Here is a 72,089-nt window from a genome sequence, read left to right as displayed (position 1 = left end):
CTCCATTGCGGCATGCCAATTTGCATCCTTCGCCGCTTCTGCGTAGCTCTCCAGCTCACGCACTTCCGCTACACGCGTCATGTATGCATAGTGATGCGCCATGTACTCGTTGTCTCTGAACCGCACAACAGGGTTCTTCTGGCGGGTAGATCGGCGTAACTGCTCATTAGCTGACGTTGAGGCTTTCTTGGATGACGTGGACTTCGCTCTCGAAGGTCCGTCATTGCTCTTCTCGGAGTCGGATTCACGTCGATCCGACTCACCCTTAACCGTGCTATACTCCGGCATCTTCTTCTTCCCTTTTTCCTTGCACGTAAGCCGTCTCGTCGGCTTCCTACGCGGGGAATGCATGACCGAGTCTCCACTACTCCCCGGCTCTTCTTCGGACTGCTCTAGCCAACCCAGTCACTCGTTCCGTCCACTTAGCCGAAATGAAATCGGACTCTCATCGAGGGTCTTGATTTCGCGGTCATCAGGAGGCATTTCAGCCTCGCTGACCTCATTGTCAGAACTCGGCTCCGGAGATCTGGAGTTGGAGTTGGTGTTGTGGTCCAGAGTTGGATGCAAGTACCAGGACGCGGACTCGTCAAACACAACATCGCGGCTCACGCGAGCTTGTTTGGTTCTGGGGTTATAACACTTATAACCCTTCTGTTCGTCCCAATAGCCAACCAAGATACACTTCTCGGTTTTCGCATCCAACTTCCTCCGTTTCTCCTTCAGCACATGCACATACGCAATGCTACCGAAGACTCTCAAGTGTTGTAGATTCGGCTTTCTTCCGAAATACAGCTCATGCGCCGACACTTTGTCTCCGATCCGATTCTGGATGTAGACCGCGGTTCGTACCGCTTCGGCCCAATAGAACTTGGAAAAGCTCTTTCCTTCCAGCATTTCCCACGCCGCTTCCACAACCGACCGATTTTTCCTTTCGGCTACGCCATTTTGCTTCGGTGTATACCTACAACTGAATTCGCACCGAATTCCCATTTGTTGCAGATATCTGTTGAATTGGCCGGAAAAGTACTCTTTTCCTCCATCCGACTATAGGCACTTGATCTTTCTCCTTGTTTCCCTTTCTACAAAACTTTTGAGGTCCCGAAAACAGTCGAAAACTTCACTCTTCTTTTCAATGAGATAGATCCATGTGTGCCGCGTGTAGTCGTCGATGAAGGAGACAAAATATCAACTCCCGCCAAGACTAACGTTCTGTGCCGGCCCCCATACATCCGAATGTATCAAGTCGAGCTTGTTCTGGCTCCGGTTACGCTCGTTGGGGGAAGGAAGTCGGTGTTGCTTCCCTAGCTAGCAGGCTTCACAAATTTGGGCCTTCCGACCACTGAATTTGGGCAATCCGAACACAACTTGTTCGATTGCAAGTCCTGAAGCCTTTGATAGTTGATGTGGCCTATCCGCTTGTGCCATAGGTCGATATCCGACACGACTTTCTGTCCTTTTGCGAACTTTGCGGTGCCAACGTCATTGGTGTCGCGGATAAACATCCTCCCATCTCTGCGCCTTTACGCAATAACCTGGCCTTCCTCCTCGATGAAGTACCCGAGATGCGTGAACCGGACTTGCATCCCCTGGTGGACGATTTGCCCGATCGACACCAGATTCCTCGTGATTGTTGGGATGTGTAACACGTTCATGAGTTTCCCTTTTTGCCCAACATGGCTTAGGGGAACTTCTCCGACATTCTCGATCGGATGCGGAGTGTTGCCTCCTGTTGCGACTACTCCCTGTTGGATCCGTCAAAGTCAAGGGGGGGGCCCACTTGCTTCTATTGCAGCAAGCCGGGGAACTTCCATAAGAACTGTCGTCATTTCCGGAAAGACAAGGGAACCGACAGTACCGATTCGAAAAAGTCACCGGACCGAAACGATTCGGATCGGCGAGGACTAGACCGTGTCATGATAACACTCACATCATGCATCGAAAGGATCATGACACTCACATTATGACTCGAAAGGATTTGAACCCATGACCTTGTTGTACACATGTCAAATCCTTAACCATTGTATTAATATTCTTATATGTATAGTCTCTAGAATATGAAATCTAATATCATAGGAATATTCTATATTACTCTACATTCTAGAATGACCTAGAATATTCTAGAGTGTTCTATACCACTAGAACCTTCTAGAATACTCTACACTCTAGGATAACCTAGAATATTCTAGAGTGTTCTCTATTACTTATAAATAGGGATCTACCACCCATCCCAAACCTAAATTGGTTCAATGCCATTTTGTAGCCTACTCTTTGTAATCCATTTTACGCTTCAATTTAATAATTCTCTTTCAATTATCTCTCTATCTCTTTTTCTCTCTCTTTCTCTCTCTCAGTCTTGACAGACCGGAAGGGAATGACGGAAATCGCGACAAGTGAAGATGAGTTGATGCTTATCACTAAGGAGAGTGAGTTAAACCTTGCCATCAACGAGACAACGTGGGTTGTTGATTCCGGAGCGCCGTTCCACCTTACCCTGAATTGGAAATGCTTCTCATCCTACACAGCTGGTGAGCACGGTTGTGTCCCGATGGGGAATGAAGGGACATGCCAAATTATCGGCATAGGAGATGTGCTGTTGACGACATCAACCGGATGCAAGTTGCTGCTGAAGGATGTCCGACACGTTCTGGAGGTTCGACTGAACCTAATATCAGCCGGTAGGCTTGACAATGAAGGCTACATGGGTAGCATCTAGAATGGAGTCATGAAGTTCAGCAAAGGGACCCTAATAGTGGCTAGGGCCCGGAAAGTCAATACACTATACCTAATGAATGCCCGGTTATGCTGGGACGAAGTGAACGTAGCATCTGACACTACCGGTGAGGTGTGGCACAAAAGACTGTGTCACATGAGTGAGAAGGGGATGAGGAGGCTTGCCGAAGACAACCTCATTTCGGTGAAGGACGTGCATTTTGAGAGGTTCACCGACTGTTTGGCCAGTAAGCAAAACCGGACCTCTTTCTAATCAAGGCCACCGATGAGACGTAATGCACCACTGGAGCTGGTGCATACCGATGTGTGTCAAGTGGACACGAAGTCACATGCCGGATCGTAGTACTTCGTGACGTTCATAGACGACCACATTTGGAGGCTGTGGGCCACACCGTTGAAGACGAAGGATCAAGTGTTATCCGTCTTCAAGGAGATCCACCCAAGAGTGGAAAGAGAAACTGGCTAGAAGCTGAAGGTGGTTCGAGCAGATAATGGAGGCGAATACCGGGGGCAGTTTGAGGAGTACTGCCGCTCGAAGGACATCCGACTCGAATTTACCGTGCCAAAGATGCCAGAACTAAACGGGCTGGCCGAGAGGATGAACCAGACCATAATGGAGAGGGTCGGAGTATGCGGGCACATGCAAGATTACCCAAGACATTTTGGGCTGAGGTGTTGGCGACAACGACGTACGTGATAAACAAATCACCCTCAGCGCCCTTGGACGGAGACACGCCGTAGAGAGTGTGGACCGGTAAGGAAGTGTCTTATCGACATTTGAAGGTGTTCGGGTGTCTCATGTTGCAAAGGACCAGAGAGAAAAGTTGGATCCAAAGTCCCAACCTTGCATATTCCTCGGATACGACGATGATGAGTTCGGTTACCGAGTGTGGGATCTGGTCGACAAGAAGGTTTTCCGGAGTCGAGATATTATCTTCATGGAGGACAAGACCCTCTCCGACTGGGAGTCAGAGAAGAAGATAATGAACTCCGAGTCGACCGGTAAGGATCGGTTCATTGAGATTCAGACCTACTCGGCTAAGAGCCGGTTGACACTCGAAGAACCGGCCGGTTACGGTGAGGATACTAAACCGACAGAAGAAGAAGAACAGGAAGCTGGAACCGGAACCAGCCAAGACCCCGAATCGGATTCGGATGAAGAACAAACAGAGGAGCCGGTTGCCGAAAGCCAAAGACGGAGATATCCTCTCAGAGAGAGAAGGCCCCCCTGGAGATTTCCGGATGCAGAGTGTGTGTTCCTAACCGATGAGGGGGATCCGGAAAGCTTCGAAGAAGCAAAGGAGGACACCCACAGCCGCAAGTGGTTGAGTGCCATGCAGGACGAGATGGATTCCTTGCATGAGAACCACACGTATGAACTGGTGGAGTTGCCGAAAGGAAAGCTGGCACTCCAGAATAAGTGGGTGTATAAGTTGAAACTGGGAGATGCCGACAACCCCCTAAGATGCAAAGCTATGATCGTGGTGAAGGGGTTCGAGCAGAAGAAGGGCGTGGACTTCGACGAGATATTTGCCCCGGTAGTAAAGATCGTCTGGATGGTGCTGAGCATAGTGGCAAGCATGGACCTCGAGGTAGAGCAGTTAGATGTGAAGACGACATTCGTCCATGGCAACCTAGAAGAGGAGATCTACATGTAGCAACCAGAGGGATTTGTGAAGAAAGGGAAGGAGCACCTGGTTTGCCGGTTGAAGAAGAACCTCTACGGTTTGAAGCAGGCTCCCCGGAAATGGTATCGGAAGTTCGACTCCTTCATGACGGATCAAGGATACCACAAGATGCAGGCCGATCACTACATATTTGTGAAGAAGTTCAAAGGTGGAGACTTCCTGATACTCCTCTTGTACGTGGACAACATGCTGATCGTCGGACGAGACCAAGTCAAGATACGAATGCCGAAGAAGGCTCTGAACCGAACCTTCTCAATGAAAGACTTGGGTCCGGCAAGATAGATACTGGGGATGCACATCATCCGGGACCGGTCGAAGAAGCTATTGTGGCTGTCACAGGAGAAATACGTGACAAAGGTTCTTCAGCGGTTCAACATGTCAGACGCGAAACCGGTCGGATCGACACTTCTGGCAAATCGCAAGCTATCCAGTAAGCAAAGCCCGAAGATGAAGGCTGAGAAGGCGGATATGATGAAGATACCATATGCCTCTATCTTCGGGAGCTTAATGTATGCAATGGTGTGTATACGACTAGATATCGGATACGCAGTCGGAGTGGTGAGCCGGTTTATGAGCAATCCCGACAAGGAGCACTGGAATGCGGTAAAATGGATACTCCGATACTTGAGAGGTACCTAAAGTATGTGCCTCCGATTCAGCTCCGATAAACCCCAACTTGACGGTTTCACCGATTCGGATATGTCGGCTGATGCGGATACCAGCTGGTCAACATCGGGATATGTTATGACATATGCAGGGGGAGCTGTTTCGTGGTAGTCTAGGTTGCAGAAGACGGTTGCGTTGTCAACTACAGAGGCGGAGTACATGGCAGCCGTGGAAGCCGACAAGGAAATATTATGGATAAAGAACTTCATCGGAGAGCTATGGATCCGACAATAGGAATACCGGCTCTATACTTGCGAAGAACGCGGTGTGTCATTCCAAGACGAAGCACATCCAGCGGAGGTACCACTGGATTCGGGAGCGAGTGGAAGATCAAGAGTTCGTGGTGACGAAGATCGACATGGAGGAGAATGGGTCAGATATGCTGACCAAGGTGCTAACGCCCGACAAGCTGGACGCATGCTGGAAGCGAATTGGACTGACCTGACATCCCATGCCGGAGTGAAGGGGGAGTTTGTTAGGATTTCGGTCCCTCTGGATGGGAGGATGAAGGCTCGGTGAGAACCAGATGATGAGTACCCGGCAAGGAAGACCCGGTGAGAACCGGATGGTGCAGGCCCGGTGAGAACCTCTCACCGGATGAAGGGACATATATGTAAATATGTTCCAGAGAGCCCACTGGGGCTATATTTGTAAATAGCCCGAAAGTCATATTAGTATAAATATGACATAGGGCAAACTGTGAGTATCATCATTATTTTGGTGTCATGATTTTGTATAGAGTTATTGGTGTAACTACTGTATAGAGCGTAGGAGAGAGAGAGAGAGAGAGAGAGAGAGAGAGAGAGAGAGAGAGAGAGAGAGAGAGAGAGAGAGAGAGAGAGAGAGAGAGAGAGAGAGAGAGAGAGAGAGAGAGAGAGAGAGAGAGAGAGAGAGAGAGAGAGTCTCTGTTGTAACCGCCGCCAGGCGAAGATTAAGAGCAAGAGGTCGTTGCCTCCATGTTCCTCTATTGTATTCTCCTTACATAGTGATAGTTGGAGCTAGTGGGCTCCCGTGGTTTTTCCCGTTTAGGGTTTTCCACGTAAACATACTGTGTACTCTCTCTTGCTCTATTGTTTGTGTGTATACGTGCATTTCTCCCTATTCCCATTTTTTCTGTGGTTCATTCTAAGACTCGGTTGTGGCCGAGCAATATTCCGCATATACCTGTCACATCCTTCAGTATGCGCTTGAGCCATATGGCTTCGCATGCGGTGACTGCCGCGCCCCTGTATTCGGCTTCCGTGCTCGACGGTGCGACTATAGGCTGCTTCTTACTGCTCCAGGATATCACTCCACTGCCGAGGGAGAAGACGAATCTGGATGTGCATCGTCTATCCTCTTTGGAGCCTGCCCAGTCCGCGTCTGTGTATCCTTCGAGTCGAATGGTTGTATTTGACTTATGCATAATGCTGTAATCCGTCGTAGTGCTGACATACCAGAGTATCCTCTTAGTGCAATCGAGATGAAGATTTCACGGATTCTGCTTGAATTGGCTAAGTAAGCTGACCGAATAATTGAGGTCGGGTCTTGTAATGGTGAGATAGATTAAGCTACCGATTAGTTGACGATACTGAGTTGATTCGCACACGTTGTGCCGGAATCGACATCCATCTTGAGATTATGATTGAGAGGGGTGGACACAGGTTTGCATTCGGTCATTCTGAACTTGTAGAGCAAGTTGAGAGATCATTATTCCGACTGGTGTCCGAATTACTTCAATGCCTAGGAAGTAATGGAGCTCGTGCAGGTCTTTCATTTCGAATCTGCCAGGGAGAAGTGATTAGACTTTGTTAATCTCGGCGAGATCCTTTCCTCCGATGACCAAATCATCCACATAAAGGATGATGACAATCAGGTTATCCGACTCGTTTCGGATGTACAGGGAAGTATCCGATTTTGATGTTTGAAATCCGATCTGATGAAGATACTGTGTGATCTTGGAGTGCCACGCATCGGGTGCTTGTTTGAGGCTGTATAGTGGCTTCTTGAGGCGGCATACAATGTGCAAATGACTACGCAATTCAAATCCGGGTGGTTGAATCATATATACTTCCTCTTCTAATTCTCCTTAGAGGAAGGGGTTTTGTGGTGGAGAAAACCGGCCATAGGAGGAAACGGGGGGAAAGACGCAAGAACCGACCCTTACGCGTGGCCGCACTATTTATTAAGTTGTACATAACTAGGTCTGATTCAGCTCATGTAGATATACTAGGTAGTACACATTAATTGTCTAGGGAATCCAAGCGTATCTATTTTCGATGGGACAAAGGATAAATGTATGTAACCGAGGGTGTAACAGTCTTCCCCGACGGCCTATATAAGGGAGGGGAGAAGACTGATACAGGGATCGCGCATTTCTGAGAGGACAAAGTGCTGTCGGACTGGGAACCGAGCTCTCTCCTCCACTATCGTCGTTGCTTCTACAGGGATTTTGGGTTAGGTTGGTGCTGCTTGAAAGCCCGAGAGCTTCTGATAGAGGCTCCACTGCATATTTCAGTGCGTGTGTTTGTCTATGTTGAGTCTGTCACCGGCTGGCCGGTTGTAACATTGCAAGCTCTGTAATCTATACTGTTATTGGAATTGATTCTTTCGTTTCTGTCTCTTTGTGTTTCTGCGAATCTCGCTCTCTCTTCTCTCTCACGCTCCTCGGTTCAGGGCCCTTGCGGTCCCGCTTTATTTCATATGCGAGAGCATAACAACACAACATATTTGGTGAACCCGACGTGAAATAAGGCGGCAGAAGAGTTGAGGATGAGAGGATCGGAGCTCGCCGAAGCCATGGCAGCAGCAGTCGATCGGATAGTAAGTGCTCGCGAGGGTGTCGAATACGAGTGTATAATGGCCATATTCACATTGTCCCTTTGGACAGCCCAAGTTTGGGCCATTTCCGTAAATAGCATAAAGGGCAGTTGCCCTAGGATAGTCACTATATAAAGTGACTTTGTAACCTTTAGTGTGCGGTTGGTTGTTATTTTGTAACTGTTGATATTGAGAAATATAACATTTCTTTGTGCCTATCTTTCTCTCTCTCTATGTGTATCTTGTTTTCATTCACATACGTAGGTTCTTCACCATCACAAATGTTGTCTTTTCTTCCGCACTGATGACCTTGTTTGTTACCCGGCCGGCAGGAAGGCTTAAGGATGTCCAGACCAGAGTGTGAAAGGAATTGATTATTTAGGAATTTGTTGTAATTATTAGTCTTAATATATATATTAATATATGAGAAGATGTGGACGGACGGACCGGAATCGGTATGGCGATCCGGATCCGGACCGATTCCGAATAGGTGTCGGTTGGCACCATTTTGTACTTCGCATCGGAGACCTATATAAAGGCCCGGTTACAATGTAATTGACAGCGGATAATTAATAGAACTTATTGCCTTAACCTTTCAGTATTGATTACCGTTCTATACTCATTGTTATATCTTAAGCGTGTAATGACGTATTGCTAAGTAACCAATTAAGGTCTAATTAAGCGTTGTGTCGTAAGTCATCTTGCCGTAACACCCTTTGGTGAAGTGTCTTAAGTGGACACCCTATGTTAGGCTGTTGTCCGGCCCTAGGAAGTAACACAATTTTTGGCGACCACGATTCTTGCACAATCGCAGTGAACAATGGCGGGAATGGTTGACTAGGCCAATAGACGACCCGGTTAAGGAGAGAGCACGACGACTTGCTGAAAGGCGAAGGCGGCGAGAGGCTTTCCAACAAGTAGCGGAAGAAATCCGATCGGATCGATTGTTGGCCGGTCAGAAGAGCAAGGACAAGTGGGAAGGCGGAATCGGATCGGATAATAGGAAGTAAATAATAGCAGAATTATTATTCGGAGGGACGGATCCGGTACAGTTGTACCGATCCGGATCCGGACCGATTCGGATGTCGGTTGCCTAAGCGCACCGATTGTAACCTTGCCGGATGCCTATAAAAGGATCCGATGATTTGTAAAGGGTTTTGACGGAAGTAATACAATAGTAATTATTGCGTGTTTATCTGTATCTCGTATTGTTTACCGTCTGTGCTTAATTGTAATCATCTTACGCGTGTAACCTAGCATCCAATCCTTACCACCCCTTTGGAGAAGTGTCGGATAGACACCTGTGTTGAGGCTAGTCCGGCCAGACAGACAACACTATTTTGGCGACAACGATTCCTGCAAAGTGCAGAGGACAACCGGGGGATGGATGTCTAGACCAAACGACGACCACATCACTGAACGAGGGAGACGATACACCGAACGCGAGCAACGACGGGAAGCCCTGCAGCAAGCCGTCGACGAGATCCGGCGGGATCGGTCATTCTCCAAAACTCTTCGGAGAGTCGCAGAAGAAGCACTGCAGTTCCGGGTTCTGCAAATCCCCGACGAAGGCAGTAGCATAACAAGCCTGCAAGAGGCGGAAACGATACTGCAGACGCTCGCCGCGGGCGACGGGGACTCGGAAGCATTCGCAACACTTGAGGCGGAGTCGGAAAGCGACGGAAGCGTTGCGTCCCGGTATAAAAGCAGCCACGACACACCAAACGACCGGGAGGACGAGGGGTCGGAAGACTCCGTAACACCGGCGCCAGAGGAAGAAATAACCCTGGAATTCGGTGACCGGCAATCGCCGAGGAAGGCTGACCGGATACCGACAACAACCGCGAAGGAACCGAAGGAGCGGATACCGACAACACCCGCGGAGGAACCAATGGACCGGACACCGGCAACACCCGCGGACTGACGGAGCCCGAAGCCGAACGATCCAAATGCGCCGAATTCGGCATAACCTTAGAAGGACCGGCGGCCCAATGGCACGCAAAGCACTTACCGGGCAGCTTTGCCACATTCGATGCCTTGAAGGCCAGATTCCTCAAGCTTTTTCACAGACAATTTGAGCAAAGGGAATTGGTCGGGCAGTTCTACACCACCCGGCAGGAAGAGAACGAGACTGTGCCACAATTCATCATTCGGTTCCAGACCCTGCACAACCAACTGACAAGAGCACCACCCGAAGACGAAGCCAAAGCAGTCTTTCTGGCCGCACTGAAAGAGTCACTTCGAACAATGTGCGGAGTCCTTGATTTCCAAACCAGCACAATGGACCAAGTTATTGATCGGGTTTTAGAAATGGACAAGACTAGCCCCTTCTTGTCGATGGGGATGTTACACCGGGCACTCCCAAAGGAGGAAGACCTGAGGTTTCGACAGGCCTTACAATGTACAACATGCCTAAATTCGGGGCACTCAACAGTAGACTGCACCCTGCGGACACAATGTGTGATCTGCAACTCTCGAGCCCATACAACGGACCGATGCGAATATAACCTGTTAAATCGGCAGGCAGCACCGGTTCGAGACATAGAACCGCACAATCAGAACCCGGACGAGGATCGATTCCGGAGAGACGACCGCTACCAACGCGAACGTGGTAACAGATACGCTGATAGAAGACGCGACAACTATGACCGAGAGGAGAGACGCAGAGATAGCTACCCCCGGGACCGGTACGACAGAGACGAATCCCCGGAATACGACCGACGCAGAGAAGAGAGGCGACAAGGATACGCTGATAAAAGACGCGACAACTATGACCGAGAGGAGAGACGCAAAGATAGCTACCCCCGGGACCGGTACGACCGAGACGAATCCCCGGAATACGACCGACGCAGAGAAGAGAGGCGACAAGGGAACCGAAATTTCCGACGAAATCAGAAGCGTGGATTTTTCCGAAGAGAGGAACGTCGGGAGGCAGCAAGGAATGACAACCCGGTATCGGTACCGGATAACCGAAAAACCGAAGACGACCGCCGGAGCATACCCACCCTCCAAACCGGGGACAAAGGAGAAACGAGCAACAGTCACAAGGTGTATTGTTATTACTGCCGTAAGGAAGGCCACTATAGTAACCAATGCCCAAGCAAAAGCTATGACAAGCAGCCGAAAGTCAACATGGTTACAGCCGAAATAACAGAAGTACAGCAGGTCACAACCCGGTCAAAGGGAAAGACCGCCGAGTGGGAAGCCTAGGAGGCAATAAGAAAACAAGCGACACAATGGATCAAGGAGGCCAATGAACAGAATGCGGCAGAAGTAAGAGACCAAAATATGCCAAAAGACGAAGAAATCATACAGCCAGGAGAAAACCCGACGGGGCAAGCGCTATAGGACTGTCAAATCGTGCTGCCGTTAGCACGACTACTACAGTTAGTGCCACGATTTACGGCAGAACTACAGGCATCCGTCAGCAAACCGAAGCCGACGCCAGCACCGGCATTCTTCTCCAACCCGGAGGAAGGACCAGCGGTGGTCGATACAAGTAGCCCGACGATCACGGCAATCGTGAAAGGAAAGGAAATTGCTGGAACGATTATTGACGGAGGCTCCGGGGTAAATGTCATCAGCCAACAGACATGCAACGACCTGGGCATCCAGGAATGGGAACCATGCCCCTTCTGGTTACGCATGGCGGATACTAGCTCAGTCCGACCGACCGGGCTTATCCGGGATTTGGAAGTAACGATCGGAGGCCACGTATTCCGGATATCGGCCGTGGTGCTGCAGCTGAATGTACAAGGCGCGTACCCCCTACTGCTAGGACGACCATGGCTGCGAACGGCGCATATCAAGCAGAACTGGCAAAAGAACATGATCACATTCCGGCGAGGGAAAACAAAGGTACGAGTAACGACGCAACCACGGGTGATCACCAGTAAGGAAGCAACTCCATTGTATGCGGAAAGCATTAACATGTTGGAGGGATTACCAGACGAGGAAGTTGAGCGGTACCTCGAGGAACACCCACGAATCGTCCCACTATTTGAGGTGGATATCACGGTGGCAGTAGAATCGTACATTACGACGCCGGATGAACCGGACCAAGCGGCGATCCGGGAACTGCGACAAGCGCAGGAATCCCTAGAGAGGGAAATGACGATATCCCAGAGGGTAAAAGCATCCCAACTCGAGGAGGTGGACCTCGGCACATCAGACAAGCCCCGACCGGTAAATGTTGCAAAGGAATTGCCGAAGGAAGAAAAGAAGGCAATGGTAGCATTATTAACAGACTTCAAGGATGTGTTCGCGTGGTCGTACGAAGACATGCGAGGGCTGGACCCCTAGCTCTATCAGCACCAAATTCACCTAAGTACGGACGCGAAACCGATCGCTCAACGCAGGTACCGGATGAATCCGAATTATGCGGCTAAGGTGAAGGAGGAAATTGATAAGCTCCTCCGGGTCGGATTTATCCGACCGGTCAAGCAGGCAACCTGGCTGAGTCCGATAGTGGTGGTCCCGAAAAAGAACGGCAAAATCCGGGCATGCGTGGACTACTGAAAACTAAATGCCGCAACAGTGACCGATGCATTTCCACTACCATTTACGGACGGGGTGTTAGATGCGGTAGCCGGCCACGAAGTTTACAGCTTCCTGGATGGATTTAGCGGCTACAACCAAATACGAATGAACCCGGCCGACCAAGAGAAGACAGCGTTCGTGACGGAATGGGGAGTGTTCGTCGCGGTCGTGATGATGTTCGGACTAAAGACGGCTCCAGCGACCTTTCAAAGGATAATAATGGAAATTTTCGGGGAATATATCCTTGGTTTTATGCAGGTCTTCCTTGACGATTTCGCGGTCTACAGCCGGCACGGAGAGCATCTCGATCACCTCCGGCTGTGCTTGGAGAAGTGCCGCGAGTACCGATTGAGCCTGAACCCGGCCAAGTGCGTCTTTGGAGTGGCAAGCGGCAACTTGCTAGGGCACGTGGTGAGTAAGGAAGGAATCGCGGTAGATCCGGATAAAGTCAAGGCGATTCTCGAGGCACCCGCACCAAGTAATGCAAAGGCTTTAAGCCGGTTCCTGGGCCAAATAAGGTGGCATAGCCGGATGATACGGCACCTCGCAGACTTCGCTACACCGTTACATACCGCCGTACATAGGGTACCCTTCCTATGGGCGGAGACGGAGGAGGAATCCTACAAAGCGTTGAAGGTTATGCTGTCGCAAGCTCCGGTGGTGCAACCGCCGGATTGGAGTAAAAGCTTTCACGTCTTCGTCGACGCGTCGGACGTAGCAATCGGCAGCGGTCTGATGCAACTCACGGAGCCGAAATGGTACCGACCGGCGTACTACGCAAGCCGGAAACTCTCAAAAGCCGAACGGAATTACTCTACGACGGAACGCGAGGCATTGGGAATGGTGTATAGTGTCACAAAGTACAGGCACTATCTGCTCGGAAGGAAGTTTTCCTTCCATGTCGACCATTCGGCACTACTCTACCTGGTCTCGAAGGCATCCCTGACGGGAAAAATTGCACGGTGGACACTGCTGCTACAGGAATTTGAATTCGACATTTTCCACCGACCCGGGGCGCAGCATGCGGTAGCGGACTACCTAAGCAGACTCGAATCCGGAGAAGCAGGGGACGGCGTCCAGGATGAGTTTCCCGACGCCGAATTGTTCCGGATCACGACGAAACCGGCAACGGATACAACGGTAGCCGATGAAGACACATGGCTAACTGAGATGCATCAGTTCCTGAGCACCGGAGTTCCCCCGGAGAACATGGACCGCGATGAAAGGAAAAGGGTAGCAGTAAGAAGTAGACATTTCTGCTTGGTTGGAGACACCCTCTATCACAAGGGGGCAGATGGCATCTGGAGACGAGCAGTGCGGAGCGATGAGAAGGATCTAATCCTCAGGGAAGCCCACTGTGGAATTGCCGGCGGGCATTATGCGGACTGTGGTGGCCGACCACCCTAAAAGATGCCGTGAAGTATAGCAGAGAATGTGATTTGTGTCAACGACTGGGCCAACCCACAGAGCAGGCCCGGATGCCACACCACCCGGTCTTGCCCTTAGAACCATTTCAAAAGTGGGAGTTGGACTTTGTCGGTCCCTTCAAACCACCGGCAATGCGAACCGGAAATCGGTATGTCATAGTGGCGACCGACTATTGCACCAAATGGGTAGAAGCAAAGGCCTTACGGGACAACACGGTCGCGTCCACGGCAAAGTTTCTGTACGAGTGCATATGGTGCCGGTATGGATGCCCGATCGAGCTTATAAGTGACCAAGGAGGACATTTTCTCGGGCAGGTAGTAGAAAGCCTGACGTCATTTTACGCGGTGGTACATAAAAAGAGTACTCCCTACTACCCTCAAGCCAATGGACTAGCGGAATCAACGAACAAAACTTTGCAGAACATCCTACGAAAAATCGTCAACGAGAACCGGACCGACTGGGATACGAAATTGCAAAGCGCGCTATGGGCGTACCGAACAACGTACAAAACCAACATCCGGACAACCCCGTTCCAACTAGCATTCGGGTTAGAAGCGGTCATGCCGGTAGAGTTCTAGATCCCAAGCTTACGGATTCAGGTAAAGGAGCGCTTAAGTGAGAACGAGTCCGAACGAATCCGGCTGGTGACGTTGTTGGAATTAGAAGAAAACCGAATAGCCAGCTTACTACAACTCGAACTGGAGCAAAGGAGGAGAAAAGCTTTCGTGGACCGGCACCGGCATGGCAATGAAAAGGAGTTCGAAGTCGGGAAACCGGTGCTACTATTCCAGACACGGATGGGGAACATGCCGGGAAAGTTGCGGTTTCGATGGACCGGACCGTTCTGGATCACCAAGGAGTACAATGGGTCGTATCAGCTCGGCACGTTGTCTGGAGATGTCATCGGCAAGTGGGCAAATGGATTTCGGCTAAAGCCGTATAAGGGAAATATGCCAGCCAACCCGTTCAAGAAAAACCCGGAAATCCGGCAAGATGAGGAACCGACACCGACAGACGCTGCTGAAGATATTCGGACCGAGGAAGAACCGACACCGATACTGACAAAGACTATCCCGGAAAACCGACAGAAGGATCCGGTATCCACACGAACCGACCCGAACAAATCGGGGGGGACCAGCAAATGACGTGGTCCAAACAAAGAAAAGAGAAAAAAAGAAAAGAAAAAAAAGAAGACGTGGGCAAAATCGACGCGAATCATAGTAATGATGGGGAGATCACAAGAGGTGGGAGCGCCACCATGCAACGAAGAGGCGCCATGCATTAAAGAAGGACGTGCGCATACTTGCTATTTAAAGCATGGAACGTGGGCACTCACACGCGGCAAACAAGAAAGGACATACTAATTATGGCGGGAGAGGAACATGCGCTGGAAACGAAAAAGGGCGGCTCGAGGCACAACCCACTATATAAGACACAGGCCTGCGAAGGGCTCACTTTTTACGAATTTTCCTACATACAGGCGCAGAAGCACAGAAGAGCGACCCGACGCACAGAGCACACACAGCGCGATCCTGAACAACAGGCAGCAGAAGAAGAATTCGAAACAATGGTACTGTCGGAAGAGGCACGCCAATGGATGAGGGAGAACGGGTTAAAAGGATTGCTGCGGATCGCCGACGCTCCACCACACGCAGAACCAGAGCAGGCGGCAACATCGATCGATATATCAGAAGTCACGGAAGGAGCGGTGCAGGCGCTCACGGGGATAAAAGCAGGAGGACTTCAAACAATCGAAAACCCTTCAAGTGAAATCCTTTTCGAATATTTCGGGGAGTACTCTATCAGCAGCAAGGCGTATTGAACGCAGGGCGGAGAGAACCTGCTGTTCGGAGAAGTGGCCCGCGCCATGATGGAATACGGATTCGTGAATCCCCGTCCCCCGGCCATAGCCAAGTACCGGGCAACGTTCTTAATAGCAGCGTACGAAGGCTTACAAATAGACTGGCTCCATTTCATAACCGAAGGATTGAAGGAGGCCATCAAAAATCTTGTGGAAGGAAAAAAGCCATGGGCCGGGATAGCACAATGGCTAACGGTGTTAGTCCCACCGGTGCTCCCCATCACACAAAAGAAAAGAGGTCGGCAGGAGACGACGCCGAAAAAGGTCACAAAGCGCCGACAGATCTTGGAGAAACACACTCCCGGATGGACCCAGCAAGAAGCAGAACAGCAGGGGGAAGGACCATCCGGACAGCAACAGGAACCGACAACAAAGGCAAAACCGGCAGGTAAAGGCAAAGGGAAATCGGCCGAGGAGGAATCGGTAGCGCGCAAACCAATCCATATAACGCTGCGACGGCCGGAACCGGAACCAGAGGTCTTTATACAAAAGGTCCGTCTGGTAACCGCACCGGAGGAGGAAGCTGAAACAGAAGACTCATCCGAACCACTGGTAAGACTCCCAGCAAGACAAGGTCGGGAGAAACGGGCGAAAGGACCGGCTCCACCAGTGGACAGAACTCAGCAGAGGGCGCAAGGACCATCTCCAGTAGCCGAGGCGGAAACAACACCGGAACCCGTACCCAGGGAAGCAGCACCGACACCGGTTGGGCCGAACTTCAGAGAACCGGTCATCCCAGAGAAGAAGAAGGAACAAGCGCCGGAGCCGGAGCCAGAGAAGAGGCCGGAAAAACAGCCTGAGTTAAGTGAGCAAGGCCACCCCGACATAGGAAGAACAAAGCCACAATGGCTGCGATGGCTTTCGGAGCAGTTATCGGGAGTAGCGGACCAGTTAGAAAAAGAAGAAACGTGTAGGCAACAGCTGACGCATACAACAACTCAGGAGTTGGTCGCTCTCCGAACACAGATCGAGGAAATGCAAGGGGAGCTGTTGCAGGCAAGGGAAGGAATTCAACAAGCACAAGTTGTCACCGAGCCGGTCGGGACAACAAGGAAGCAACCAGAACCGGAACCGGAACCGGTAGCCTTGCAAACCGGCCCTGAGACCGAAAAAATAATAGAAACCTTACGAGAGGAGTTAAAAGCTCAAGAGGCATTAAGGGAAAGAGAAAGGGAGCAGCGGAAAGCGGTGGAGGACGACAGACGAAAAATGGAAGAAGGCCTCCGGAAAGGTCGAGCCGCTAATGACCGACTGCAAGAAGAAAAAGAGAAGCTGCAAAAGGAGAAGGACCGACTACGTCGACATGCCGAGCAAGAGATAGAACGACTGCAGGAAGAACTCCGACAATAGAAGGACCGGGACGATCGGTTAAGAGCTCAGGCAAACCGACGCCTGAAGCAGAAGACGGAGGACTTCGACCGTCTCTACCGAGATCACAAGCAGGCCGAGTCGGACAACAAAAAACGGGCAGCAGACTACGACCGGCAAATAGAGAAGCTGAAAGAACAGCTCAAAGAGACCCGATTAGACCTGGCTAAGGCGATGGATGAGGTCAGTGCCAACAAGGAAGCATTGTCGGCGGAAATAGCCCAAGCAACGGAGAGAAGGAAGGAATTAGAGGCGCTAAGGCGGGAAAAGCTGGACCTGACCAAGATCAGGAATGAAGAAAAGGAAAAATCGACCAACACGATCAGCAAACTGCAAAGTACCTATGAAAAGCAGAAAGCGGATTACGAGGCCCAGGCTCAGATAATGGCCGACATTATAAAACGGGCAAGGAAGGAAAAGCAGGAAGCTTATGCGCATGCTAAGGCAGGGGTTGACCGGATCAAGCTCATCATGTCAGGATGGAGTACCCGAGCTCAGGCAAGCATCAACGAAAGTACGGAAAAGCTATGGAAGGAGTGGTCACAACAGGCAGCCGAGCTGCAGACACTCCGAGCGGATGCCGAGAATCGGAGGAAGACCGGTGACAAGTTCTACAAGATGGATGAAGAAAGTATCGTCGCCATTCGGGAAGAATTGTCAGAGGATTTCTACACTTTAGCAGAAGAACACCTCAAAGAAATCCGAGGGTTGGTATAGAGGTTGGATGACGGGCAGCTCGCAACTCAGTTGGAGTTGGAGAGATACGAGCAGGACCGGTTACGACAGGAAGCTAAGGGAAGAACGACGCCAACCACTATTGGTGAGGGAACGCGACCGGCTGAAGATGAACCAACCAACACCGAACAACCCCGAGGAGGAATACCCGAAGACGAACTTGAAGAAGAGCAGGAGCAGACCGATGCCGGAGAAGAAGAAGAGCTGAGACCGGAAGACACCAGAGCAGAGGAAGGAGGCATATCGAGTCGACCAGTCGAGACCGGAGAAAGCGACACTGGTAACAGAACAGAGCCAGGAACGGAGGGAGAACAGGAAGAACCCGGACGAAGCGGTGAGGAAGCACCGGCACCACAGAATCAAGCAGAGCCGGAGCAGCAAATTTTTACGGAACAGCCCACCCAACCAGAGGTCGGAGACCAGGCAGGCAAGGAACAGGAACAGGAGGAAGAAGCACCACTTGACACCATCGAGCAGAGTGTGCTCGATATTTTGGAGGAAGACTGAGGCTGGGAGTGGATTCGAAGTGCAAGGCACTTTCCCACGGGCGTGCCATGTGTTGGCCGGTCATAAGAGCAAGGACAAGTGGGAAGGCGGAATCGGATCGGATAATAGGAAGTAAATAATAGCAGAATTATTATTCGGAGGGACGGATCCGGTACAGTTGTACCGATCCGGATCCGGACCGATTCGGATGTCGGTTGCCTAAGCGCACCGATTGTAACCTTGCCGGATGCCTATAAAAGGATCCGATGATTTGTAAAGGGTTTTGACGGAAGTAATACAATAGTAATTATTGCGTGTTTATCTGTATCTCGTATTGTTTACCGTCTGTGCTTAATTGTAATCATCTTACGCGTGTAACCTAGCATCCAATCCTTACCACCCCTTTGGAGAAGTGTCGGATAGACACCTGTGTTGAGGCTAGTCCAGCTAGACAGACAACATCGATCATTTTCCAAAATGATCCGGAAAGTGGCGAAGGAGTCGCTCCGTCTGCAACACAACGCCTACCCGGACGAAGGAAGCAGCTTAAGCAGTCTCCGGGAAGCGGAATCCCTTCTTTAGGCCTTGACCGGAAGAGACGGCGAATCCGAAGCATTTTCAGCGTTGGAATCGGATTCGGAAGGGGGTTACAGCGTGCACACGAACTATCGCAGCAGTAACGACACCCCAGGAGGACCGGAGGACGGGGAGTCGGATACATTACCGACACCGGAACCAGAGTTGTCAGACCGGGAACCTCCGGCACTAGACGTGGAGCAACCTCCGGAGACGGAAGAAGACAAAGAAAGACCTCCGACATCGGAAGTCGAGCCGGCAACACCAAAGGAAGACCGGCAAAGACCTCCGACGCCCACGGAACAGCAGGAAAGACCACCGACACCGACACCGCCAACCCGCATACCGACATTGGACGACGACATGCCGTTCCAGTACTCTAAGTATAGGGATGACCCGGACGCGGAGGCTCATGTTCACGCATTTCAACAAACATGGGAGGCGAACCATGTGTCACAACGGTTAACCGCGGCCGAAGAGGAACAATCTAAGATAGCCGAATTCGGCGTGACATTGGAAGGACCGGCCGCCAGATAGCACCAGACGCAGGACCCCATCACCATCACCACCTTTGCGGACCTGAAAGACAAATTCTTGCACTTCTTTCAGAAGGAGGTGGACCAGAGAGAAATGGTGGGCCTATTTTATACCATTCGGCAGGACCCTAGGGAGAGCATTCCGCAGTTTGTCATCCGGTTTCAACGGATGCACAGTCAGCTTACCCGAACACCTCCAGTCAGCTTATATTCTTAGCCGCGCTCTGGGAACCTCTACGAACGGTATGCACGGTCATCGACTTTTGCACAAGCACCGTCGATCAGGTCATCGACTGGGTTAGAGAAATGGAGAAAACGAGCTCTTGGCTAACAATGGGAGCCCTCCAACGAGCGTTACCAATTGATGAGGATCTCCGGTTTCGGCAAGCAATCCAATGCACGACCTGCTTGAATTCCGGACACTCAGCACTGGAGTGCACCATGCGGATGCACTGCTTACTCTGCCAATCTACGAGCCACACGATGGACCGGTGTGAATATAACTTATTGAATCAGCAAGCACCACCAATCCGGCAAATTGAGCCACGTAGCAGCCGAGATGAAGAAGATGAACGCTGGCAGCGAGAGGAGCGATATTGACTGGCACAAGATGTCTGGTATAGCGATCGGCGAGACAACTATGACCGGTACGAGAGATATGACAGGTACCGAGATTACAATGGACGGTACGAGCAACCGGGATCACTCCTCCGGGTATCACCAATGACGGGAAGATTACGGGAGATATGACGACCAACCCCCTCAAGGGTACCACAACAAAAAGAACTTTAATAAAAAACGGCATTTCAAAAAAGGGAGCCACCCACGTGAACCGGAAAAAGGCGCCTCAAGCAACCAACCAGACCAAAGCCCCGCGGTTACCATAGGTCCTCCATCGGGTACAGGAAACAATGCCAAATCCAGCAATACCCGGAAAGCATATTGCTATTATTGCCGGCAAGAAGGACATTATAGTAATCAATGTCTGGCAAAGAGCTATGACAAGCGACCGGCAGTAAACATGGTAGTCGCCGAAGTCGCAGACCTACAGCAGGTTACCACAAGGTCGAAGGGCAAGGCGATGGAATGGGAGACACAAGAGGCCATCCGGAAGCAAGCAACGGAATGGGTGAAAAAGGCAAATGAGCGAAACGTATCAGAACTTGCGCAGCAAAAGGAGAACACCGAAGAGCTCGCCGACAGCAATCAGACCGAAAATGCGACATGGCAGACATTGCAGGAGTGCCAAATCACGCTGCTATTAGGACGGCTCCTGCAACTAGTGCCCAGATTCATAGAAGGACTCAAGACAGGCATGACGGCAGGAGAAACACCACCGGTACCAACATTCTTCTCAAATCCAGAGTAGGGACCGACGGTGGTAGACACAAACAGTCCGGCGATCACAGCCATCGTGAAGGGAAAGGAGTTACCCGGAACAGTAATAGATGGAGGATCCGGCGTCAATGTGATTAGCCTCCGAACATGCACAACCTTGGGAATCCAAGAGTGGGAACCATGCTCGTTCTGGCTACAGATGGCAGATACAAGCTCAGTGCGACCGACCGGCTTGATACGAGATTTGGAAGTAACAATCGGCGGCCACACATTTCGCATCTTGGTAGTAGTGCTACAATTACAGGCACAAGGAGCTTACCTGCTATTGTTGGGGCGGCTGTGGCTAAAAACGGCGCACATTAAACAAAACTAGAGGAAGAATATAATCACCTTCCGGTGGGGAAAAACAAAAGTACGGGTACCGACACAACCACGGACGGGTACCGGGAAGGAATTAACACCCCTATATGACGAATGTGTCAATATGATGGACGGATTAGCAGACGAAGAGGTGGATCAATACCTGCAAGATAATCCGAAGATAGTACCCCTGTTCGAAATCGACGTAGCTGAAGCCGTATCACCATACATACTGCCACCGGACGGAGCGGACGAAGAACCAAATAAAGAAGTGATTCGGGAGCTACGGCAAGCACAAGAAGCGCTGGAAAGAGAAATGGCCGTATCACAACGGGTTAAAACATCCCAACTAGAGGAGGTAAATCTAGGAACTACAGAAGAGGCGAGACCGGTGCAAATAGCCAAGGAAATGACTACGGAGAACAGAACGGTGATGATTACACTTCTCAAAGAGTTTCAGGACGTGGTTGCTTGGTCCTATGAGGATATGAGAGGGCTCGATCCTCAGCTATATCAGCATCAGATACATTTGAGCAAAGACGCCAAACCGGTAGCACAACGACGGTACCGGATGAATCCAAACTATGCCGCCAAAGTCAAGGAGGAAATCGACAAGTTGCTGAGGGTTGGCTTTATCCGTCCCGTAAAGAAATCTACATGGCTGAACCCGATAGTAGTCGTACCAAAGAAAAACGGCAAAATTAGAGTATGTGTCGACTACCGGAAGCTTAATGCGGCGACGGTAACTGATGCATTTCCACTTCCATTTACGGATGGAGTTTTGGACGCAGTCGCCGGCCATGAGGTATATAGTTTTTTAGACGGATTCAGCAGATACAACCAGATCCGGATGCACCCCAATGACGATGAGAAAACGGCTTTCGTCACTGAATGGGGAGTGTTTGTGGCCGTAGTGATGATGTTCGGACTAAAAACGGCATCGGCAACGTTCCAGAGGATCATCATGGAAATATTCGGAGACTTCGCCGTTTACAGCCGGGAAGGAGACCACCTTCAGCACCTCCGACTGTGTCTAGAAAAGTGTAGGGCTTACCGGCTAAGCCTGAATCCGGCAAAGTGTGTATTCGGCGTGTCCAGCGGAATGCTACTGGGGCAAATTGTGAGCAAGGAGGGCATCGCCGTGGATCCAGACAAAGTAAAAGCAATCTTGGAGGCACCGGCACCAACAATGGCAAAGGCATTGAGCCGTTTCTTAGGCCAAATCCGTTGGCATAGCCGAATGCTCTAGTATTTGGCGGACCTAGCTACACCACTGCACGCTGCGGTACACCGAACACCATTCCAGTGGACCGACACCGAAGACAAGGCGTACCGGGCACTCAAAGTTCTACTATCGCAAGCGCCGATAGTGCAACCCCCGGATTGGGCGAAGGAATTTCATGTGTTTGTGGATGCGTTCGGCATTGCAATCGGGAGTGCGCTGATGCAACTTACGGAGCCAAGATGGTACCGGCCCGTATATTACGCAAGTCGGAAGTTATCCCAAGCCGAACGAAATTATTCCACCACGGAAAGGGAAGCTTTACGCATGATCTACAGCATAACAAAATTCAGGCATTATTTATTGGGAAGAAAGTTTTCCTTCCATGTAGATCATTCGACACTCCTCTACCTAGTGTCCAAAGCGTCACTTACCGGTAAGTTGGCCCGGTGGACTTTGCTATTACAGGAATTCGAATTCGAGATATTCCACTGACCCGGCATATAGCATGCGGTATAGCAGATTATTTAAGCCGGTTAGATTCCGGCGAAACCGGCGACGGAGTACCATACGAGTTTCCGGATGCTGAGCTATTTCGAGTCACCACGGAAATGGCAACAGATGAAACGGTGGCACCAGAAGATAAGTGGTAAGGGTCCGGTAGGACCAGAGGTGAAGTAACCTAATAATCAAAAAAAAAGAAAAAGAAAAAAAGAAGAAGAAAGAAATTGAAACACATCAAAGAAATCATGGAAAGGAGTGGTGGGAACGGCCATGCAAACGAGGAGTAAAGAGGCACTTCGAAAAGGTATGAGGAGGCTATGAATAGGACATTAAACCACCGCCACATGGCACGTAATCCTATTATAGTACACGACCTCCACATGAGTAGGCTCAAAAAAGGCGCCAAGATGCAGAGAGAAAACGCCCCCCGCATCGAGACCTTCGTCTTTCGCGAACCAAGGAGAATAGACGCAGACAGACGCGTGGAGATCAATCGAAGAGAGCTCGCGCACAGAGAACCCCCTCACTCAGAACTTTCTCTCTCACACTCTCTCCACCGTCAAACCTCGCCAACGCTCTCCGACCTCGACGCAGAGATGGATTGCCAAACATTATCTGAAGCCGCCAAGAAATGGCTACGGCAACACGGACTGGAGGGTTTCTTGACAATCATGGAGGCGGCGCCACACAAGGAGGCCGAAACGATTATCAAAGAAATCGACACAGAGGTGATCACAGAGGAGGCGATCTGTGCATTAACAAGCCTTCCGGAGGGGGGCATCTACACGATCGACAATCCTACCTCCGAGTAGCTCATCAAATATTTCGGTGAGTATTCTCTCGCCAACAAGGGCTACAAGACACAGGGCGGCGAAGATATGTTATTCCGCGAAATTGCCCGTGTACTCCATGAGTTCAGCCACATATACCCTCGACCCCCCATTATGCCTCAGAACCGAGCAGGCTTGATTATCGCAACGTACGAAGGGGTCAAGGTGGATTGGCCGGTGTTGATCGCCGACGGATTGTGCGCGGCTATTGATATCGTAAGAGGTAAGGAAGGCAAAGAAGGCCAGAAAATATGGCATGCGGTGATGTAATGGCTCACCCTATCGGCGCCACCTGTTGAGCCCGCCCAGACCAAGAAACGGGGAAGAGCAACAGACGGCACCCCAAAACCTGCTTCAAAACAACAACAGATGTTGGCCTCCAAGGCCACTAAGGGGAAGATGACCGACGCAGAGAAGGCGGCAAAGGAGCGCGCCTGCCGGAAGCGGTTGACGGACACGCACGAGGAGACACCGGCACAACCCCTGAAGAGCCCACTCCACCGACCAGTGTAGCAAGAAACGGACACCCTGGCGGCAAGAATGAATGCCGAGACTCAGGAGGAGGAAACAGAGGAAGAGCCTACGGAGCACCTCCAGCGGCGGCCGGTGAAGAGGACCGCAGAATCAGCCGGGAAGCATTCGCAACCCATAGAAGGATGGAACGCCTGCAACCCACATTGAGAATCCCATGCCAAGGGAGGCACCAGAACCGGTTCGGATGGAACCGGTCACAGAAGTCCCTGCACAACAGGCAGCACCGGCAAGACCCGTAACTCAAGAGCCGGTTATACAAATGCCAGCCTCCTCAGCCAGCCAAGAACAAGCAGAACAAGTGTGGCTAGCCGAAACACAACCGGAACCGGAACGACAAAGTGGTCAGCAGGTATAGCCGGAATTGTCGCTCGACGCAGTAAGGCGGAACCAGCTACCGGCAAGTGAACCCATCAGCCAACCCGCCGTGGAGACGCAACAACAGGGCACTGACAGCCAATGGCTCCGGTGGATAGGAGAACAAATTGCCGGAGTAGTCGAATACATAGAGGCGGAAGAAAGAGCGCAAACAGAACGGTTGCTCGTCACAACCGATGAACTAGAGACGGCCCGATCAAGGATCCGGTGCCTCGAACAAGGCAGAGGAAAACCTGCGTAAAGGACATCTAGCTTACGACCGGCTAAAGGAGGAAAAAGAGAAATTACTGCAGGAGAAAGACAAGCTGCGATGGATGGCGGAGACGGAAATCGAAAGGCTGAAGGAAGAACTCCGTCAACAGAAGGACCGGGAGGACCGCGCACGCCGGTAGATCAACCAGAGGCTGAAGCAGAAGACTGATGATTTTGATCATCTGCACCGGGACTACAAGCAGCTGGAGACGGAGTATAAGCAATAGCAGGAAAGGATGACCGAGCTCCGGCAGGAAGTTCATAGGGCCACAACGGCACTCACCGATGAACGAGCTGAGAATACAAAGCTATTGGAGGAAGCGGCGACGGACCGGATGGAGCTCCACAAGCAGAACCATGAAGAAAAGGAAAGGGCGACAATGGTGTTACAGAGGTTGCAAACAACCTATCAAAGTCAATTGTCGCATTATAGGGAGCAGGAGGCGGACACGGTCAGAATCATCAAGCAATTGAAAGAGGGGCGACAAGCCGCGGAGAACAAATCACAGATGGGAACCGAACGGATCCAGTGCATCCTCCGGGCATGGCTCACCAAGACCAAATGCTTGATTGACGAGAGCTCGGTACGATGGTGGACGAAATGGGTGCAAAATATGGCGGAACTCCAATTGCTCAGGGCAGACGTGGAAAACCGGCGGAAGGAAGGTGACGACTGTTATCCGCTGACATCGGAGGACTTCACCGCCATAAGGGAAGAGCTGGCCGAAGATTTCACAGCCCTGGCGGATGAACAATTGGTGTAGGTCCGACAGCTCATAGCTCAACTAGACGACGATCAGCTGGAGGCTCAAATCCATTTTGAGAGCTATGAGCGGTCCCGGCTTCAGGAAGAAAAAGCAAGGAAAGCAGCAATGGTCAACCTTAGTGATGAGGAACCGTCGCCGGTACAAGGACCAGAAGGGGACCAGGTCGGGGTCAGTTAGCCAGAGACAACTCCGATGGAGGAAACAAAGAAGGGAACACTGGTGCAAGAGCGACAAACGGAGAAGCAGCCCCAAACGGAGAAGGCACAAATGGAGCAGCCACTGCAGCAGCCACAAATGGAACATCAGCCACAATAGCAGCAACAGATTCTCGACGAGCCATTGGAAATTCTGGAGCAAAGCATTCTTGACATTTTGAATGAAGAGTAGTAGGGCCGGATAATGGGTTCAACGTACAGGGTACTGTCCCACGGGTGTGCCATGTGTTACCCGGCCGACAAGAAGGCTTAAGGATGTCCAGACGAGAGTGTGAAAGGAATCGATTATTTAGGAATCTGTTGTAATTATTAGTCTTAATATATGTATTAATATATGAGAAGATGTGGATGGATGGACCGGAATCGGTATGCCGATCCGGATTCAGACCGATTCTGAATAGGTGCCGGTTGGCACCGTTTTGTACTTCGCACCGGAGACCTATATAAAGGCCCGGTTACAATGTAATTGACAGCGGATAATTAATAGAACTTATTGCCTTAACCTTTCAGTATTGATTACCGTTCTTTACTCATTGTTATATCTTATGCGTGTAATGACGTATTGCTAAGTAACGAATTAAGGTCTAATTAAGCGTTGTGTCGTAAGTCATCTTGCCGTAACACCCTTTAGTGAAGTGTCTTAAGTGGACACCCTGTGTTAAGCTATTGTCCGGCCCTAGGAAGTAACATTGTTCCCAACATTTGGTATCAGAGCGTTGGAGGTTCTTCAACCCGCTGCCGGCCATCATCGTACACAACAACATTCTATTTTTTTTGTGTAACTTCTTGAAGAACAGAGAAGAGAGAAGACAAACAAGAAGTTTGCATCTCACTATGTTAAATCACTAATTGGAGTAAGCTAACCGGTTGTACTATGTTCCTGTGATTGTAACCACTTGAGGCGAGCTCCCTGTGCAACACCCGACCCAATCGTGCTTCATTCAGTTAAACGACATCCGAATATGTCACCGGACGCTATTCACCCGCTTGTTGTAACCACCCGCTGCAAATTGGTCTCCTGGCAACAACCAAATTCGTTTTTCATTCGGCTGATCGACATTCGGGAGGATCAGTTGGATCTGTCCCTCTCATCACTACAGTCATCCGAAGCAGAATCGACCCAAACAATCGGTTTCTTGTAATCGGTATTTGGCATACAATGAGAAGCTAACCAGGCTCCCTTCGACTCGGCAACATTCGGGAAGAGCAACCGGTTCTGTCCCTCAAGTTGCTGGAGTTACTCCAAGCCAGTTCAGCAACAAGTATCCGAAACCAAACCGACTAGAACGATATCAGGTGAGCCGACTGGCTGCACTCCACTAAGGTTCCTAGTAAACTCCGAACAGAGTCTTACCAACCGAAACCAAATCAGATGGCATCAACATTTGGCTCATCGGAGATGAGTCTAAGGAGGTTCGACGGTTCGAACTTCAACTTTTGGAAGGAACAAATGCAAGACTATCTCATAGTCAAGGGTCAGATAGACCTGATTGAGAATGAAAATCCTCCAGAAGCATACAAGGCAAACGAGTGGCAAAAGCTGGATAGAATCGTCCGCGCCATGATTCGGATGCACTTGTCAGAGTCAGTGTACTTCACAGTGCAATCATGCACGAAAACTTTTGAACTTTGGAAAACACTGTCGGAAACTTACGAAAAGAAGGTCGCCGCGATGAAGATGTATCTGATCCGGCGCTTCTACAATCTGCGGATGAAAGAATCCGATTCGGTTCAGGCACACCTCAACGAGTACGAAAGCCTAAGCTCCCAAATATCTTCTCAGGGGACGACAATAGAGGATGAACTCAGAGCAATGATACTCATGAGTAGTCTCCCCTCCTCTTGGGAAACTTTCGTCACAACCGTGTGCAATGCTTCAACAACTCCCATTAAGTACCCCAAAATCACGAGCGCAATCCTGACTGAAGCAGCTCGGAGAAAGTGTTTCGCCAAAGACTCGGCAGATGAAGCTTACGTAGTACAAGGTTCGACCGACCGATCGAACAACTGGGGAAGAAGTTCTTCCCGACCACCGAACAATCAGCGAAGCCGGAGCAAGTCCCGGGACAACCGAATATGCAACTACTACAAGAAACCGGGACACATCAAAGCCGACTACCGGGCACTCAAAGCAAAAACCGACAAAGCTCAAAGAGCGGATCAGAAGAGTAGCCGGAATGAGGAGGTCAACTACGTCGGCTCTTCAGCCGAAATTTTGACGATTGACCCGAACATACTGTCCATAGAGAACCCAATCGAATCAGAAGTTTTGCTTACGACTGAGGAATCGAGCACATGGCTCCTGGACTCGGGCGCATCTTATCATGTGACAGCTCACCGATCTCAGTTTCGGCTATACTCGGACCGGCACTCCGACTCAGTTCGAGTCGGGAACTCGCAACACTGTGTCATAATCAGAATCGACACCGTAGAGCTCAACCTTCCGGGTGGCTCTACACTCGTACTACACAACGTCTGACACGTCCCTGAGCTTTCAAGACCCTTGATCTCAGTCGGACAACTTGACGAAGCCGGCATCCGTGCCGGGTTCTCATCAGGAGGGTGGACACTCCACAAAGGGAACCTCCTGCTTGCTCGAGGACCAAAGGTAAACTCTTTGTAGCCTTTATATGTCACACTCAAAGAGGGTGACTTATTTTTGGTTGATATCCCCGTGTTATTGTTATGGCACGGACGATTTGGACACCTCAGCAAGGCCGGCATAACGCACCTATCCAGAGCCGGTTACATCCCAAGCTCTCCTTCTCGGATCACCAATTCTGCGAGCATTGCTAGTACAACAAACAGGTAGCCGCATCACACCCGACATCAACACCAAGAGAATCGAGTCCCCTCGATTTGGTCCACTCGGACATCTGTGGCCCGATGCCACATCAGTCTCTCGGCGGTGCTTCGTACTTCGTCAATTTTATTGATGACTCGACTCGGAAGGTGTGGGCTTACCCCATTAGAACCAAAGATCGGGTGTTCTCGATCTTCTCCGAATGGCTTGCAATGGTCAAAAACCAGACCGGTAGGAAACTAAAATGTCTCCGAACCGATAATGGAGGAGAATTCAAGTCTGACGAATTCGTCAAATTTTGTCGGGAACGCGGCATTTGACGTGAATATACGGCACCCTATCGTCCGGAGCAGAATGGAATTGTTGAACGCATGAATCAGACGATTCAAGAACGCATAATATCTATGCTCCAACACTCCGGACCGTCGGATGGCTTGTGGGCGAAGGCTCTACTTACGGCAATACACATAATAAATATGTCGCCAAGTAGACCTCTAGGACTTAAAATACCTTAGGAAACATGGACCGGCGGCAGTAAGCCGAATTATGACAAGCTGAGGATCTTTGGTTGCGAGGCGTATGCCCTCATACCGAAAGACGACTGCCGGAAACTCGAACCACGATCGAGGAAATGCGTTTTCCTTGGATATGGACCCGACGGTGAGATCAGATACCAACTCTAGGACCCTGAGCATAGACAAATCGTCTGAAGTTCGGTTGTCGTGTTCAACGAGTCGGCTATGCATAAAATGGCTGAAAGGCGTATTGAAGTCCGAAGGGTAATATTTTCCGAAGTGCCAACCCTTCATGAAGGGCCAACCCAGAACACGAGATCGGTTTCACGGGTAACCGACATCTCCCTCACTAAATCCACCGATTCAGCACAGCCGAGTGGCTCGGCTTCCGACCATCCGACACCTACACCCGGTGCGACTAGTCTAGTCATACCTCTCAGATCCGAGAGACTGTCACAACCTCCGGAGAGGTACTCTCCGGGAATCTTCTTTACCGACGCCGGCGAACCGACGTCTTACGAAGAAGCATCCACATCTGCTGACTCATCCACCTGGCATCTGGCGATGGAGTCGGAAATGCACTCCATTCGCGCAAACAAGACTCGAGACTTGGTCGAACTACCGAAGAATCGATGTGCTCTTCCGTGTAAATGGGTCTATCGACTAAAAGAGACGTCTGACTCGACCACCCCAAAGTACAAGGCCAAATTAGTTGCGAAGGGATTTCGACAAGAATATGGCATCGACTTCGACGAAATCTTTTCACCAGTGGTGAAAATGACAACCCTTTGTTGCATGCTCGGCGTCGTCGCCGCCGACAACTTGGAGCTGATTCAGCTAGATGTTAAAATGGCATTCCTCCACGGTGACCTAGAGGAGGAAATCTATATGGAGCAGCCGAAAGGCTTTATGGCATCCGGTCAAGAACATCTAGTTTGCTGACTCAGGAAGAGTCTATACGGCCTGAAATAGGCACCCCGATAGTGGTACAAGAAGTTCGACGACTTCATCTAGTCGGTCGGCTTCTCCAAGAGTGATGAGGACCATTGTCTCTTCACCAAAACAACTCAAGACGGGTCTCCTGTCTTCCTCATCATTTACGTGGATGACATGCTACTCTCCGGCCAACATGCCGGAGAGCTCACCAAACTCGTTCGGAAACTACGGTTGAAGTTTTCCATGAAGGACCTCGGTCCGGCAAGACACATACTTGGTATGAAGATTAGTCGGCATCGCGATAAACGACAACTTTTCTTGTCTCAAACCGACTACATCGGACGTGTCTTGGAACGCTTTAACATGCACTCGACCAAGTCTGCTTCGACCCCACTCCCCATTAACCTTCGGCTGTCTCAACGAGACTGTCCGACATTCAGTCTGGAGGGGGAAGATATGAAGTCGGTACCTTATGCACCGGCAGTCGGCTCCCTTATGTACGCGATGGTCATGACACAGCCTGATATTTCTCACGTCGTAGAAGTCGTCAGCAGATTCATGCACAACCCAGGCCGATTGCACTGGAACATAGTCAAGCATGTGTTCCGATATCTAGCTGGCACAAAAGACCACGACATTCTTTTTGGCTTGAACTCAACCTCCGGTGTAGTCGGTTACACCGACTCGGACTTCACCGGCTGCGTGGACAGTCGGAAATCAACAACCAGATATTGTTTCAAATTCGGCAATGGAGAAATCTCGTGGAAGGTGAAACTTCAAGAGTGCACAACCACCTCAATGACCGAAGTGGAATATGTAGCTGCGTCCGACGCGACAAAAGAAGCTTTATGGCTCGGTCGGTTGGTGCACACGTTTCGACAAGTCGAACTTGACTCGGCTCCAGTTGCCTACAACGACAATCAGGGTGTTGTTGCTTTGTCAATAAATCCAGTTCAACACAATGCCTCCAAGCATATCGATGTTCGATATCACTTTGTTCGGGACTGCGTCAGAAAATCGGTCTCTAGAAGATATCCACAACCGATAATGTCGCAGATGGAATGATCAAGTGTCTAAGAGCGGACCGCTTCCGGTCCCTTCGGCACCAGATGGGCGTAACGAAAAATCGGTCCGGTTAAAGTCGGACACACAACATAGGATGGTTTCTGACAACCGACATCGGTTCTTTGAGGATTGACTTTAGCTCTTCCGACCTGACCGATTTGGTCTTCTGTCTTCAGATCTTGCCGACTCGAACAAAACCGATATGTCCGATAAACCTTGTTTATACTTGTAATCTCAGCTAACCCATGTATACGCCCATTACGGGGGAGTGTCGAATACGAGCGTATAATGGCCGTATTCACATTGTCCCTTTGGACAACCCAAGTTTGGGCCATATCTGTAAATAGCATAAAGAGCAGTTGCCCTAGGATAGTCACTATATAAAGTGACTTTGTAACCTTTAGTGTGTGGTTGGTTGTTATTTTGTAACCGTTGATATTGAGAAATATAACGTTTCTTTGTGCCTATCTTTCTCTCTCTCTCTCTCTCTCTCTCTCTATGTGTATCTTTTTTTCCTTCGCATACGCAGGTTCTTCACCATCACAGATGTTGTCTGTTCTTCCGCACTGATGACCTTGTTCCCAACAGAGGGCATATGCGCCCACGATAGGGCCATCGAAGCGATTGTCAGCATGATAGGCGGGTTCAATGGAAAGAATGCCACGAGTTATTTGGAGGCCTATTGGGCCGAAATGGTGATGAGGGACATTCCGAAAGATAGGCGGTTGGCCGGTTTCCCTCGGGTGGCGACCGTAGGCATTCACGTAGAGGTGCTCGAGGTACAAGCTGGATGTCGGACCTGGGGAGAGTTTGAAGGTCGGATCCTCGAGAAATACGGGCTCGATGACTCGCTTCGGCTATCAAAGCGGGATTTCATGGAGTGGGTGGAGACTCCTGGAAAGGGGAGGAACGCATCCACGCTCCTCCGGGAGTTTGAAGAACGCTTCGCACGGCTCTCGGCACTAGATAGGACCGTGCTAGACACGAGCCATGTCTGGTTGTTTGTCAAAATGGTGGACATGCGGGATCGGGATCAAGTGGGTCTTCTATTGGAGACGGACGAAGGGCTCACGACAGATTGGGCCGTGGTAAAACAAGTCTATAGTCATTTTGATAAACGATGCGAATGGAGCGGCGAGGGATCGCCAAGAATAGGGCCGGTCCTGGCAAGGAAGTTCGAGGAGCTGTGTCGGTAAGGAAAGATGAGACTCGAACTTGGCTGGAGTCGAGTGCGGGCCCATCCGACGCGGCAAAGGGACTCTCTAGGGGATTAGCTCTAGAGGAGCTGACACAAATGGTGTGGGATCTCCAGGTCGCGCAGACCCGGAGAGACAACGGCGAACAACCTCGAGACTGAAGGCTGCCGATAGGGCAACGGTGCATGTGATGTGACGCGGTCGGTCACAACCGGAAGGAGTGCGTGGATTTCATAGAAGTGCTCAGGACTAACATGGTGAACCTCTGGAATGGGTGGGTACACGCGAGTGAGACTCAGAAAGCCCTGGAGTTGAATACTAGGCACGCAGGAATGAAAAGGTTGATGGAGGAAGCCGCGGCGCGACATGCAGAGGCCATCCACTACTCGGCGTTGGTGGGGATCCGGGTCGGGGCTGACGAGGATCAGAAGGTGAAAGACTTCGGATTTTGGCTGCTGGTGCTAAAGGGCCTCTCCGGGGTCCGGTTAAAGGAGGAAGAGGCGGATCACGCAGAGCAGCGGATCCGGGAGGTCGCCGGATGGGACGATCCGGTCGAGGAAAAGACTGGCTTAGTGGAAGCCGCGTGCAAGAACTATGAGGTTCTGGTGGGAGATGAACGCGCGGGTAAGGATGGAAGGGCCGGTCCCTCGCAGTGGTAGGAGACCCGGTTTGGGCAGAAGCAAAACGATGCCGATAACCCCGATGCACCGAACAAAGCGAAGCAGGACAATTACCGATTGAGCATGGAGATTAAGAGGTCAACGTACCTGCGGAAGGTCCTCGAAGAGCGTATCCTGGACAACAAGGTGGAGCTGTCACTGAGGGAGGTGCTCGGAATCGCCATGAAGGAGTTCCATGATTCCATCATGGACTTGGTGAAGCGTAAACGGCTCTCGACGGAGCCGGAACTGGAGAAGCCGGTGGAGGTGCAAACGACGCGCCTGGAAGACGTGGCCCTAGAAGACAAGTTGGCAGAAAGCCACTATTTGAGCTCACATTGGGCCAGAGTCACTACGGAGACCCCTGTTCAGATCAGGGACGTCCAGGAGCCAATGGTGGCATTGATAGACCACATCTCAGAAATCAACTTGATGTCCATGGAATTTTACAAGAAGGGGAAGTCGCGGATCAACACCAAGCACGACTGGAAAATACGCGCGGTGACACACACTATGGAGGAGCTGCACGGGGCCTGCCCAAATGTGCGCGTCAAGATCGGCGATGTCGAGATTGATCAACACTTTTTCGTGAAGGAGACATCCTCGCACCCGATGATACTCGGCGCCCCGTACATTATGGTGGCAGGCATGCAAACAAAGGTGCTTGACAATGGTTCGGCGTACGCGCACGTCAAAAGCCAAGACGGATGGCACTTCGTCCAATTCCTGACCATACGACCGAACCATGAGCATAACCGCGAGACCCTTGGTGGCGACAACCGAGGGGATTTTTAGAGAGGGATATCAAGGCGTGGTTCCGCGATAGTCCGGACACCCCGGAGAAACCCCACATGTGTACAATAGGTAGGAGGTTTTGGTTCTCCGAAAGCGGAGGTTGTATCGTAACCGGCATCAACGGCCAGGAAAGGAAGTGGGCGGAGGAAAGAATCAGGGCATCCGGAGTCCTCACCCCCGATGAGGAAATTAGCGGCGCTGTGGAGGCGGTCTCTTTCAACGACACCTCAGGGGAATTATTGAAGGTATCCGAAGAAGGCCTCAATTAAGACCGGATGGTTTCGGCTAGCTCGGTAAAAATGTACGAAGTCATTGCCAACATCGAGGAAAGGGTCGGGTCGGATCGGAAGGCCCGAGTGGATACGAGGTACAAGATTGTGGACCGGAAGGTGAGGCCAGTCGCGACTCCCTTGCCGGAGGGCAGCAGGGAGTGGATGAAGGGGGTCGCGTCCGACCCAAGTTTGTGGAATCCAGCCAGTATAGGACACCGGTTCACCGACATAACATTGCGGGAGCTCAAGGTTGGTGGTGGCGGGTTTCTACTGCCGGCGGAGGAGGAACAGTTTCGGAGGATGCTTGGAAGGCATGGGAAAGCCTTCGCATTCTCGCCGGAGGAGATATGGTGCGTAGACCCGAGGATCATAGAACCGATGGTGATATTCACGGTGCCGCATGTGCCGTGGAATCTCAAACCAATTCCGGTACCCAGAGCTCACATCCCGAAGTTGATGGAGTTGCTAAAGCAGAAAGTGGAGATAGGCATCCTTGAACCATCGAGTGCCCCGTATTCGAATCGGTGGTTTACTGTGCCGAAGAAGAATGGCACGCTGCGCTTCATTCAGGACCTGCAACCGGTCTATAAAGTGACCATTCAAAATGCAGGTATCGGGCCGACCATTGACGAGTTTGCGGAGGCCTTTGCCGGAAGGTCGATCTATTCGGTTGGGGATATATACTTGGGGTACGACCAAATCCAACTAACCATGGAGAGCAGGGATATTACGATGATGCGGACTCCTCTCGGCCTAGTGCAGATGTGTACCTTGCGGCAGGGAGGGACCAACTCGGTGACGCACATGGTGAATGCTATGATTAAAGTGCTGAGAGACTGCATCCCGAACATCACCATGCCGATTTTGGACAACATACTGATAAAAGGGTGTCCGTGGAGGATAAGGACGAGTCGGTTGCACGAGACGGTTGCCGGAGGTTTGTTGCGAACCACATCAAAGACTGCGAAAGGGTGCTACAAAGGCTAGAGAGCGCACAACTCACCTTCTCTGGAGAGAAGTCGGCTTTCGGGCAGTCGGAGATCCTTGTGGTCGGTCACCTGTGCGGGCCTTACGGCCGGAAACCGTCTCCAGCAAAGGTAGAGGCCATCTCCACGATGAAGGAAGAATGCAAGTCGGTTACGGAGGTGCGAAGGTTCCTAGGGGCATGCACGTTCTATCACATTTGGATCCCGCACTGCGTACACGTCGCGGAACCGCTTTACGGGTTGCTAAAGAAAGGGCGGAAATATGAATGTAGTAACGAACATATGGAATCGGTCCAGGGATTAAAAGAGGCGCTTACCGCGGCACTGCCTCTCTGAAAAACGGTTTATGGCAAGGAGGTCCCCATCTATGTAACCATAGACACAAGCCCGACCGGGATTGGATGGGTGATCAATCAAGAGGACGAGAGCGGTGTGCGATTCCCGATCCGGTTCGGGGTGAAGGTATTGAGCGAGCGGCAACGAGGGTACACCCAAGTCAAGCGTGAGCTATGGGGTATCGTTTCGGCAATTAAGGCCGACAAGGACTATCTAATCGGGATGGAAGTAATAATCGAGACGGACTGCCTACCAATTCTCGGTATGGTTTCCGGATGCGCGACTTGGACCTGGCAATGCTCAGGTGGATCGCGTACATCAAGTCCCTCAATCTGGAGATACGACACATCTCCGAAAAGGACAATGCCATGGCCGACATGCTTTCCAGAGCGCGGTTCAACAACGAGGACGACATGGTTTCGGAGGGCGAAGAAGTTGGCGAGGACTTCTTCGAGTCGGCTTACTTGGCAAGGGTAGGTAGCTCCCGAATGCTTAATGAGTTTCACGAAGGGAAATATGAGGGGGAGTGGCTCAGGATCGGTAGATTCCTGAAGACAATGACGCCGGACACTACGTGGACGAAAGACGAAGCTAACCGGGTCTAGAAGAAAGCGTACCAGTTCTTCCTGCGGGACGGGAACCTATGGATGCCTCCGAAGAAGAGAGGCGGCGTCCCACTACGAATAGTGGCAGGAAAGGAGGAGCGGGAGGTGTTGCTTGTGGCATACCACGAGAGTCTTTGGGCCACATTCGAGAAGCTAAAGGAGAAGTATTGGTGGGGGGGGCTATACCGGGACGTGCACCGGTTTGTGACGACGCGCAAGAGTTGCCAGATGCACTCCACGATCCGGCAACGAGACGAGCTGCACCCGATCTACCCCCTGACCATCCATTTCAAGTGGATGGTAGATTTGGTGACGATGCTGATGGGGGTAGGACAGATGCGGTACCTGATGCGGTACCAAGTGGAGGGCCGCACACTACAAAATAAGACAACTGCGGCGGTGTGCCAATTCCTGATTGAGGACGTGGTGTGTTGGTACGGGTGCGTAGGGAAGATCGTGGCAGATCGGGGGGAGCTGAACGCACAGGAAGCCGAAGAGTTGTTCCACCGGCTAGGGGTCAAGCTCTTCCTCACCGCGGGGTAAAACTCAGAGGCGAACAGGAAGATAGAACGAGGGCACAACCCAATCGTGAAGGCGTTGGTGCCAGCGTGTGAAGGACAGGTCGGGAATTGGCCGCGGCTCCTACCTTACGCATTCTGGGCGGACCGGACTACGCACAGTTCAGTGACTGGGTTTATGCTGGCCGAGCTGATGTACGGGAAAAAACCGATTATGCCGGTGGAGTGGGCAATCACTTCGTGAGCCGCGGTGGGCTGGAGGAACGAAATGAGCCAGGAAGAGTTGTTGGCGGCCCGGATTCGACAGCTTGAACGGAGACCGGAGGACGTAGAGCAAGCAAGGGAGAAGCTGCGCGTGGCGCGTCTCCGACTGAAGAAGATTGAAGAAGGCGATTGGGTGTTGGTATACGACAACAACCTCGACAACCAGCACAAGGCGACGCGCAAATTTGCGAGGAGGTGGTTCGGGCCGTACGCCGTAACGAGCGCGAACAACAATGGCACCTACCATCTTGCGGAGCTCGACGGGACGCGGTTAATAGTACCGGTAGTCAGGAAGCGGATCAAGGCGTTCAAGAAGCGGCACAAGGACGAGCCGGACCCTGGGAGCGAGGATGACGATGATGATCGGTACGGAGCGGACGAAGGATTGGGGAGTGACGTGTAGAGGTGAGCCGGTTTCTCCAGTAATTGTTCCTCTCCGGTGCATACCGGTGGATGCGCGGTTTGGTGGGGGTGGATGTCGTGGAGAAAACTGGCCATAGGAGGAAATGGGGGGAAAGACGCAGGAACCGACCCTTATGCGTGGCCGCACTATTTATTAAGTTGTACATAACTAGGTCTGATTTAGGTGATGTAGATATACTAGATAGTATGCATTAATTGTCTAGGGAATCCAAGCGTATCTCTGTCCGACGGGACAAAGGATAAATGTATGTAACCGAGGGTGTAACGGTCTTCCCCGACGACCTATATAAGGGAGGCGAGAAGACAGACACAGGGATCACGCATATCTGACAGGACGAAGTGTTGTCGGACTGGGAACCGAGCTCTCTCCTCCACTATCGTCGTTGCTTCTGTAGGGATTTTGTGTTAGGTTGGTTGCCTCTGCTGCGTGAAAGCCTGATCTGCTTCCGGTAGAGGCTCCATTGTGTATTTCAGTTCGTGTGTTCGTCTGTGTTGAGTTTGTCACCGGCTGGCCGGTTGTAACATTGCAAGCTCTGTAATCTATACTGTTATTGGAATTGATTCTTTCGTTTTTATCTCTCTCTCTCCTCTCTCACGCTCCTCGGTTTAGGGTCCCCGCGGTCCCGCCTTATTTCGTACGCGAGAGCATAACAACACGATAACGTCCATCTGGTGGAGGTGCCACCCTTTTGCTACTGCAAGAGCAATTACAGTCCGCACTGCACGGTGGTCGTCTTTGCCACTGGGGCAAAGGTCTATTTATAGTCTACGCCGTGCATTTGCGCGTATCCTTTTGCAACAAGCCATCCTTTGAAGTGATTTACAGAGCCGTCAGCATTGTATTTCACTTTGTAAATCCATCGACAACCAATCGCTTTCTTGCGCTCATGTGAGGGACGAGATCCCATGTCTCATTTTTGCATAACGCTTCCATTTCATCATGCATCGCATCGACCCATCGTGGATCCGTTACGGCTTCGGAAAGCATCTCCAACTCTCGTATTGATGCTACCTTTATCATGAAGGCATAATGGTACGCCATATAATCGTTGTAGCCGAAGCGCCTTAAGGGGTTCTTTTCACGGGTGGGTCGAAGGAGCTTCTCGTTTGCGGATGCTAAGGCTTTCTTCGCTCCATCTATCCGGATGATTGGGATGTCTAGGCCTTCCAACTCACTGTCAAGGGAGTGAGTTGACGCATTGTCGATTTGATCTTCGTATTCAGACATCTTGGGCTTCCCTTTGTCGAGTTTCGGACTCAGTTGAAATGTGCTTGGGTCACTCGAGGGCTTCCGTGGTCCACTAAGCCGTGTCGTAATCGGGCTTTCTTCGTACATGCACGTCAGCCGATCTTCATCTTCTATCTCCATTTCGGCGGATTCCGGGTCGAGTGGAGTCAGAGTCTAAGTTGTTTTTGGTGCGTACCAGGATGCAGACTCTTCGAAAACGACATCTCGATTTACGCAAGCTTTTCGGCTAGATGGGTTGTAGCATTTGTACCCCTTCTGTTCGAGTGAGTATCCTACAAGGATACATTTCTCCGACTTCGGGTCGAGCTTTTGTCGCGTATCGTCGGGAATATGTACGTAAGAGATTATGCTGAAAATGCGGACATGTGATAAGTCCGGCTTCTTTCCAAAGAACTTCTCATGAGGATTTATGTCATGTACTTCCGAGGTTGGGCACCTATTCATGAGGTATACAACCGTGTTCACCGCTTCTTCCCAGTACGATTTCGGTAGGTTCTTCCTATTCATCATAGCCTGTGCCAGTTCTACTATGTGCCGGGTTTTATGCTCAGCTACGCTGTTTTGGTGAGGTGTGTGACGGCATGAGAATTCTCGTCGGATTCCTTCCTTTTAGAGATATGCCGTAAACTCATCCGAAAAGTATTCTTTGCCTCCATCCAATCGAAGGCAACGTATGTGCCGACCCGTAGTTTTTTCGACTTCGGCCTTGAACCTCTGGAAATGTCCGAACACTTCACTCTTTTGTCTCATTGGGTAGATCCAGGTGTGCCTGGAGAAGTCGTCGATGAATGTGACATAATATCGGCATCCGCCAAGTGTGTTTGTCTGGGCCGGTCCCCATACATCTGAATGTATGACATCCAGGATCCCTTTGCTCACATTCCGCTCTTTCGGGAATGGATGTCGGTGTTGCTTTTCGAACTGGCATGCTTCGCATACGCCTGTAATCTCCTTGGCGGTAAAATTCGGGAGTCTGATTACAACTCCTTTCAATTGCATGTTCTGGAGTTTTTGGAGATTGATGTAGCTGATTCTCTTGTGCCACAGGTTTATGTCGGTTTCGACTTTAAGGCCCTTTGCGAACATGGCTGACTTTACCTCGTTCGATTCGAGGATAAACATACGGCCTTCTCGTCGACCGTGGGTGATGACTTGTCCACCCCTTTCGATGAAGCACCCACCATCGTTGAATCATACCTGCATTCCTTGTTCGACAATCTGGCCGACCGTGACCAAGTTTTTCGTGATGGTAGGGACATGCAGTTCGTTCTGGAGATAGGTTTGTTTGCCATTGTTTCCAAATGGGACGTTCCAAATATGTTGTATTGGATGAGTCGTGTCATCGTCTGTATCGACATATCCGGGTTGTTCGGGTTTTCGCAATTCCCGAAACCAATCTTCATGAGACGTCATGTGGTTAGATGCTCCCGAGTCCACAAACCATTCGTTATTTGAGGCGGAGGCACTAGTTGAGGCCTGTGCTGACATCGAGTGTGCTTCGTCCCTCATTACGAACATTCCGCCACTGTCGCCGTAGTCGGAATTTGTGGCGTAATTTGTAAAAATTCCGCTACGATTGTCGTAGTCGGAGTTTGTACCTTTTTTCGGCACTCCTCTTCATAGTGGCCGTGTTTTCCACAATACCCGCATTCAATTGGGTTGTTACGATTGCTTGGTCCGGCGTGATGACTCCCCCTTCTACCGAACTATCTGGGACTGTTCCTGTACGCTTGCCATTGGTGGAAGTTACGCTTTTGAGTCTGCCAACCATTACGGCTTTGTTCGAATCGACCTCTATTTCCACGGCCGAAATTTCTTCTATAATCCGATTGGGAGTAGAGCACTTGACCCTATGGTGTGTTGCTCCTTTGTCGGGCGTGATTTTCCTCAACCAACAATATTGATTGGAGATCGAAAAATGAAGGAGGGTTCTCCCTTGCAAGGATGGCCGATCTAATCAAGCCAAATGAGGGTGCTAAGCCGCCGACTCATATTTGCACCATCTCATCATCGTCGATTACAACATTAATCGAATCGAGGGGATCACACAACTCCTTGATCTTTAAGGTATAGCTGGTGATCAACATGTCCCTCTGTTGCATGTTGTTTAGCTCCTGTCGAAGTTGGAGCTTTCGTGCAGCCGTGTGTTGGGATTACGGTCCCTCCGGATGGGATGGTCAGATGTCCGGGAATCGGGATGAAGACCCGGTTTCGGATCCGGATGATGAAGACCCCGGCTACGGAGCCGGATGACGAATGTACCCGGAGAGAGATCCGGATGCGGGGACATATTTGTGAATATGTTTGCCAAGGGCCCTCGAGGCTATATTTGTAAATAGCCCGAAAGTCATATGTGTATAAATATGACTTAGGGCAAACAGTTTTGTAGTTGTTGCTCATTTTTCTGTTTTCCATTTAGAGGGAGCGAAGTGAGAGCAGCCGAGAGAGAGAGTGAGAGAGAGAGAAAGGAAGAGGTCGACGCCTCTGTGTAATACCGCCACCTGTGGCGAGGACAGCGAGCTCAAGGTCGTCGCTTTGCAGCTCACCATTGTACATTCCCTGCGTATAGTGATAGTAGGAGTCTTGCACTCCCGTGGTTTTTCCCGTCTAGGGTTTTCCACGCTAAACCCTGTGCATTCGAGTCTCTCTCTGTGTTTTCGATTTACTGCTGCATTGATTCGTGTTTCCTCGGTTGTGGCCGAGAGGTGAAGGTTTTTTGAAAGCGTCAATTTCCAACAATCTGGTATCAGAGCAAGGTTAGTGCAGAAAATGGAAGGCGGCAGCAGCGGGCAGCCGGGGATGATGGTGCTGAATGCGCAGAACTACGCCGACTGGAAGATAAAGATGGAGGATCTGCTCATTGTTCGGGACCTGTATGAACCGATCGATAGGTCGGAAATACCCAAGGGGGTACTTGAGACGGAATGGAGGCTTCTGAACCAGAAAGCTGTTGCAACCATTCGGCAATACGTCGACGTGAGCGTTCTACAACATGTGGCGAACGACACCAACGCATATGAGATGTGGCAGAAGCTGTCAGGCCTCTACGAGAGGAAGAATGCATTGAACCGGACCTCCCTGATGAGGAAGATAGTGAACCTCAAGTACCGGGACGGCGAGAGTATGGTGGAACACGTAAGCACGTTCATGGGATTCGTGAACCAGCTTGCGGCGATCAAGTTCCCGTTGGAGGATGCAATGCAAGCCATCATGCTGATGTGTACATTGCCGGAAAGCTGGGAGAACTCGGTGGTGACTCTCAGCACCTCCTGCACGGAGGATAACTTGTCCCTACAAACGGTAAAGACAAGCATTTTCAACGAAGAAGCGCGTCGGAGAGATAAAGAACCGGCCTCCGATCCGAAGATGCTGCTTACCGAATCGGATCGGGGAAGACAACGGAACCAGAGTCCGCAAAGACGGGAGAAGTCGGGGACCCGGTCGCAGTCAAGAGGAAGGCCCACATGCTTCCACTGTGGGAAGCCGGGGCACTTCCGAAAGAATTGTCGGCATTACCGAAAAGACAACGGAGCCGACGACACCGATTTGAAGAAGTCTTCGGAACGGAACGGTGCTTACCGGGGAGCCACGGACCGGAATGGTTCGGATCGGCGAGGGCAGGACCGGAAAGGAATGACGGCACTCGCGGCAAGTGAAGAGGAGATCATGCTCATCACCGAAGAAGGTGAACTAAACATTGCCGGCGATGAGACTACCTGGGTGGTCGATTCCGGAGCGTCGTTCCACCTGACCCCGGAAAAAAGATACTTCTCATCCTACACAGCCGGTGAGCATGGCTGTGTTCGGATGGGAAATGAAGGTACGTGCCGGATTGCCGGCATAGGAGACGTGTGGTTGACAACCTCGACCGGATGCAAAATGTTGCTGAAGGATGTCCGACACGTTCCGGAGGTTCGATTGAACCTGATTTCGGCCGGGAGGCTAGACGATGAAGGCTACACAGGTAGCATCCGGAACTACGTAATGAAGTTCAGCAAGGGGAGCCTGATAGTGGCTCGGGCCTGGAAAGTCAACACACTGTACCTTATGAATGCCTGGTTGTGTCCGGAGGAGTTGAACGTGGCGGCCGACACTGCCGGTGAGCTGTGGCACAAGAGATTGTGCCACATGAGTGAGAAGGGGATGAAGAGGCTTGCAGAAGACAACCTTATTCCAGTGAAGCATGTGCACCTGGAGAAGTGCACCGATTGCCTGACCGGTAAGCAGAACCGAACCTCCTTCCACTCAAGGCCACCGACGAGACATAGCGCACCATTGGAGTTGGTGCACACTGACGTGTGTCAAGTAGAAACGAAGTCACATGGCGGAGCCCAGTACTTCGTGACATTCATTGATGACCACAGCCGGAAGCTGTGGACGGCACCGTTGAAGACAAAGGACCAAGTGTTGTGCGTCTTCAAAGAACTCCACGCGAGAGTGGAAAGGGAATCCGGCAAGAAGCTGAAAGCGATACGAGCGGATAACGGAGGGGAATACCGGGGGCAGTTCGAGGAGTACTGTCGCTCGAAGGGAATCCGGCTCGAGTTTACTGTGCCGAAGACGCCGAAATTGAACGGGCTGGCCGAGAGGATGAACCGGACCATAGTGGAGAGGGTCCGGAGTATGCTGGCGCATGCGAAATTACCCAAGGGGTTTTGGGCTGAGGCAATGTCGACGGCGACATACGTGATAAACAGATCACCCTCAGTACCTTTGGACGGAGACACGCCGCAGAGAGTGTGGACCGGTAGGGAAGTATCCTACCGGCATCTGAAGGTGTTCGGGTGTCTCGCATATGTGCATGTGGCAAAGGACCGGAGAGGAAAGCTAGATCCAAAGACCCGGCCATGCATATTCCTCGGTTACGGCGATGACGAGTTCGGCTACCGAGTATGGGACCCGGTCGACAAAAAGATATCCCGGAGTCGTGATATCATCTTCATGGAGGACAAGACACTCGCCGACTGGGAGTCGGAGAAGAAGATGAAGAGCTCCAAGTCGACCGGTGAGGATCAACTCTACGAGGAGCAGTCCCGGCCGGCAAGGGACCGGTTAGCACTCGAGGATCCGGCCGAAGACGGTGAAGAAACAGAACCGGCCGAGGAAGATGAAACTGATACCGGAACCGGCCCCGATCCCGAAATGGATTCGGATGAAGAGGAAACGGAGGAGCCGGTTACCGAAGCTCCGGAACGGAGATATCCTCTAAGAGAGAGAAGGCCCCCCCGGAGATTTCCGGAACCAGAGCACGTGCTGCTAACTGACGAGGGGGAGCCGGAGAGTTTTGAAGAAGCAAAGCTTGACACCCATAGCCGCAGGTGGTTAAGTGCCATGCAGGAGGAGATGGATTCCCTGCATGAGAACCACACATATGAACTTGTGGAGTTGCCGAAAGGAAAGCGGGCACTTCGAAACAAGTGGGTGTTCAAGCTGAAACCGGGAGATGCCGGAAACCCCCCGAGATACAAAGCCAGGATCGTGGTGAAGGGGTTCCAGCAGAAGAAGGGCATCGACTTCGACGAGATATTTGCCCCGGTAGTGAAGATGACCTCCATCCGGACGGTGCTGAGCATAGCGGCAAGCATGGACCTCGAGGTAGAACAGATGGACGTGAAGACGGCATTCCTTCACGGTGGCCTCGAAGAAGAGATCTACATGCAGCAACCGGAAGGATTCGAGAAGAAAGGGAAGGAGCACCTGGTATGCCGGTTGAAGAAGAGCCTTTACGGACTGAAGCAGGCTCCCCGGCAATGGTACCGGAAGTTCGACTCTTTCATGACCGACGAAGGGTACCACAAAACGCAGTCCGATCACTGCGTGTTTGTGAAGAAGTTCGAAGGAGGAGACTTTCTAATACTCCTCCTGTACGTGGACGACATGTTGATCGTCGGACGGGACCAGGTCAAGATACGGATGCTGAAGAAAGCGCTTCACCGAACCTTCTCAATGAAGGACCTGGGTCCGGCGAGGCAAATACTAGGGATGCACATCATCCGGGACCGGAAGAAGAAGCAGTTGTGGCTGTCACAGGAGAAGTACGTGACAGAGGTGCTTCACCGGTTCAACATGTCGGAAGCAAGACCGGTCGGGTCAACCCTCCCGGCAAACTGCAAGTTGTCCAACAAGCAAAGCCCCAAGACAAAGGCTGAGAAGGAGGACATGATGAAAGTACCATATGCCTCTGCCGTCGGAAGCTTGATGTACGCAATGGTGTGTACAAGACCGGACATAGGATATGCAGTCGGAGTGGTGAGCCGTTACATGAGCAATCCCGGCAAAGAGCACTGGAACGCGGCCAAGTGGATACTCCGATACCTGAAGGGCACGGCAAACGTGTGCCTCCGATTCGGCTCCGGTAAGCCCGAACTCGACGGCTTTACCGATTCGGATATGTCGGCTGATGCAGATACCAGCCGGTCCACATCAGGGTATGTGATGACGTATGCAGGGGGAGCTGTTTCGTGGCAGTCGAGGCTGCAGAAGACGGTTGCATTGTCAACCACGGAGGCGGAGTACATGGCGGCTGTTGAAGCCGGCAAGGAAATAATATGGATGAAGGACTTCATTAGAGAGCTCGGTATCCGGCAGGAGGAGTACCGACTCTACTGCGACAGTCACAGTGCCATCCACCTTGCGAAGAACGCGGCCTATCACTCCCGGACGAAGCAAATCCAGCGAAGATATCACTGGATCCGGGAAAGGATAGAAGACCAGGAGTTCGTGCTGACGAAGATCCACACAGACGAGAACGGATCAGATATGCTGACCAAAGTGCTCACACCCGACAAGCTGGAAGCGTGCCGGAAGAGGGTCGGACTGGAAAGACATCCCATGCCGAAGTGAAGGGGGAGTTTGTTGGGATTACGGTCCCTCCGGATGGGATGGTCAGATGTCCGGGAATCGGGATGAAGACCCGGTTTCGGATCCGGATGATGAAGACCCCGGCTACGGAGCCGGATGACGAATGTACCCGGAGAGAGATCCGGATGCGGGGACATATTTGTGAATATGTTTGCCAAGGGCCCTCGAGGCTATATTTGTAAATAGCCCGAAAGTCATATGTGTATAAATATGACTTAGGGCAAACAGTTTTGTAGTTGTTGCTCATTTTTCTGTTTTCCATTTAGAGGGAGCGAAGTGAGAGCAGCCGAGAGAGAGAGAGTGAGAGAGAGAAAGGAAGAGATCGACGCCTCTGTGTAATACCGCCACCTGTGGCGAGGACAGCGAGCTCAAGGTCGTCGCTTTGCAGCTCACCATTGTACATTCCCTGCGTATAGTGATAGTAGGAGTCTTGCACTCCCGTGGTTTTTCCTGTCTAGGGTTTTCCACGCTAAACCCTATGCATTCGAGTCTCTCTCTGTGTTTTCGATTTACTGCTGCATTGATTCGTGTTTCCTCGGTTGTGGCCGAGAGGTGAAGGTTTTTTGAAAGCGTCAATTTCCAACACCGTGTTGGCCACAAAAATCTTCTTGAGATTTCCCCAAGCTTCTTTCTGTGTTTTCGAATCACGAATATAGCCAACCATATGATCATGGACGCATGATGCAAGGCAATACAACACACGACTTGCGGCCTGCTCCCAAGCGGGATAGTCGGCATGTATTGGGTTGGGTTGAGTTTCGTGAGCTCCTTCAATGTAGCTCTAGTAACCTTGTTCGATAAGGTATTGATGCATCTTGTACTCCCAAGATGCGAAGTTCATTCTGTCAAGCTTCTCGGTAGGAAGAGTGCTTCCCATATGAGTGTTCACTATGTTGATTTCTTCTCGGTTGATGAGCCGGTTCTGTTGATCGTCGGCGTGTACCACAACATAGTTGATTAGATACGATTAAGCAACCACACGCTCTGATACCATGTAAAGAAATGAGGAGCACAAGTGGCGGAGAAGCAGCGGAAGGACTGTGTGTGTGTGTGTATGTAAGGAAAAACAGAGAGAGAGAGAGCATAAGACAGAGATAAAAGATTGTATATTACATTAACCAAAATACTTCCAACAGTAACTAAGTTACAAGGGGTTGGTTTAAATACCAACTAAACTTGGGCAGGTGCCCTTTCTACTATTTACAAAACTAGTCTGGTATAACCATGATCTAGTGTGAAACCTATTACTATGGGAAGTTGAGTTTGACTCTCAACACATAGACAGAGTTGTCACGCAACATTTGCAAAACAAATCGAACATGTTGAATGTGATCTTGCAAGGTGCAGGTATATATGAGAACATCATCCAAGAAGACGACAACAAAATCACCGAGTTGATCTCGGAAAAAGTCATTCATTGCTTGTTGGAATGTGGTTGGAGCATTAGTCAACCGAAAGGCATGAGTAAAAACTCATAATAGCCATAGCGTGTACGAAAAGCAGTTTTAGGAATATCATATTCGGCAATGTGAATTTGATGATAATCTGTTCGTAAGTCAATTTTCATAAAATATTGGGCCCCATGCAAACGTTCAATCAAAGCATCAGCACGAGGTAACCTACATGCATTTTTTATTGTCATTTTATTCAAACAACGATAATTGATACACATTCGCCATGAACATTCTTCTTAACTATACCTAATGTGGCCCATACTCAAGTATTCCTTAAGTTGTTTACTAATCTCAAATGTTTGGAACATTGAATAAAATGTTTACAATTATTAAGTTCAAATGTGATTGAGTGATTAACCCAATCAATGGACAAAGAAGGGTTTTTATTAAAAAACCAAGGGTATCTAAAATGACATCTCCGGATTGTAGTTTTATAACATGTTCAAAGTAAAGCTTCTCCAGATAGGTACTATTTGAATTGGAAGCTAACGAATAATACCACTAATGTATTGAACACCTCCATTTGCCATGTGAACTTGATAGATATGATCACTTGCGTTTATGTGGATTTGCATTTGTTGCACCAAGTGATCATTAAGAAAATTGTGAGAACCACCGGAATCAAACAAGAAATGTGCTTGTGTTCCATTGATATACCCCACTCCTCGGTGTAAATCATTAGGTCCAAGTAAATGTGAAGGAAAAGTGCATTCACATGAATTTAAGTGGTTGGTATGAACTTCAATAACATCAAAAGACTCGTAGATTTGTCTTGAGGAGGGATGTTCATTGACTTCCTCTCAACATGACAAAATGTATCCTTTGTGTGGCCCCGCTTCTTGCAATATGCATAGAAGAGGTTCAGTTTCTTTGAGTCGTGGTCAAGAGTGGCACTGGATTGCTTATGTTTCCCAATGATCTTGACATTCGGAGTTTTGGCGAACTTAGGTTTATTGTGGTCTTTCTTGGAATTCCTATGGCACCGAGGTACAATGTTGATGGCTTCCTCGAAAGTTGTGGGGTCCTTGTCATGGACAATCCAATGGTAATCCCCATTGGGAATACCATTCAAAAAACAAGCAACAAACCATTTCTCACCCTTAAGTCCCGATTTTTGGATCTAGGTCCCAACATGATGCACATAATCCTCGAGAGAGGTAAATGGCTTGCTCGACAATGTGAGAAAGTTTTGTGCTTGCTCGGTTTGAGAAGGTGGCTGCAAGAACCATTTCTTGAAAACATCGACGAAACCAAGCAACAGCTCCCAAGTGGTGGGTAAGTTCTTTGCAGTCTTTAGGTTGCACCATGTTGAGAATCAAGCTCAACTTGGTCTAGTGTGTGAACTCACCTTGAGAGTGAAGAGACACCTCAACGGTCAAGAGTCACCATTATGTCACCACTTTGTATTCTAGCATTTAGTATGAGTCATAGAATCATATTCTATGACACATAAATTATGAGCTTTCACATTCCCCATGCTCCATGAGCCTTGTAGTTAATGAAGAGAGAGGGTGACTACATAAAGCACCCTCCTCCCATCTTGTATAATGTTAAGTCTTTCTCCTTTGTCAATATATTTTTACCTTGCGTATTTCTTGTCTCTCTCTCTCTTACACACACACATAACTCACATCTCTTCCGCTTCACAATAATCCATATCCGATTCTTTACATGGTATTAGAGCGATTTGGTAGCTCGATCTAGCCCATTCGCCTCATCGTGATTGTGTGTTGTGCTCCACGCCGACGGCCAAGAACCGGCTCATCGCTATTGTAGCTTCGCTACATAGCTCGCATTCGAAGAGAGAAGAAGAAGAAGAAGAATCGATATAATGAATACTCAAATGGGGAGCGCTCTCCCTAATGAGAAGTTGGATCGAAACAACTTCGCATCTTGGGAGTACAAGATGCACGAATACCTTGTCGGACAAGGCTATTGGAGCTACATCAAAGGAGTGCATGAAGACCGACCCGCCGAAGCAGCTCCTGGATACGCGACATGGGAGCAAGCCGCAAGCCACGTGATGTATTGTTTGGCGACATGTGTTCATGACCATATGCTCGGTTACATTCGAGAAGCCAAGACGCCGAAGGAAGCGTGGGAAAATCTACGAAAGATTTTCGCCGCCAACACGACCGCGAGGAAGCTTCAACTCCGCCAAGAGTTGAACAACATTCAACAAAGGGACATGTCCATCATGACATACACCTTGAAGATCAAGGAGCTTTGCGACTCGCTCGGCTCAATAAGCGTAAGTATAGATGATGATGAGATGGTGCAAATATGCCTCGGCGGCCTCGCACCACGGTTCGGCGCGATGCGAACCGCCGTTCTAGCATGGGAGAAATCTCCCTCCTTCTTCGAGCTCCAATCAATGCTATTGGTCGAAGAAAACCACGTGCGTACAAGGAGCAATGAGTCGGAAGGCCACATGCTCTACACGCACTCTAATGGAGGAAGAGAATGCGGACGAGCGAGAGGCCGATTCGGCCAAGGACAAGGCGGACGAGGTCCGACCTACAACAACAACTCCCAATTTCGGCCGCAAAACGGAGGCCAATGAGGAACCTTCGCAAGAAGGGGGAGCTTCCAATCCGGCCCGAGCCGTCAAAACGCAACCGAATGCGGATATTGTGGAAAGCTCGGCCACCACGAAGAAGAGTGCCGAAAGAAGATGCGTGAATCGGCTTCCACAAGCCGACAATTCACGAATTACGCACACAATTCCGACTACGAAGAGTATAGCGGAATATACGGGAACAACTCCGACTACGAAGATCGTGGAGGAATGTATGCATGGAACTCCGACCGTGGCGGAATGTTCATGATGAAACATAGAGCAAACTCTATGTCGGCCTCTACCTCAACTAGTGCCCTCAATCCGGAGGACGTATGGTTTGTAGACTCCGGAGCCTCAAACCATATGACATCCCATAAAGAATGGTTTCTTGAACTTCGAGAGCCGGAGCGACCCGGTTATGTCGAAATCGGAGATGACACTATGCACCCGATTCGGCACATCGGCAATGTTCCGTTCGGCGAAAGAGGTAAGCAAACATACATTAAAAATGTCTTGCATGTTCCCACCATCACAAAGAATTTGGTCTCGGTCGGCCAAATGGTTGAGCAAGGGATGCAAGTACGATTCAACCAAGAAGGGTGCTTCATCGAAAAAGAAGGCCGAATCATCGCACGCGGAAGAAGAGAGGGCCGGATGTTCATTCTCGATTCGCACGAGATGAAATCCGCCATGTTCGCAAAAAGCACGAAAGCCGACTCCGACATAGAGCTATGGCATAAGTGAATCGGCCACATCAATCTCAACAAACTCAAAGCAATGAAGTCGTAAGGAGTCGTCATTGAACTCCCGACATTCAAAGAGAAGGTGATTGAAGGTGTATGTGAAGCGTGCCAATTCGGCAAGCAACACTGACACCCATTCTCGAAGGAGCGGAATGTGAGCAAAGGTGTACTCGACGTAATTCATTCCGATGTATGGGGTCCAGCCCAAACGACGACATTCGGCGGATGCCGGTATTACGTGCTCTTCATTGAAGACTTTTCTAGGCACACTTGGATCTACAAGATGCAGCAAAAGAGCGAAGTGTTCGGACACTTCCAAAATTTCAAGAATGAAGTCGAGAAAGCCACGGGTCGACATGTACGATGCCTTCGATCGGATGGCGGCAAGGAGTACTTCTCGGACGATTTCACGGCGTATCTCCGAAAGGAAGGAATTCGGCGAGAATTTCCTTCGGCGAGAATTCACTTACCGACACACTCCGCAACAAAACGGAGTAGCCGAGCGCAAAAATCGGCACATCCTCGAAGTAGCACGGGCCATGATGAACGAGAAGCATATGCCCAAGTCATATTGGGCCGAAGCGGCAAATACGGCCGTCTACCTAATGAACCGGTGCACAACATCCAACGTGCACGAGGTCACTCCGCACGAAAGATTCTTCGGAAGGAAGCCGAACCTATCACATGTTCGGATATTCGGCTCCATTGCGTACGTGCACATCCCCGATGAGAAGCATCAAAAGCTCGACCCGAAGTCGGAGAAATGTATCCTCGTAGGATACTCATTGGAGCAAAAGGGGTACAAGTGCTACAACCCCTCAACTCGAAAATCTCGGGTAAGTCGAGACGTCGTCTTTGACGAGTCCGCATCCTGGTACGCACCAGAGACAACTTCGCCTCCGACTCTGCTCGACCCGGAATCCACCGAACAAGAGATAGAGGATGAAGATCATCTTATGTGCATGTTCGAAGAAAGTCCGATCACGACCCGACTAAGCGGACCACAAGAGCCTTTGAGCGATCAAAGCACATCACGGCCTAGCCCGAAGATGGACAAAGGCAAGGCGAAAATGGCGGAATATGAAGACGATCGCTTCGACAACGATGAATCGACTCACTCACTCGACAGTGAGTTCGGCGGTTTCGAGGTACCAATCGGAGCCAAGAAAGCCCTCATCTTTGCAAATGAAAAGCTCCGCCGATCCACTCATGAAAAGAAACCCATAAGCCGATTCGGCTACAACGATTACATGGCGTACCATTATGCCTTTATGATGAAGGTAGTGACAGTACGGGAGCCGGAAACCTTTTCGGAAGCCGCGAAGGACCCGCGATGGATCGAAGCAATGAACGAGGAGATGCAGGCACTACGGAAGAACGAGACGTGGATCTCGTTCCCACCTCACCACACAAAAAGGCGATCGGATGCAGATGGATCTACAAGGTGAAGTATAACGCCGATGGCTCCATAAACCGCTACAAAGCTCGACTCGTAGCGAAAGGATACGCTCAGACGCATGGCGTCGACTACGAAGAGCCCTTTGTCCCGGTGGCAAAGATGATGACGGTACGGACTATAATTGCGATTGCCGCGGCGAAAGGGTGGCACCTCCATCAAATGGACGTCAAGAACGACTTTCTACAAGGCGAATTAGAAGAGGAGGTGTACATGATCCAACCACCCGGCTTTAACTCGAGCACTCATCCAAAAGCCGTATGCCGATTCAAGAAGCCACTCTACGGCCTCAAGCAAGCACCGTGTGCTTGACATTCGAAGATAACGCAATATCTTAATCAAATTGGCTTCCGTATGTCAAAATCGGACAACTCCCTCTACATTCGAAGCGATTCCGCAAGTCCGATCGTCATCATCTTATATGTGGATGACCTAGTCATTGGAGGTGAGCATCTCATCGAAATCACTAAGGTCAGATCCCTCCTTTCCGACAAGTTCGAGATGACGGACATGAAGGAGCTCCACTACTTCCTCGGCATCGAGGTAATTCGGACTCCGGCCGGAATCATGATCTCTCAACAACACTACATCCTCAACTTGTTATACAAGTTCGGGATGGCTAAGTGCAAATTCGTGGCAACCCCGCTCGATTGTAATCTCAAACTAAATGCGAACTCCGCCACCAAAGCGTGTGAGCCGACTCAGTATCGGCAACTCATCGGGAGTCTCATCTACCTCACGATCACACGACCTGATCTCAGTTATCCAGTCGGTCTCCTTAGCCAATTCATGCAAACACCGCGTGATACTCACTTGGATTGCGCTAAGCGAGTTCTACGGTACGTGAGCGGCACAATGGATTGCAGCATCCTCTACAAGACCGAAATGCCAATACGACTCGAGGGGTACACAGACGCCGATTGGGCTGGCTACAAAGCTAATAGAAGATCAACCTCCGGATTTGTTTTCTCCCTCGGCAGTGGAGCAATATCCTGGAGTAGCAAGAAGCAGCCTACCGTCGCTCTTTCGAGTACGGAGGCGGAATACAGGGGCGCAGCCGTAGCTACGTGTGAAGCCGTATGGCTCAAGAGGATTTTGAAGGATCTGGGCGTACCCATCAAGGATCTGACCTCCCTTTACTGCGACAACATGAGCAGTATCTATCTGGCTCGGAACCCGGTGTTCCACGCGCGGACAAAGCACATCAAACTGCACAATCACTTCATCCGAGAGCGCGTTCTAGCTGGCGATGTTGACCTACAACACATTAGCACAAATCTTCAAATGGCCGACATCTTTACTAAATCCTTAGGAGCCAACAAGCTATGGCAATTCATGACCGATCTCGGATTGACGATCCCTGACTTGCCAAGCTTGAGGGGGAGTACTGAAGACACTACGCAATAACGCGTAGATTCTGCAACCGCGCACTACGCAATAACGCGTGGATTCCGCAACCACGCAACAAAGCCGCAAAGAAAGCCGCAAGCCGAAGCGCAGACTTCGCAACTACGCACAACGCAAGCTGGAGCACGGATTCTGCAACTCCGCATAAAGCGAGTCGACGCGGACTCCCGATCGTGAATTGAAGCGGATTTCAGATACCGTTTGAAACGGACCCGACTTGAGCTTGAGGGGGCGTGTTGAGAATCAAGCTCAACTTGGTCTAGTGTGTGAACTCACCTTGAGAGTGAAGAGACACCTCAACGGTCAAGAGTCACCATTATGTCACCACTTTGTATTCTAGCATTTAGTATGAGTCATAGAATCATATTCTATGACACATAACTTATGAGCTTTCACATTCCCCATGCTCCATGAGCCTTGTAGTTAATGAAGAGAGAGAGTGACTACATAAAGCACCCTCCTCCCATCTTGTATAATGTTAAGTCTTTCTCCTTTGTCAATATATTTTTACCTTGCGTATTTCTTGTCTCTCTCTCTCTCTCTTACACACACACATAACTCACATCTCTTCCGCTTCACAAGAATTCATATCCGATTCTTTACACACCACCAAGCAGCAGCTCGGCCACCTAACTCATGACTAACATAACCAATTTTTACAGCATCGGGTTTGGGATGGAGCTCAAAGTGAGACTCCCAACGACCAAGCCAAGTTCTAATGGTCTCCTCGATTCTTTCTTTCTTATCTCCCTTGAATGGCGTGACTATGAAAGAACGTTCACCTTCTTTCTTTGACTCAATAGTCAATTCTTGGAATTTCTTTTCCAAATCCATATTGGCTTGCCTCATTTCGGTCAATTGATTGAACGCAGTAGTGAGAAATTGCTCAATAGTGATCTCAGGTTGTGTGCGAGATGTGGATTGGAGTTGAGAGGTCTCAGTCAGAGAGATCGCTTCAACCGTGTTCAAAATATGTTCCGTGATGCAAGCTCTGTGTAGGCAATATAAATAAGGAGGTTCAAAAAATACACAAGGAGAATGAATGCTTGAAATTTTGATTGGAAGAACTTTATCCAAGAAAGCATCTCACGTCATTACCCCTCTAGACATATGAAGTGTGATTCGAGATCCGATAACTATGGTAACACTATGGTGTTTTAAAAACCATGGGGGAAAACATAGCAAAGATGTCTTTCTCGGATCTCTATCTTGAATAATCATGGCGGCTCCCCAAGGCTCAACCATGGTTCTAGCATCCATGTAATTTCTCAGTCAGCCTTATATTAAAATGTCAACTCAACATATATTGATATGGTCGAAAAAGTGTATTACATGCAAAAACAAGTACACTCGCAAGTAATATTCTAGTCTTGCGAGGTGCAAGTAAATGTTATGAAAAAAAGAGAAAAAAAGTCACTACCTATAAGAGTCAAGAAGTGACGAAAACAAGGTTCAAAAAACCATGTGTTTTCTACTAAACAAATTTGCCACAAATAAATGGATGGTGCGAGGTATGCACATATCTATCCCTATTTGGTGGTTGTAATTTGCACAAGTATGACATAAGTCACAAGTTGATACAAGTGGTGGTGGTGGTGTTGTGCACAAAGATGTACTCAAATCTATGAGTAAAACATGAATAGGGGAATTCATGTGGTTTTACTCGAGTTCTAAGGCTCGATAACATAAGTTAAACCTAGATAACCCATGGAAAAAATGGTTCCAAAAGGTTGAGCGGGCAAACTCAACTGGATCGGGATCGGTGAATAAGCCAAAGCCGGAGCAGAGAACCGGATCAGTGTCCGGATAGATCAGTGTCCGAAACTTAGAGCCGAACCGGAGAATTGGATCGTACTCCAAAATAGTGAGAACTGGTAGGCCGTTGGAGCTTATAGTCCAAGCCTAGTACATAGGCATATTCCTTGGAGTTAGTGTTAGTCGCTCGTATGAACATTGAAGTACATCTCAATACTTCTGTCAATCCGTTCAAGGATTTGTATAAAAAGTGTTCAGTAGGACATTTGTATGTATAGAGTGTTATTATTTTGAATTGAGTTCTGTTCTGCTCTCTCTGTCTCTCCTGTGTACTCAAGCTTTCCATTAAACCTTCATTCTATGTTCTGCTATTATCCGGAGTAGCCGGTTTTGTCTACGCTTCCGCACAATAGTTTTTTTACATGGTATCCGAGCATGAGGGTTGAGAATTCTCTGTTGCTGACGAGTGACGCTCATAAACAAACCCTAACACCCAGTAAAGAACAGGAAGGAGAGAATAAATCACGTGCGAAAACTGTTAAATTTTGAATTCGGCAGGGTATGAAGTTGGAATATCATTAGTTTTCATTTTCCACATTGCACAATAATTTCACAAGTGCAATCTTGGCTCGTATTTCATATAGAATGTGCACATGTATTTGCCTATGGCTTAATCGAGACTTGCGTCATATGTCACATAGATTGTGTAAATGACTTTATTCACGCCACATAGGAAGTCAAGTCTTAGTGATTAGAAGTCCATATTTATGGATGGCTTTATGGATACTTCCCTAATATGTTATATACAATGTAGCTATGAATTTATACATGCAACATGGGAAGTCAGTACGTAGTGGTTACAACTCCATGTTGCAAAGTTGTGAAGACTGTGTACCAATTTGGCAATACAAACTCCGTGTTTCTTGTTTAGTGGTTAGAATTCCATGTTGCAGCCATGGAAACCTAGGCTCGAATCACAACCACACCAAGAGTAATTCTATATCAACTTGTAAAATGGTTCAAATCCCAATAGATATGAGATAGGAAGTTGGTTGCAAGAACCATAACAATTTAATTTGAGCAAAAAACTGTGACCAACCATCCCCAACAAAGCTTCCTTTCAAATGTTCGTCCCAACCAAGATTGTTTTCAATTGGAAAGCATTTGATGGTTGTACTTTAGTCGTTAGAAGTCCACGTTATTGTCATGGAGACCTAAGCTCGACAAACAATGAGCTTTGCATTATACATTGTTGTCGGAGGGCCTTGACCGATGTTACGTATCAAATGTGTACATAGCTTTGTGTTTGCAAACGAAAACAACCATAATAATTAATTTGAGCAAAAAAATTGACTCAATGGTTAAAATTCGAGGTCGTCGCAGTCAAGAGTTGTGCATGAATCCCATTCAAGTCACCGAAATTCAATGTACATTCAAGTCTGAAAACTGTTACATTCTGAATTCGGTAGGGTATGAAGTTGGAATATCATTTGTTGTCTTTTTCCACATTGCACAATAATTTCACAAGTGCAATCTTGGGTCATATTTCATATAGAATGTGCACATGTATTTGTCCATGGCGTTATCAAGACTTGCCTCACATGTCATATATATTGTGTACATGAACTTATTCACGCCACATAGGAAGTCAAGTCTTAGCGATTAGAATTCCATATTTATGGATGCCTTGATGGAGATTTGCCTAATATGTTATATAGAGTGTAGCTATGAATTTAGGCATGCAACATTTGAAGGCAGTACTTAGTGGTTACAAGTCCATGTTGCGGTTGTGAAGACTTACTTCCAATTTGGCAATACAAACTCAGTGGTTCTAGTTTAGTGGTTAGAATTCCACGTTGTGGCCGTGGAGACCAGGGCTTGAATCCCACGAACCACACCAAAAGGGAAAGTCTATATTAATTTCTAAAGATGATTCGAATCCCAATGGATTTGAGATAGGAAATTGGTTGCAAATACCAAGAACCATAACAGTTTAATTTGAGGAAAACAGTACGATCAACCATCCCCAACAAAGGTTCCTATCATATGTTCGTCCCAACAAGGATTGTTTTAAATTGAAGATCATTTGATGGTTGTATTGTAGCGGTTAGAAGTCCACGTTCTAATCATGGAGACCTAAGGTCAACAAACAATCAGCTTGTCATTATACATTATTGTCGGAGGGCCTTAACCCATATTACGTATGAAGTTGTCATATCATTAGTTTTCATTTTACACATTGCCTAATATGTCATATAGATTGTGTACATGACCTTATTCACGCCACATAGGAAGTAAGGTCTTACTGATTAGAATTCCATATTTATGGATGCCTTTATGGAGACTTCCCTAATATGTTATATAGAGTTTGATTTCATTCAGGCTAACTGGGCCGAATGAGCGATTGGGTAGGATTGAACAATGAGATGAAGAGCTTGTGAATAATGGAGACTCGGTCGCGCTTTCCCCATGTAAGGAACCAAAGAGACAGTTCATGCGCAAAGAAAAAGGAAAGAAGAAGATGACATATTGTAGAGACAAGTCGAATCGGAGGGAATCTGACTACGGAAGGAATGAAGACGGACCTTCGGTTACGAAATCCGAGTCGGCCAAGAGAGCCTTAAAATCGGGAAACGAGAAGTTACGTTGATCAACCCGCTAGAAGAACCCCGTCAAATGGTATGGGTATAATGAGTACATGGCGCATCATTATGCGTACATGGGAAAGGTGGTGTTGTGCGTGAGCCGGAGAGCTACGTAGAGGCGGAAAAAGCCGCGAAATGGCGTGTCGCAATGGAGGAAGAGATGCGGGTAAGCGATGCCAATGACACATGGTGTCGAATACAAATGTATAATGGACGTATTCACACTATCCTCTTAGAGAGCCCAAGTTCGTGCTATTTCTGTAAATAACATAAAGGGCAGTTGCCCTAAGTGAGTCACTATATAAAGTGACTTTGTAACCTTTTGTAAAGGTTGGTTGTTCATTGTTGTAACGGTTGCCCCTTTATGAATATAGATATATTCTTTGTGCCTCTCTCTCTCTCTCTCTCTCTGTACTTTATTTTTTCTTGCCTCTCTCATACGCAGGTATTTCTTCCTCACAGATTCATATTGTGTGATCTCTTCTGCACTGACGGCCTTGTTCATTCCCTACATTTGGTATTAGATCTTGGATGTCCTTCATCCCGCTGTCGGCCGCCATTCGAATCTTTGGATCACAACATTCTGTTTTTTTTGTTTGTATTTGAAGAAACAGAGAAGAGAGAAGCAGAAGAAAAACGAGGCTTGCATCTCATCGCGTTAGATCATCTTCGCTTGGAGTAAGCCAGCCGGCTGTACTCTGTTCCTCGTGATCGTAACCGCTCGAGATGAAATCCCCTTGTGCAACATTGACACAATCGTGCTCTACTCGGTTAAACGGCATCCGAACAGGTCACCGAACGCTGCTCGCCGCCCGTTGTAACCACTCGGTGCAGATCGGTCTCAAGACAACAACCCCAATTCGTGCTTCATCCGTGTAAAAAGTAGCGTGCGGAAGCAAGTATGAAGACCGAACAAAAGGAAGAAAACTTAGGTTTATTGGAGAGCTTGAGCTTACGCAATATACGCGGGAGAGACAGAGGGAGTGAGAGAGAGAGAACACAAGAACTATATTCAAAAAGGTACTCAATCTCTATTTACCACACTATACATATGTGTGTTCAATGAACACTTTTATACAAGTCCTAGAAGGACTGACAGAAGTACTGACAGTACTTCAATGGTCATTAAGAGCTCCTACACTAACTCCCAAATATATTCCTCACGGAATATCTTTCCTAACGGCCTCCCGGTTTACGTACCGATCCGGCCCTACCTACGCACCGGTTTACGCATTCGGCCTAACCGATCGGTCCCAACAGATCCGGTCCTCGGCTTCTTCAGCCGATCCAGCCGATGTTGAGCTTGTCTCTCAACACTCCCCCTCAAGCTCAACTTGAGGTTCATCGGGATCTTCGAGCTCACAACTCCGGTTCCTCCTGGCTTCACGCCTCGCTCGCGCTCCTGGACATGTTCGACTCCGCACGCTTCGACCCTTCCGGTCGGCTTGTCTTCTCATGTGGCCCTTATCAGCTCTTCTGCTGTTGCGGTGTTGACGCTTCTCCTGCTGCCTTTTCTTCCGCTTGGGCCTTGATCGATTCAGCGTATCTGAATCAAATATCTGAACCGACTCGGCTACCTTCGATCGGTTTTCGCTCTCGTCCGAGTTGGCTGTCTACAAATTGTCTTTGGTCTTCTCGCCCTCGATGGCGTCATCTTCCCCATGCATGGTTGGCTTCGGCTCTCTCCTTCAGCTGCTCCCCTTCTGTCCGCTTCCGGACTTTTCCGCGAGTCCGCCCTCGGCTTCTTCAGCCGATCCGAAGTCGAACTCGACAATCGAGTCAACCGACTCGGTGTCGCAGTCTCTGCTCCTTTCCTGCTGCCTTGCTTTGTCATTCGAGACTGTTCTCCCCCTCAAGTTTGGCACGTCGAGGTGATGCAATCCGAGCGCACTTGAGAATTGCCGCAACTTGTCCAGACCAAGAGGCTTAGTGAAGATGTCAGCAGTCTGCCGATCCGTCGGCACGTACTAAAGTTCAACTTCACCGGAAAGAACACGCTAACAGACGAAATGGTAGTGCACCTCAATGTGCTTAGTCCGTGCGTGGAAAACGGGGTTTTTCGCGAGCTGGATGTTGTTGAGGTTGTCGCAGTAGATCGTCGTCAGATCTGACACCTCCTCTTGCAGGTCCTTAAGTAGTCGCTTCAACCATATGGCTTCGCATGTCGCGACAGTCGCTCCTCGGTACACAACTTCGGTGCTCGACAGTGCAACTGTCGGCTGCTTCTTACTGCTCCACGCGATCGCGGCACTCCTGAGGGAGAATGTGTATCCGGACGTGGATCGGCGATCAGCGGCGTTGCCAGCCCAATCAGCATCAGTGTAGCCGACTAACTGCGCGGCTGCACCGGTCCGATATAGCAGTCCCCGGTCCTTAGTGCCATTGACATACCGAAGTATGCGTTGCGCACATTGAAGGTGCTCCTCGGTAGGTCGCGCCATGAACTGACTGATCACTCCGACCGGATAACTGAGGTCGGGTCGGGTGATGGTCAAGTATATGAGGCTTCCGACAATTTGTCGGAACCTCGTCGGGTCGCATACCTTTCCCGTATCGGGACGAAGCTTGACGGTTCTGTCCAGAGGAGTCGAGACGGACTTACAGTTGGCCATCCCGAATTTGAAGAGCATACTCAGCACGTAATGACGTTGGCTGATCAATATGCCTTCGGGGGTACGGATCACTTCGATCCCGAGGAAGTAATGAAGGTCCCCCAGATCCTTCATGTTGAACGATGCCGCAAGCTGGAGCTTCACGCGGTCGATTTCACCTAGGTCGGCGCCGGTGATGACCAAGTCATCAACATATAGTAAAATACTAACCGGTCCGAGTCGACCTTTCCGGATGAACAAGGAAGAGTCCGATTTTGACGTGACGAAGCCCATCTGACGTTGTTGTTGCGTGATCTTCGCATTCCAGGCACGCGGGGCTTGCTTCAGTCCGTAAAGGGACTTCTTCAGTCGGCATACTACCGAGGAGTTTGTACCATGTACACCTGTTCCTCAAGGTCACCTTGCAGGAACACATTCTTTACATCCATATGATGTAAGTGCCACCCCTTCACCGCAACTACTGCGAGTAAAACATGGACAATCGTCATTTTTGCAACCGGCGCAAATGTCTCATCGTAGTCGATGTCGTGTTTCTGCGCGTAGCCCTTCGCCACTACCCGAGCCTTGTACTAGTTGACCGAGCCATCGGTGTTGTACTTGACCTTGTACACCCACCTACACCCGATTGGTTTTACCCCTCTTGGTGCGTCAACCAGGTCCCAGGTCTCGTTCTCCGCCAATGCGTGCATCTCTTCCTCCATCAGGGCATGCCAATTCGCGTCTTTAGCCGCTTCTGCGTAGCTCTCTGGCTCACGCACTTCCGCTACACGGGTCATGTACGCATAATGATGCGCCATGTACTCGTTGTATCTGAACCGCAAAACAGGATTCTTTTGGCGGGTAGATCGGCGTAATCTCGCATTAGCCGATGTCGAGGGCTTCTCGGTTGACGCGGACTTCACCTTTAAAGACCCGTCACCGGTTCCCTCGGAGTCGAACTCGCGTCGGTCTGACTCGTTCCTATTCGTGCCAGAATCCGACACCTTCTTCTTCCCTTTCTCTTTGCGTGTAAGCCGTCTCCTTGGCTTCCTGCGCGAGGAATGCACGGCTGAGTCTCCACTACTCCCCGGCTCTTCATCGGACTGGTCGTACCGACTCAGTCGTCCAATCGGTCCACTTAAACGGAGTGAAATCGGACTCTCTTCGTGGGTCTCGATTTCGGGCTCAGCCGGAGGCATCTCGGCCTCGCTGACCTCATCGTCAGAGCTCGGATTGGAGTCGGGTTTCGGAGTCGGGGGCTGGTACCAGGACGCGGACTCGTCAAACACAACGTCGCGGCTAACACGCGCTTGTTTGGTACGAGGGTTATAGCACTTATAACCCTTCTGCTCGTCCGAGTAACCGACCACGATGCATTTCTCGGCCTTTGGGTCCAACTTCCTCCTTTTCTCCTTCGGTACATGCACATACGCAATGCTACCGAACACCCTCAAGTGTTGCAAGTTCGGCTTCGTTCCGAAATATAGCTCGTGCGCTGACACTTTGTCTCCGATCCGGTTCTGGATGTATACCGCGGTCCTTACCGCCTCAGCCCAGTAGAACTTGGGCAAGCTCTTCTCCTCCAGCATTGCCCGTGCCGCTTCCACGACTGACCGATTCTTCCTCTCGGCCACGCCGTTTTGTTCCGGCGTGTATCTACAATTGAATTCGCGCCGAATTCCCATTTGTTGTAGATAACCATTGAATTGACCGGAAAAGTACTCTTTCCCACCATCCGACCGCAGGCACTTGATCTTTCGTCCTGTTTCCGTTTCCACGAACCCTTTGACGTCCCGGAGACAGTCGAAGACTTCACTCTTCCTTTCAATGAGGTAGATCCACGTGTGCCGCGTGTGGTCGTCGATGAAGGAGACGAAATATCGACTCCCGCCAAGACTAACGTTTTGTGTCGGCCCCCACACATCGGAGTGTATAAGGTCGAGCTTGTTCTGGCTCCGGTTTCGCTCGTTTGGGAAAGGAAGTTGGTGTTGCTTCCCGAGCTGGCAGGCTTCACAAATTTGTGCCTTTCGGTCACTAAATTTGGGCAATCCAAACACTACCTGTTTCGATTGCAGATCTTGAAGCTGCTGGTAGTTGACGTGGCCTATCCGCTTGTGCCACAAGTCGATGTCCGACTCGGATTTTTGTCCCTTCGCGAACATTGCGGTGCCGCCGTCAGTGGAGTCGAGGATGAACATCCTCCCATCTTTGCGCCCTTACGCAATCACACGGCCTTCTTCCTCAATGAAGCACCCGAGGTGTGTAAACCGAACCTCCATCCCTTGGTCGACGATCTGTCCGACCGAGACCAAGTTCTTCGTGATTGTCGGAAGGTGCAGCACGTTCATGAGTTTCCCTTTCTGCCCGACATGGCTAAGGGGAACTTCTCCGACATTCGCGATCGGATGCGGAGTGTCGTCTCCAGTTGCGACTACTCCAGGTTGTATCGGTTTTTCAAGGTACGAGAACCACTCCTTATGGCTCGTCATATGGTTTGACGCACTGGAGTCTACGTACCACACCTCGTCCGATCTCGAGGTGGTCTGTTTCATTGAGTTTGCTTCGTGTCTCGTCACGAAGGCAGACCCTTCTCCGGCTCTCCCGGAATCTTCGGCGTAGTGTGATCACTGTCGATTTCCCTTGTCGGTGTGTCCGGAGCCGTTTCCGGAATCGGTTCTCTCCGAATCGGCGTGCTTCTTCCAGCACTCACTTTCCCTGTGGCCTTTCTTGCCACAGTACCAGCATTCCGCGATGGCCTTGCCTTGCCGGTTCTCATCGCTTCGACTCCCCCTGTTTCCGGAGGGTCCGGAGTTGCTGTCGGCATCACTTCGGTGCCTTCCTCCTTGATCTCGTCGGCCGCCTCCATTGCGCGCTGACTCGCCTCGTCCTCCACGTCCACAGGGCCTATCTCCCTCCGTGTACAACATTCTGCTGTCGGTGTGCATGCTTGTAGACACACCCGCGTGGTTCTCCTCTACCAGGAGCATTGACTGTAAGTCGAAAAAGGACGACGTATTCTCCCGGGTACACACAGCCGTTCGGAACGCTCCGAACTTCGACGCCAAACCTCCGAGACAGATCTAGACCATCTCGCTCTCCACGATGTTCACCTCTATGGAGGTGAGGGAGTCGCAGATATCCTTGATCTTTGAGGTATAGTCCACCACCGACAAGTCGCGTTGTCGTAGGTTGCTCAACTCTTGTCAGAGGTGAAACTTCCTCGTTGTGGTGCTTGCGGCAAAAATCTTCTTCAGGTTTTTCCATGCACCCTTCGGCGTCTTTGCATCCCGAACATAGCTCAATAGCTATTCGCCCACACACGACGCGAAGCAGTATAATACCTTGCTCGCTGATTGCTCCCACGACGGGAAGTCTCTGTGTGTCGATTCGGGTGCCACGTCATTAGCTCCTTCGACATAACTCCAGTAGCCGTGCCCGAGCAGGTACTGGTGCATCTTGTAGGACCAAGATGCATAGTTGGTTCTGTCGAGCTTCTTTGTTGGAAGCGAGCTCGCCATGCTTCTATCCATCGTTCTTCTTGTTCTTCTTCGTCAAGCTGTGTCAGCTGCAAAGAGGTTCTCAACCCTCGCGCTCTGATACCATGTAAAAAGTAGCGTGCGGAAGCAAGTATGAAGACCGAACAGAAGGAAGAAAACTTAGGTTTAATGGAGAGCTTGAGCTTACGCAATATACGCGGGAGAGACAGAGGGAGTGAGAAAGAGAGAACACAAGAACTATATTCAAAAAGGTACTCTATCTCTATTTACCACACTATACATATGTGTGTTCAATGAACACATTTATACAAGTCCTAGAAGGACTGATAGAAGTACTGACAGTACTTCAATGCTCATTAAGAGCTCCTACACTAACTCCCAAATATATTCCTCACGGAATATCTTTCCTAACAGCCTCCCGGTTTACACACCGATCCGGCCCTACCTACGCACCAGTCCGCGTATCGGTTTACGCATTTGGCCTAACCGATCGGTCCCAACAGATCCGGTCCTCGGCTTCTTCAGCCGATCCGGCCGATGTTGAGCTTGTCTCTCAACAATCCGGCTGATCGACATTTGGGAGGATCAATTGGATCCATCTCTCTCGTCGCTGCAGTCACCCGAAGCAGAATCGGTCCAGACAATCGGTTTCAATAATCGGTATTTGGCATATATATTCGGAAGCGAACCGGGCTCACTCCGACTCGGTAACATTCGGGAAGACCAGTCAGTTCTGTCCCTCAAGTTACCGGAGTCAATTCGAGCAAGTTCAACAATACATATATCCGAAACCGAACCGACTCGGGTTCAAATCCGACTAGAACGATATCGGGTGAGTTGACCGGCTGCACTCCAACAAGGTTCGTAGTCAACTCCGAACCAAGCTTCGTCAACCGAAACCGAATCTGATGGCATCAACATCCGGCTCATCGGAAATGAGTCTAAGGAGGTTCCACGGTTCGAACTTCAATTTTTGGAAGGAGCAAATTCAGGACTATCTTATAGTCAAGGGTTAGATTGATCCGATTGAGAATGAAACTGCTCCAGAAATATACAAGGCAAATGAGTGACAGAAGCTGGACAGAATCATCCGCGCCACGATTCGGATGCACCTGTCGGAGTCAGTGTACTTCACAGTGCAATCGTGCATGACAGCCTTCGAACTTTGGAAGAAGCTGTCGGAAACCTACGAAAAGAAGGTCTCCTCAACGAAGATGTATTTGATCCGGTGCCTCTACAACCTACGGATGAAAGACTCCGATTCGGTTCAGGCACACCTTAACGAGTACGAAAGTTTGAGCTCCCAAATCTCGTCACAGGGGACGACAATCGAGGATGAACTCAAAGCAATGATACTCATGAGCAATCTCCCCTCCTCTTGGGAAACCTTCGTTCCAACTGTGTGTAACGCTTCTACGACTGCCATCAAGTACTCCGAAGTCACAAGTGCAATCCTGACTGAAGCAACTTGGAGAAAGTCTTTCACCAAAGACTCGGCAGAAGAAGCCTATGTAGTACAAGGTTCGACCGACTGATCGAACAACCGGGGAAGAAGTTTTTCCCGACCACCGACAAATCAGCGAAGCCGCAGCAAGTCCCGGGAAACCCGAATCTGCAACTACTGCAACAAACCGGGACACATCAAGGCCGACTGTGGGGTACTCAAGTCAAAGAAAGACAAAGCTCAGAGAGCTGATCAGAGGAGTAACCGACATGAGGAAGTCAACTACGTCGGCTCTTCAGCCGAGATATTGATGACCGACCCGAAAATATTGTCCATAGAGAATCTAGTCAAATCAGAAGTTCTGCTTACGACTGAGGAATCGAGCACATGGCTTCTGGACTCGGGCGCATCGTATCACGTGACACCTCACTGATCACAGTTTCGGCAATATTCGGACTGACACTCTGACTCAGTTCGAGTCGGAAATTCGCAGCACTGTGCTATCATCAGAATCGGCATCGTAGATCTCAACCTTCCGGGTGGCTCTACACTCGTACTACACAACGTCCGACACGTTCCTGAGCTCTCACGACCCTTGATCTCAGTCGAACAACTTGATGAAGTTGGCATCCGTGTTGGTTTCTCATCAGGAGGGTTGACACTCCACTGAGGGAACCTCCTGCTTGCTAGAGGACCAAAGGTACACTCATTGTACCCTTTGTATGTCACACTCAGAGAGAGTGACTTATTTCTGGTTGATATCCCTGTGTCATCCTTATGGCATGGACGACTTGGACACCTCAGCGAGACCAGCATCACGCACCTATCCAGAGCCGGATACATCCCGAAACTCTCCTTCTCGGACCATCAGTTTTGAGAGCATTGCCAATACAGCAAACAGGTAGCCGCATCACACCCGACATCAGCACCAAGAGAGTCGAGCCCGCTTGATTTGGTCCACTCGGACGTCTGTGGCCCGATGCCGCATCAGTCACTCGGTAGTGCCTCGTACTTCGTCAGTTTCATTGACGACTCGACTCGGAAGGTGTGGGCTTACCCCATCAGAACCAAAGATCGGGTGTTCTCGATCTTCTCAGATTGGCTCGCAATGGTCGAAAACCAGACCGGTCGGAAAGTGAAGTGTCTCTGAACCGACAATGGAGGTGAGTTCAAATCTGATGAATTCATCAAATTTTGCCGAGAACGCGGCATTAGACGTGAATATACGGCACCATATAGTCCGGAGCAGAACGGAATCGTAGAACGCATGAATCGAACGATTCAAGAACGCGTTGTATCCATGCTCCAACACTCCGGACTGTCGGGTGGCTTCTGGGCAGAGGCTCTACTCACGGCAGTACACATAATCAATATGTCGCCAAGTAGACCTCTAGGACTTAAGATACCTCAGGAAATATGGACCGGCAAAAAACCGAATTATGATAAGCTGAGGATTTTCGGTTGCGAGGCATACGCCCTCATACCGAAAGACGACCGCCGAAAGCTCGAACCGAGATCAAGGAAATGCGTTTTCCTCGGGTACGGACCCGACGGCGAGATCGGATACCGACTTTGGGACCCCAAGCACAGGCAAATCGTCCGAAATTCGGACGTCATGTTCAACGAGTCGACTATGCACAAAACGGCCGAAAGGCCTATGGAAGTCCGAAGGGTAATATTTTCCGAAGTGCCAACCCTTCATGACGGCCCAGCACACAACACGAGACCGGTTTCACGGGTAACCGACTTCTCTCGCACCGAATCCACAGATTCGGCACAACTAAATGGTTTGACTTCCAACCATCCGACATCGACACCCGGTGCGACCAATCTAGTCATACCTCGAAGATCTGAGAGACTGTCGCAACCTTCGGAGAGGTACTCTCCCGGAATTTTCTTCACCGACGCCGGCGAACCGACGTCCTACGAAGAAGCATCGGCAGCTGCCGATTCAGCCACCTAGCATCTGGCAATGGAGTCAGAAATGCACTCCATCCGCGCCAACAAGACTTGGGATCTGGTCGACTTACCGAAGAATCGACGTGCTCTACCTTGCAAGTGGGTCTATAGACTAAAGGAGATGTCCGACTCGACCACCCCAAAGTACAAGGCCAGATTAGTTGCGAAGGGATTTCGACAGGAATATGGCGTCGACTTCGACGAAATCTTTTCACCAGTGGTGAAAATGACAACCCTTCGTTTCATGCTCGATGTTGTGGCCGCCGACAATTTGGAGCTGATTCAGCTAGATGTGAAAACGGCATTCCTCCACGGTGATCTAAAGGAGGAAATCTACATGGAGCAGTCGAAAGGCTTTGTGGCCACCGGTCAGGAACATCTAGTCTGCCGACTCAGGAAGAGTTTTTATAGCCTGAAACAGGCACCCCGACAGTGGTACAAGAAGTTCGACGATTTCATCCAGTCGGTCGGCTTCTCCAAGAGCGATAAGGACCACTGCCTCTTCACCAAAACAGCTCAAGACGGTCCTCCCGTCTTCCTCATCATCTACGTGGACGACATGCTACTCTCCGGTCGGCATACCGGAGAGCTCACCGAACTCGTTCGGAAACTGCGATTGAAGTTTGCCATGAAGGACCTCGGTCCTGCAAGACACATACTCGGAATGAAGATTAGTCGGAATCGCGCCAAAAGACAGCTTTTTCTGTCTCAAACCGACTACATCAGACGTGTCTTGGAACGCTTCAACATGCAATCGGCCAAGTCTGCTTCGACCCCGCTCCCCATTCATCTTCGGCTTTCTCAGTGAGACTGCCCGACATCCGGTCCGGAGGGGGAAGACATGAAGTCGGTACCGTATGCACCGGCAGTAGGCTCTCTGATGTACGCGATGGTCGCGACACGACCTGATATTTCTCACGCCGTAGGAGTTATCAACAGATTTATGCACAATCCCGACCGATCTCACTGGAACGCAGTCAAGCATGTGTTTAGATATTTAGCTGGCACAAAAGACCACGGCATCCTTGTCGGTCCGAACTCAACTTCAGGCGTAGCCGGTTACACCGACTCGGACTTCGCCGGCTGTGTGGACAGTCGCAAGTCAACAACCGGATATTGCTTTTAATTCGGCAATGGAGCAATCTAGTGGAAGTCAAAACTTCAGGAGTGCACAACCACCTCAACTACCGAAGCAGAATATGTAGCTGCCTCCGACGCAACGAAAGAAGCTTTATGGCTCGGTCGGCTGGCGCACACGTTTCGGCAAGTCGACTCCGACTCGGCTCCAGTTGTCTACAGCGACAGTCAGAGTGTTGTTGCTTTGTCGAAAAATCCGGTTCATCACAATGCCTCCAAGCATATCGAAGTTCGATATCACTTCGTTCGGGACTGTGTCATTTCCGGGAAAATCGGTTTAGAGAAGATATCCACAACCGATAATGTCGCAGATGGAATGACCAAGTGTCTTTCGGCAGACCGGTTCCGGTCTCTTCGGCAACAGATGGGCGTAACAACATATCGGTCCGGTTGAAGGCGGACATAGTGCAAGATGGTTTTGGACAACAGACATCGGTTCACTGACGATCGGCTTCAGCTTTTCCGACCCGACCAGTTCGGTCTTCTGTCTACGGATCATGCCGATTCGAACAAAACCGACCTGTCCGAGAACCTATGCCTATACCTGTATTTTTTAGATAACCCATGTATACGCCCATTACGGGGGAGTGTCGAATACAAATGTATAATGGACGTATTCACACTATCCTCTTAGAGAGCCCAAGTTCGGGCTATTTCTGTAAATAACATAAAGGGCAGTTGCCCTAAGTGAGTCACTATATAAAGTGACTTTGTAACCTTTTGTAAAGGTTGGTTGTTCATTGTTGTAACGGTTGCCCCTTTATGAATATAGATATATTCTTTGTGCCTCTCTCTCTCTCTCTCTCTCTATACGTAATTTGTTCTTGCCTCTCTCATACGCAGGTATTTCTTCCTCACAGATTCATACTGTGTGATCTCTTCCGCACTGATGGCCTTCTTCATTCCCTACACATGGGACCTGGTTGACCCTCCCCGACATTGCAAACCAATCGGTTTCAACTGGGTGTAAAAGGTGAAGTATAATGCTGACGGTTCTTTCAACCGGTACAAAGCCCGGTTTGTGGCCAAGCAATTCGCATACACCGACGGAATCGACTATGACGAGACCTTTACTCCGGTAGCGAAGATGACGACAGTTCGTGTGGTGCTAGCGGTTGTTGCACCAAGGGGGTGGCATCTTCACCAAATGTATTAGAGATCTAGGTACTAAAGTAAGCTTAAGATAAGGATAAACTAATGATAGATAGAAAGGAGAAAGAGAAAGAAGGGTGTCGATCCACCCGACCACCCCCGAGCGAAGGGATCGAGACGGACTCGAGCCTCGATCGGCGTCCCATACCACCGTCGTGGCGTCGAGTCGTACTTGGTTCTGGCACACTCTCTACAAGAGTTGACCAACCACAAGAGCAGAGTCTCGATGTAGTCAAAAGATGATCAAATGAGGGTAGCTAGGGCTCTTATTTATAGCGATACCCAAGGCCCCTAGGCAAGTTCACACTTGACCTAATGGGTTGTCTCAATCCCGAGGATTAAAAGTAATCCTCCCCTTCTTTACACTCTCGTTTAACCCTCACACTTATCCACGTGTATAGAATACTACGGTAAATTCGCACCACTGGATATTAAATGGTCATGTTCGTAACATACTCCCCTCCCCTTCTTTAAAACATTGCACTCTTGCAATGGAAAGTTAGGGAAGTTTGTTCTTAGAGTATTCTCGGGTTCCCAGGTGGCATCTTTGATAGATTGTTCCATCCATTTAATTTTAATTCTCGAATTTCTTTAGTACGTAACTTTTTTGTTTTAACATAGAGAATTCTTTCTGGTACATGTGGTTTCGAAGATAAATCTTCAGAAGTAACCAGAGTGTCAGTTGTAACTGTGTTGTTGCCAGAACCTAGAAGTTCTTTTAGACGACTCACATGGAAGACTAGATGAATTCCAACACCATCGGGAAGAACGAGACGATAGGCTGATGACCCAATGCGTTTGAGGACTGTAAAAGGTCCACAAAACCGTGGGGCTAACTTAGCGCACTTACCCGTAGACAATGTCTTAGAATTGTGAGGTACACGTAAAAATACCTTCTGTCTAGGGTTGAATGCACGAGGTTGCCTATGATGGTCGGCATAAAAACACGCTCTATCTTGAGCTGTTTTTATATTATCTCGTGCAATATGCAACATATCTTGCATGCCCCAAAGAAAGTTTTGCATACTTCGCAACTCATCATGATGTATATTAACATCAATCGGGGCTCGTGGCTGAAAACCATACATCAACATAAAAGGACTATATCCCGTCGACGTATGCTTGGAGCTGTTATAAGCAAACTCCAAAATTGGGAGATAACGTTCCCATTTTGTTGGTTTTGCACCACCGTATGCTCGAAGCATGTCCTCAATAATTTGATTTACTCATTCTATCTGTCCATCGAATTGAGAATGATTTGTGGAGCTCATGCTCAACGTAGTTTCTAACTTCTTAAAGACTTGCGTCCAGAAGTCACTAGTAAACTTTAGATCTCGATCACTCACGACATCCATCAATAACCCATAAAAACGAAATAATTCGTCAACGAATTGGTAAGCGAATTCAGGAGTTGTTACCGTGGTTTTAGTAGCAATAAATCTGGCCATTTTAGTTAGTCGATCAACGACAACCCATATGGTATCATGACCTTTTTGGGTGCGAGGAAGGCTAACAATAAAATCCATGGATATAAATTCCCACTTATTATTGGGAATGTCCAAGGAATGTAAAAGTCTTGCGGCTTTCAGTCGCTCGGCTTTGTTAACCTAACACTTGTGACATTTAGTCACATAGTTATGTATGTCAAGAAGCATCTTAGCACAATAAAATTGAGTGGAGATGAGAACGAGTGTACGATGTATTCCAGGGTGCCCTGTTGAGGATGCATCATGGCATTAAAAAAGAATCCTCTTTTTTACCTCGGGTAAATCTGGAACACAAACCTTCCCATTACGGTAGAGCAAACCGTTAGCAATGTGGAAGTATTCCTTCGAGGATGTGGTGGTGTCTGTTCCAGACTCAACTCTTGCCCAGTATTTTGCAAAATAACTGTCATTAGGATACTTTCCTCGAAGGTGATCATAAAGATCTGATGTTATTTCAGTGAAGCTAAGCATGTTAACTTCACGGATGCGACTTAGTGCATCAGCGACAGTGTTCATGGAACCTTTACGATATCGTATGGAAAAATCAAAGTCCTGGATGACATCAACCCATCGTGCCTTACGACCTTTCAGGTCTTGTTGGTCACAAAAATATTTCAAGACTCGTGGTCCGTAGTTACCACAAAGCGATTTCCATAAAGATAATGGCGCCATGTTTTGAGCGCATGTATAACTGCAAATAATTCCTTTTCTTGAACGGTATACTAACATTGAGCAGAATCAAGTTTCTTACTCTCGAATGCTATTGGTTTACCAGCTTGATACAAGACAGCACCTATAGCATAATCGCTTGCATCGGTTTCAACCTCAAAAGGTTTTGAAGGATCAGGTAAAAGAAGTGAAGGAGCCTTGCAAACCAGGTCCTTGAGTTCCTTAAAGGCGGGGTCTAGTGTAGCATTCCACACAATAGGTTTTGTAAACTTACGCATTTGACCTTCTCATAGATCAGTAAACGGCGTCGTCAATTGGGAGTAATTACGAAGAGACTTTCGCAAAAACCCGACAAAACCAAGGAATGATCGAACTTCTCGAATATTCCGAAGAGTGGGCCAAAGCTTGATTTTCTCAATGCGAGAAGGATCAATTTCAACTCCTCGTTCGGTTATGAGATGTCCTAGATAAGTAATTGATTTCTTGAAGAACTCACATTTTGAGATCTTCGCATAAAATTGTTTGTCACGCAATGTTTGTAAAACAAAGCGAACATGTCTAGCATGTTCTTTTAGTGCACGGCTATAAACTAAAATATAATCCAAGAAAATAACAACAAATTTTCCAAGTTGTTCTGGGAAAATGTCATTCATTTCTTGTTGAAAAGTAGCCAGAGCATTGGTCAAACCAAAAGGCATAACCAAAAACTCGTAATAGCCATAGCGCGTACGAAATGCCGTTTTAGGAACATCATCCTCACTTATTCGTATTTGATGGTAGCCAGTACGGAGATCAAGTTTCGTAAAATACCGAGCTCCCTAGAGACGGTCAATTAGATCGT

Source organism: Azolla caroliniana, unplaced genomic scaffold (assembly GCF_043228905.1).
Source record: "Azolla caroliniana isolate FFs.n. ecotype wild unplaced genomic scaffold, voAzoCaro1.0.p SCAF_12, whole genome shotgun sequence".
Classification (NCBI taxonomy): domain Eukaryota; kingdom Viridiplantae; phylum Streptophyta; class Polypodiopsida; order Salviniales; family Salviniaceae; genus Azolla; species Azolla caroliniana.
The sequence above is the reverse complement of the archived record's forward strand: the minus strand, read 5'-3'. Positions refer to the sequence as shown.